The sequence below is a fragment of the Pinus tabuliformis genome, chromosome X, assembly GCF_031772625.1.
Source record: "Pinus tabuliformis cultivar Carrire ecotype Pingquan chromosome X, CPIR1, whole genome shotgun sequence".
Lineage (NCBI taxonomy): Eukaryota > Viridiplantae > Streptophyta > Pinopsida > Pinales > Pinaceae > Pinus > Pinus tabuliformis.
Window position 1 is genome coordinate 64,157,003 of NC_142308.1, and position 72,089 is coordinate 64,229,091.

Here is a 72,089-nt window from a genome sequence, read left to right on the forward strand (position 1 = left end):
CCCCCTTTTCACAAAAATAAGAGCTCCAAACAATTCAAGAATCCATTCAAAGGAGATAAACAACCCCTAACCACTAAGCCACCTATAATGACTCCTCATTTAAAGTCTTAGCAAGGCACAAGGTCAAAGGAGAAGAAGCCACTTAGATCTTGTTCATTTCGTGGCAAAGTTAGACATCTTGCACACATCACTTGAAGAAAATGGAAGTGTTGGAAGCATCCATGAAGAAGCATAATATTCGGTCTGATATTTCCTCTTCTATTTTTCCAAGCCTCGTGTTTTTTTGTAGTGGAATGCTAACCAAATAAGTGGATTTTAGACTTAGGGGCCTCCCATCATATCACCAATCATAGGGATTTTTTTCTCTAGTCTTGATGATTATACATCTGAATAGATTAATATTATTTTTGTCGTGATAATTTTCCTTCAACCCCATGCAAATTTTGAGTATCTTGGCATATTTGCCTTCATTACAAAAAAATTGCATCATCATCGCCCGTATCAATAGATAAAAACTGTATACAACCAATAATATATGTCTATAAATGAAACTATTCCAGCTTGAACATTGTTTTGTAGCATGTATTGACCAGAGGGTCTGCCATCAAAAAACATACAAGAACATTATCAACATAAAAGAGATCATAAACTGATTAAAGGCGCTGTAGGGTGCATTCATTATAGGGCTTGTGAAAATATATATGGGTGTTGTCCTCTATCTGTTCAGAAATCCTCCAAGATCCCATATCCTGAAGAGTGCCTTCTTTAGAAATGAATGTGCTTTGCTTCGTATAAATATGATAGACAAAAATTTGATCAAAAGCATGCTTGATACGAAGGATCTCCTCAGCTATTGGAAGAAGAGTGTGGTTGTGACATCTTTGCACCCCATTGAAAATATTGACCACCAACATAGAATCTCCAAAGATCTGTATGGAATTTACACCTTTTTCATAGGTGAAAAGGAGAAGATACTTCAATGCCATGAATTCAACATAATTGTTTGTCCCACAACCTAGATCAATCTGATTTATAAAATAATGATTGGCATTCGTGAAAAGAACAAAACCAGACCCACAAGAGCCAATCTCAAGGGCTACACCATCAAAGAAATCACATGGAAAGGTTTGATCTATTCCTTTAGCCACAATGGTCCTTGAGGAGGAAAAAGAAACCATTGAAGAAGGGAGTAAATGGCCAAAACTTAAGCATCAACCTATTTGGGGGCTGATACCTTCTCATTGGAAATGGCCTTATTTCTCGCTAGCCACACCCCCAAAATAATGAGTGGAGGAATGTTTTGTAACTGCTTTGCGCTTGCCTATTCCCACCAAGTACACCAGGCTGCTGTAAAAGACTCTCTACAACTATAATCCAAAAGAAAGATAATTTTTCAAATTGCCCATATCCTTTGAGAAAAAGGGCATTAAATGAACATATGATCCACTGATTCTTCATTATTTTTGCATAAATACCACCACATAGGCCCAACCTTCCTCTGCTTCTATAAATTATCCCATGTAGGTACTTTATTTTCCAGAAGACACCATAGGAACAATCTAGTCTCTGCTAGACAAAACAATCTCCATATCTTTTTCCACCACCATTCCCAAGCTTTACGCAGACTAACAATTATTAGGTGAAAATAACTAGACTTGGGAGTATATTCCCCAAAAGAACAATGAATCCAACAAAGGGCATCCTCATGGCCCTGTAACCAGACATGTGAAACATTTAAAGTTGAGGTGAGATTTTTCCATTGCTCCACAAAACCAACCAATAGATCCAACTGAGCAACATCAACACATCCTTGGGCCCAGATGGAAGATCTTAAATTGTATGCAACATGATTGAGCATATACCACTCCTGATTTTTTAAAAGCGTAATTAGATCCCGTGGGAGACGATAATTTATCCCACAACCAACCTAAGGGTCCATTCCAATCTTTAAATTTTCTCCATTGCCCACTTTCCAGGCAAGACCCTCTTCAATCACAGGGAAAGAGGATAATATCACTTTCCAAATGACCGAAACATTGAGATTTTTTAATTAGATAGCCTAATCCATTATTCCATTAACAGAGGAACAATGTATTTATTGTGCACCACTGAGCTCCATAATTTGTTTGTTGACAAGAGGCTCCATCTCACCTTGGCAACTAAATATCCCACAAAAAGAGGAATGTTCTTTATACCCCAACCTACCCAAGCTTTTGGAACAAATATTTTTTCCCATCTCACACATGGGAGAACAAAGTTCTATTTAAAACCAACCCATAAAAAATGAGAGAGGACCTTCCTAATATAATTTAGGAGCCCCTTCGAGGTCCACGGTAACAACATCCTATACAATGGAATAGATTATAGAACAAACTTAATGAGGATTGATCTTCCAACTCTAGACAACCATCTCAAGCTACAAATCTTAAGCCTCTTTTCCATCTTAGTAAGGAGCCACTACTAGTGAGCCTTCCCGTAATCATTTGACTTTAGAAAAAACCCTAGGTACTTTAGGCCCTCTACAAGATTACTTGAGAAAAATGGGAAAACTTCTTGCATATACTTGGATTCATCAATGGAAAGACTAGAGGTCAGAAGAGCATATTTTGATATATTAACAAGCATCCCAGTGGATTTTTGGAAACTATTAAGGGTAGATTTTAATGTTGCTATATCACTCTTGATCCATTATTGAAAAGAAAAATGTCATCAACGAACAAGAGATGGGAAATTTCCAGGTCTTCCATCACTGTGACATCCCACATATCCCACCTCTTTCTTGCCTCCAACAAAAGTCTGTTGAGGCCCTCTTCCACCAGCAGGAATAATAGTAAGGAAAAATGGTAGAACTATCACAACCCCCATTCAACATGGAAGAAATATAATGCTAAACCATTAATAAGAACATAAAAGGTGACATAGGTTATACAACTCATGACCCAATTAATAAAGGACATCTCAAACCCCAGGTGAGTTAGAATCGAGGTTAAAAATAACCAACTGACCTTGTCATAAGATTTTGTGTTAGGCCCCTATAATACTAGTGATCCCCCATTACTATTGTCATTGTAGCCCTTATTGTTATTATTGTGCCCATATTGTTATTAGTGTGCCCCATAGAAGCCCACTATTTTTATTGTTGTGCCCTTATAGTATTATTGTTACGTCGGCTTTGATTATATTGTGACCCCTTAGACTCCTATATATAGAAAGGAGGTTTAGTCATTTGTATCATCCAAGAATTGTTCATTTGTTTAATGTAAAGAAGGTTTCCCCCTCGAAGAGGCTAATTTTGAAGGCGTTGATCTATCTTTTCTTCTATTTTGTGAGGTAGTTGCATAACATTTGGTATGAGAGCTTTGGATTCTAGGGTTTCACTGCTCCAAACAGGTCATCGTGGCATTTTATCTATAACTTTTTTTCTGCGACGTTTCAGAAGCTAAAAAAAACCATTTGAGCCAAAATCTCTCTGAACCTCGAGTCCAAATTTCAGATCTTTTCTCGCTATATTTTCGGAGATATGATCCAAGGAAGTTAGGGTTTTTGTAGGATCCCGAATTATATCTAAAACATGCGACCTTAGGAAAATCATTATAACTTTCTCTCTGAGTATTAGATTGAAATTTCATAAGAAGTTACAAAAACAGAACAGACTACAGTTTTATGTGCACCATTTTCAGGTTCGAAGGTTGAAACAGTGACACGTGGCACTTTGTACAAGTTCGCTATACTGAAAAAGTGTATATTCAGGTCATCTTGGGAGATTGGGCATAACTCTTCCTTGGAGAATCCAATTTCGATCAGACTGGTGGCATTGGAAAGAGGTCTCAGAGGGCTACCACATTTCACAATTTTAGAGATACATTAGCTTCAATATCAAGCTCCTACAAAGTGAAAAAAGGTGTGTAGTTTTTTTTTTGTATAAATTATGCATAAGTTTGGTTTGAAAAATTAGTTTGAAGGAATTCAAAGGGCATAGTGAAGCATAATTATCATTAATTGATGCCCCGAAGAAAGAAAATGGAAACACCTAGTAAGCAACCTGAAAGCTCTACCATGACTCATGAAGAAGAGGAAGAAATGCAACATGATATATCAAAATTATGAGACCAAGTGCAACAAAATTCACTCTCACAAAAAGTAACAGAACCTAAGATGGATGGTTTAAAGAAAGGCAAAGAAGTTAATATGGATGGTGTGGAAGAAAAGATGGATGTTTTAAAGAAAGGCATGGAAGCTAAGATGGATGGCATGGAAGCTAAGATGCATGACGTGGAAGCTAAGATGGAAGGAAAAATGGAAGAATTGAAGACAGATTTGACAATATTGCTACAAGAAATGTTTACTAATGGTCAAAGGGTAGTAAAGGAAACTCATGATGAGAACAAAAGAAATGTTAATCATGATTTCATAGACTCTAACATTGGATTGAAGACCCACCATGTTCCAAAGATTCATATGAAGAAGTTTGATGGAAAGGATCCCGTAACATGGATATTACAGATGGAACAATATTTCAATCTCCATAATGTTCAAAACACACAAAAGGTACGCTTTGCAACTTTATATTGTTGGAAATACTGAGAGGGGGGGGGGGGTGAATCATTATTTCTTACAATTTTTTTTTTTAATTGTTCTAGTGATTGCCAACAACCTATATAGATATGTATATGTATACACAGAACACATAAATCAACAGCTAAATTTAATGCTTTTAATAAAACTCAAGACAGTGCAAAGAAATAAATACAATATAAGTATAAATCTGATTGTGAATAGTTGCCAAGCTCCAACTTGAACTTCAGTGAGGCTCCAAGCTCCAGAGCACCAACTCTGTTTTGCAGTGGTTCTGCACTTAGGAGCACCTACCCCAATGACTTCAGTCTTGTTCAGTTTTGAGGCTCCAACCTCTTGGGCTCCAACCCAACCTTGGTATAAACAGGTATGCTGTTGCACTCTATTCAGCTGAGGTTGTCTCACTCCTGCTCTCCTGCCTCTGCTGCCTCTACATCCTTCGCTGATTTTTCTGCCTCTTTTGCCTCTGCTGCTTCTACTATCTCACCCTCGGGTTCTTCACCACCATTACCGTACCAACAGTTCTCTGTTTCTATTGTTTTGTACATTCCCATGCCTTTGTCCATTCATTTCCGCTTACACCGACTCTTAGGCTTCCTCCTCAGTCGCTGTCGTTTCCTTTGACTTGCTTGATCTTTCAGCTTCCCAATACGACCAAATCCATTTATTCCTATCTTGGTCCTCTCCTTTCCCGAAGATCTTTGAACTCTAGGAGGGGCCTCTGTTGCAGTAGCTCTAACTGGTTGCAAAGTCCTAGCACTCTGACATTGTAAGGTTGAACCCTGGCCAAACTCTGTAGTGGATCCGAAGAAATTGCTTCCAAAGCTTCCGAAAGGCAATCTGACTGTGCCATCGGTGCTGGTTATCTTCGATCGGATCTGTGTATCAACTGCCACAAAAGGACGATTATTTTCACGAAACAATCCCACCATAATAGACGATCTCATCATGGTGGAAGCCTCCATTTCCATTGCGATCCGAAAACCAAAGGAACGAAATCTAAGAACACTGATATAAAAGTCTAGAAACACCCTTTTGCCCCGCCGTTTCTCTTTTATTCCAAAAACCCACGTAAATCCTTTTTCGTTTAGCCCTAGGCGCTAAGGTGTTAACACATATAACCATGTGCTTTTTCCAAATCATATTACTTGCCGGGGTCCTCACTTGTCACGTCAGTCGATAAACGTGCATGATTAGATCCCGCCATCCGATCGTGTCCACCATATCATCCGATGGTGTTCGCTAGCCCTCATCCCTCAAGCCGCGCTCGCGATAACCCGTGGGGAAAGCGGTTTCGCGCCTATCACACTGGCCATGTGTCGCCCTTTCACTGGATCACGCGGCCATATACGGATACCGCCGTTGCTCCGTAGGCGCTACGGGGAATACTGCCCGCCCGCGAAACCGCCTGTCCCCCGGCCGTTAACCTCCGCGCAACTTTCGCTCCCGATCACCGTTGGATCCACCACGCCCTGATCCGATGGCCCACATCGATTCAGTTGTTTCTCCCAACTTAGCCTTGGTTCCCTCTGAAGTCTCTTGGGCCTTCTGACCGGTGCGGTCCTTAGTCTCCTCGGCTTTCTCAATTGAAGAATCCTTGGCTTCCTGCGTTTTTCCTGCAACACTATCCTTAGCTGCCCGTGCTTTCTCCATAGCTGCATCTTTGGTTTCCTCATCTTTCTGCGCAACAGAATCCTTATACTCGCGTGCTTTATTCACAGCCATATCTGTAGTTTCTCTCGTCTTGTCTGCTACAAAATATTTAGTCTCTCGTGTTTTGTCCACAGAGGTGTCCTTGACTTCCTATGTCTTGTCCATGACAGAATCCTTGGCATTCTTGATTTTTTCTTGGAGGCCCTTGAAGGCCGACATGGTGCCCTCCTAGATACTACCCAGTGCAGAAGAGGCAGACTCGGTGCTGGAATATTTGACAACATGTGCCATACATTTTGCAGATTCCAAGTTATCAAAGGCATTTTCCCGTCTCTCTTCTGCCTCCTGGCCAGAAGGTCTTCTTGCGTTTTCCTGTTTTGAAGCCATTGATATGTACCTTGAAAATCAAAATTATCAGTTCAACTATTTCACAGCTCTAGAATCAAAATCATTTCACTACATGTGTAAAACAAATCTCTCATGAATTTCCTATGCTCTGTGTGCTCCTCTTCTTCGGCTCTGTCTGCTTCTCTCGTCTCTATCTGCTCCTCGAATATTGCCATATTGGCATCAATGACAATCTATCTCCAACAATCTCCTCTTTGTTATTGATGGAAATATTCTTCTGCTTTCTCCCCCTTTGACATCGATGGCAAAGGGATGCATATGGACTCCCCCTGTCAAACTGCTCCCCCTGTCCTGCTACATCTTTATGAATGAACTTGAGTGATGATAAAGAAATAACCCCCATCTTTTGACGCAGATGTTCGAATGCTTCTCGAGGAAGAGGTTTTGTGAAAATATCAACTATCTGCTCCTTAGTATTGATATATTCCAGGACGATGTTTTGTTCAGCTACTTGTTCACGGAGGAAATGATACTTGATTGGTATGTGTTTGGTTCTTGAGTGCATCACAGGATTTTTGCTGAGACTGATAGCACTTGTGTTGTCACAATAGACGTAAATTGGTTGATCTGTACATATGTCGAGATATTTTAGAGCTTCCTTCTGTTAACACCCAGGTTGTTCCCTATGACTCCCAAGGGAATACGGCCGGGGTAACCACTAACCAATCTTTGGATTACAGTTTCTAGCCAAACTGTAATCAGAGAGGGCTCTCTCTTTATGATTTGTCTCTGTTTTGATACTGTTTCAGGCTAGCTATTATGCTCAGGTTTTTGGTTTAGGTCTTGGTTGAAGGACTTCTTTCAGTGCTTAAGATGTAGTGTTCAGATAGTAGTATATCATTGGGCAATGGAGTCTAGAGCTGTGAAATGTTTTGAAATGCTGGAGTGATGATGTTCAGACTGCAGGGCCTATTGGGTATCTTAAACAAACAAAATTTGAACTTAAGTGGTGATGTATGGTCAGCTAACAGAAAGCAATTAAGAATTCTCCATTAAGCTGGTGATGTGAAAGTGAAACATGTTGCTCGGGAGCAAACTTGAATTCCTGAAACAAAGGTCACTGTGAAAGATATATTCTGAAAGCGCAGCAATTAAGAATTGCACTTATCAAGATTATAGCTGAAGAAGACATTCATTAACAACATAGATTGAACTCAGGGTATTGCATGAATAAATCCTGAAGGTTATTCTTTTTCTTTGTTGCTAAATACTTAGAAATTAGAAACATATATGGATTGTAACAGATTGAAACACATAACAAAGAGAGTTACAGAAAAACTTATTGTATTGTGAGGTACACAGGAATCCTGCAGTTTTTAAACAGACACCAGAACGCATTCAACACTTCAGAACTCCGAGAAATTCCATCACTTTATTTATTAAACTCTGAAAGGGTTACAGCATAAGAACTTTTTCAAGAGAAATCAACAACAACCCCTGCAAGCTTGTGCGAGGGGCAAATATATACCATCGGTTTGTACAAAATATCTGAGTGCTAAGTTATCTCAGAAATGAATATGTTCACCAACTTTTCAAGATATTTAGATAAGAAAGTTATTACATCATTGAATACAAAGTAAATGCATCTTTATGCCTGTCAGAAGATATTTTGGCCTTTGGAGGCCACTGAGTCGGTTGGAGTGATCTGCATTAATGCTGAAAAATGCGCTTTTGGAGCTGCTCTGCTGTAGCTTCTCGGCCTGGACACCTGTAGCTTCTCACCTTGCTTTGTTGGCCGTAAATTCTGCTGAGTTGGCTCAGCTTTAATCTTTAATGCATGCTGATTCTTTTAAACTGTCCTGTGTATGACAATTTGCATTTTCCATGAACAAAATTTATTGAACGGCTTCCTGTTTATAAAATCATCTGTATTGCCTTAGTCCACCATTCTAGTGTAGGTAGCTGATGCCTGAGAATTGCATCCATAGTCTCCTCTGCCTCTGTATATTTGTAAAAATTGGGAGGCACCTCAAACAGGTGTTTAATTTCATTCATTATAAAAAATAAACTTTCTACTCTGTTGTAGAGAGTCTGTCCTGTGGCTGGCCCTGTTTCCTCTGAGGTGCTGGGCTTCTCATTGATCTGACTTGTGGCAAATGCATTAACCCTTTTGGCATACTGCTCATGTGTGAACAGTCTCCCTGCGCTGTTCAGTAAGCTAGGGAGCCCTCTGTTTTCTAATACTTGAAATTTCTCCATAAACCTGTTTACCTCAGTCTGCATGTCCTGGGTTCTTCTCTCTAATGTCTGCACCAAGTTTCTCAGTGTAAGAACCCTCTTGATTAACTAAATGTGCTCAGCTCTGTTTGAAATTCCCATGGTAGCCAACTGAGTACTTGTTCTATTGTTAAGCACATTAATCATCCTGGTGGCAATTTCAGGCATATTGCTTAGAGCAACTCTTGATCTCTGAATTTCAGTCTGTGCTTTTGGAATGAGTTCTAACTGCTCATGGATTGTTTCAATATACTGCCATTGGTCATTAATAGATTGGCCAATGTTAGCCCACAGCACTATTTTAAGCTCAGCCACAACCTTATCTAATTTGAGCTCATTCTCTAGCTCTTTGATCCTGTCTTTGAGGGCTTTTATCTCCCTACCCTTTTCTGCCACAGACTGCTTGGATTTGTCATATATATCATTTACTTTGGCCAATTTCTCCCTGGTCTCATTCAGCTCTGTCATTTGAGCTTCCAGGGCCTGAATCTCATTTCTTAGCTTTTGCATATCCAAGCTAGGGGCCTGCTCTGTTGTTGGTGGTGCTGAAGTAGATGGTGCTGCTTGTTCAGTCTGTTGAGGAGGAGGAATAGTAGTTGGAGCAGCTTCCTCAAGGTTAATGATTTGAGGAGGAGGCTGGGAGGTCTGATCTTCTTCTCTTTGTTTCAGGGTTGCTTGTAATGCTGCCTGTGCAGCCTCTGATTCTCCCAGCTTTTCTTGTGTTTGGATAAGCTGCTTGTAGAGAGACACTAGCAAAGTTGTGGCATCTTGATCATGCCTTTGTTGAGCTACTTCATCTGTTTGAGGGTGAATTGTGGCTGGGAGTTTGATTTTTCTCCTTAAAGCTACCATATCTGCATCCCTCAATTTTAATATCTCTTGTATGCCCTTGATATCTTTGGGATCATGCCCAATCTCAATAATTATATCTTCTAAGGACCTTATTCTGTTGTCCTTTGCTTGTGAGGATGCCCTTTCCAACTCAATTTGGGCAGCTGTATTATTAAGGCTATTTTCTAGCTTGTAGTTATCCAATGTCTTGTCTGCCAAGGAAGCATAGACCATCTCACCTGTTTGTTTGTGCAATTCAATTTTATCCATTGGGTGGATGTCCTTGGCCAGGACCTCAAGATTGGTCCTTAAGTAATCTGAAGGGGACTGTGGCTGCAAATTAGTTGGTATGAGGTGACTCATGATCATCTTGCCCTCCTGTACATCATATGCAGACATTAGTCTCTGCTGGTTGGTGGGAGCCATTTTCAGCAAATGGTTATACAGCTGTATTTTTATGGGTTCATTCCTTTTCTTTATTTCAATGAACTGCTGTTTAATGCTCAGTTCACCCTCTCTCTACTGGCTAGAGGAGCTGACTTCTCCTCCCACAGTCCTCTCTTGTTCCTGTTGGAAGGAACTTGCAGATGCCTCCAAACTGGGCGGGTCCATACCCAAAGATTTCCCTATAGGCATCTCTTCCTCTGAAAGGGGATTCATCCTGTGCCTCTTCTCACCATGACTTGTTGATGTAGTCAAGGGAGTCTCTCTATCCCTTTTCCTGCTTACATCCTCATTTTGTGGAGTTTGGAGGACTGAGGTTTCATTAACAGCTTCTTGCCTAGGAGGTACTATGTTTTGAGCCTGCTGCTCAGTGAGAATTGGGGCCTCAACTGCCCCTTCTTGCTGTGTAGGCTGCTCTCTGTCATGCTGCCCTACTCTTTGCTGTGATTCCTGTTGTTGCTGTTGCTCTACCTGCTGCTGCACTTCTTCTTGCTGTTCCATCTCTTTATCTGTTTGGTTTTCAGTCATGGGAGGTGGTTGCTCTTGTTCCACCTGCTTTCCTTTGCCTTTGCTGCCTGTCTGTTGAGTGTCCATGGCAGCTTGCTGATGTGTTGTTGAAGAAGAGGCAGCTGCTCCAAGTTGCCTTTGATATGATAAGGAAACCTGTCCACAAGTTTCCAAGTCAGCCTCTTTTTGCATATTCCTAGCCTCTCTCTCTAGTATCTGCTCTCTAGAGATTGGCTCTTCTAGAGTGCCCTCTTTCCAGCTTAAAGAATTTGCATACTTTTCAATATGAGGCAGCCTAACATGTGAATAGTTACCCAATTTGTGTTTTATCCTCCTGAGGGAAATAAAATGATTACGGTCATAAGGTGACCATTTGAAACTGGTTTGCAATTTAAGGCCTGCTAGGATCATATCTGCCTCCTTCCATCCCTCCTCTCTTTTGTTGTACAAAAAAGGGCCTAGCTGGCTCCTTACCTTCAGTTGTACCTTCTTGTTTTTGCTTTGGAAATGGATGTAGTCAGCATATCCAAACTGCCTGAAGTATTCTAGGGCAAACAGTCTCATAGGGACATATCTTGGCAACCTGTAAGGGTCCAATTCACAACCATATACTCTGATCACTGTGTGGTGTTGGTAAAAATACCAATCACCAATGCTGTAGGATTTGGAGAGATGGAGAATTCTCTGCATGTCATCGGTTAACCTTGGAGGAGGGACACCATACAACAATGTCATAGCTGGGTGAATGAACAGGTCTATAAATTCACAGTTTGTGTATGGCGATTGAGAAACATGATGGAAAACTGGAGTCCAAAACACAACTGACCTTGGATTCCCCTGGGCATTAAGTTTCTTGAGGGGAATGGAGAAACTGTCTGGTTGATAAAACAAGAACAGGTGGTAGATGTATGAGGTGTATCTGAACACCCTTTCCCTTGGTAGATTCATTAGCTGTTCATGGATCTTCTCTGCAATATAAGTGGCATAGTCATAGTGTACAACTGGAGGCTTTCCAGGAGAAAACATGGACATCATTGCCATTATAGTGTGATCAACATCCTCAATTCCCTTGTATCCCAGGACATAGCTGATCAAATCCACTAGCATTCTGCCCAGGTCATTCAGGTAGTGAAAATATAAGGAGGAGTCCTTATAGTTTCAGAGCTTGGCTGTACAAATAACTGGTTAATTTTGGTAATCTGGGCACTTGACAGATTACTCCCCTTCTTTATTAAATCCAACATGGAGAGAGGGGTTAATGGCCTTGCAGTATGGAAATGCAACATCTCATTTATGGTTTCTGGGGTGATAAAGAACAAAACTGAGCCTGTAGAACTGAGAACAGCTCTCTGGAAAGGATCATAGCATTCCTGGCATTTATGGATCAAGTCTGGAAGGGCATTGACTTGAGGGAGGTTGTAGATGGGCAAATTTGAGTCCCAAATCCCTAAAATATCAACTCCATTTAGGTGTTGGTCTTTCAATTCATTTAGCATGGAATATTGAACTTGGAACCCATTGGAAACCAATCTAACATCTGATAATCTACATCTCCCAGGGCTTTCCATGCTATCTCCCTGTGAGGGGCATTCAGAGGCTGAAAATTCAGGGCTATTGGTGTCTCCATAGCTAATAAGGCTTCAGATTTGTATGTAAACTGGTTCTGAATGATCAGAGCAACCCGGAGGAGTTTCTTTACAATGGAAGTGTGAATTTCAAGGAATAGAGGGCAAATGAACAGCTGCAGCAATTTGAATTATTGCTTTGAAGTGTAAATAAGACCAATGTCTGGTATCAATCTGTCTCTTTTAGCAGGTATGTACAGTTTGAGTGACTGGTTCGCGATTGCGCGAACAGAGTACAGTTTCTTATGAAAATGTGGGCAAACAAGGCTCAACTGGTGCTTTTCGACCTCTCAGTTGTAAATGGGGGCTAGGCACAAGGATTTCGCCGGTGAATTATAAGTTTCGGTGTCTTTTAAGCTATTTGAGGGAATTCACAGACAAACTAGGCGTATGAAGGATTTACAAAGGTAAATACCTGGTAAACAGCGAGCAACGGTCACGAATCTATGTAGAAATGGCACGCCAGAGGTCTCCAAATCGATTTCAGCAAGGTGGTGCAAGTTTGGACGTGAAGAAACCATGCAGAGAAAGCAACAACGAATTTGCAAAAAGTATGAAAAAACGCAAAAATTGGCCTAAATATGGATTTTTGGCATATTGGCCCGTTTTTGGATGACGTCAGCATGACGTCATCGGGTGGGGTCAAGGTCGGATGATGTCAGCATGACGTCATCGGGTGATGTGGCGAGCTATGATTGGTCCACGGGGATAGTGAGGTGGCGGACATATCAACGCGGGGGCGGACGAAGGAGCTGATGCGGCGGCGGGGTGGCAGTGACGTGGTGATGACGAGGGCCTGGCAAAACTAGTGGTAAACGAAAAAGCGGTAATGGTTTTCTCGGACCGCCTACCATACGGCGATGGTTTTGTCAGAGGGAAACCCGAGAAACTGTGAGGGCGACGCGTGGCAGAGGCCTGACGTCACCCTCTGACAGTTTCTCGGGTGCTAACTGTCGGACGTCGGGCCCAACCCGATATGTATAATGGCCGTCCGATCAAAAGCGCTCGATCGGACGGTTGACGGGTTGATGAGGTGATCGGTCAATACGGAAGGGGGGCGGGATTAAAATAATACTTTTTTCGGGATTAATGCTCGGCGGAAAATCTTTTGGGATATGGTATTTTGTAATGTTTTCCAATGCAAAAATAATGCGGCCCCGACACTTTGGATAAGCGAACAAAAGTGGGTTTTGATATTATTTTGCAATTTAAAGCGGGTATGGGTAAAAATGGGTCTTTTATAAGGTTCTCTCAGCAAAGGAAGGTTTTAATGGGCCAAATGGATTCAGAAGGGGGGAGGGGGGTAAGACTTAGGTTTATCAAAGTGACCAAATGTCATTTTGATCCCTGACAGAGAAAATATGGCTATAATGCCAAGGGGAGGGATATTTATACAATGTTTGGGGTTTATACACCATGGTGTTATAATACTAGGGGAAAGGGTAACATAGGGGAATTATATAATAGAGTTAGGGTTAATATGGATGAAAAAGGGGATGAGGGGTAATATTACTAAGTTTATTTGAAAATAACTTAGCTTAGGGAGTAGATCAAAATGAAAAGAGATTTAGACAAGAAATGTGGCTTCTAATAGGACTAAGAACCACCATAAAACCACCAATTCTTCCATGAATCTCAGCTGATGAGGGGATGTTAGTAATGAATGGGAAAGGGGATAAGTGGGAAGTTAGACATGCTTCTTTGCTTTGCTGCAACCTGATGGAGAAGAACACCTTCTCACTTCATTGATTTTTCTTTGTGAACAAGGCTAACACACCTCCAATTGTAAGGAATGACACTTCTGCAACCCCATCTGCCTACCCATCTACCTGCCTAGCATTTTTTATTTCTTCTTGGAGGGTGCACTTAGGCTTGCAGACCCTTATTTGCCTTTTCTTTTCTTTGGCTTTTTCCTTTTGATTCTCTATCTACTGCTACCCTTATTTCTTCCAAGGTCCCAGATTAAGCAGTTGGGAGCCTTTCTTCTCTACCTAAACTACTTGTCTGCCAAGATTAAACAGTTTGGACATACTTCTTTCTCTATTCTACAACTGAAAATTTAAAACATGGCATGATCCAGATTAGGCTGTTGGACCATCCATCAAAATTGAGTCCACATCAAGCTATAAGCACAGATTGTATTCTCTTGGAAATATGTGATCTTTGCCTCATCAAAGCAGAGCATATTTGGACCTCTTCATTGCCAATCATGAAATATGAAACCTATTGATATAGGTAGCTAACAGTGGCTCCACATGGGGATGGTTTTTCTTTAGAAAGACTAAGAACAACAGGTCAGATTGCCTTGCCCCTTGACTGCTTGTATCAAAATTTTGAAGTTTGCTGCTTTGATATGCCAAAATTGTGTGCTTCTCTTCTTGGTAGACCTCTGATCCTATTTACCTTTTGCTGGTACTTGAGAAATTGCATTTTTACATCTTAACAGAAAATAATATATACATCTGGATATGTACAAGGGAAAACTCGGGCTGCACTTATGGGTGATATTCAAAATAGTGCTTCAGCATCCTACCATTCACAGGACCTTCATCCAAGTCAGTTTCATTAAGACTTTTAAGGAAATAAGTGTTGTTTCCTTGTACTGCTTGGACAGCAAATGGTCCTCTCCAAAGGGAATCAAATTTTCCATGTTTTCCTTTATCTTCCCTTCTTGAATCCCACTTGAGGACTTTGTCACCAATGTTGAAATCTTCTGCTTTAGTTCTTCTGTCAAAGGCCTTCTTTAATTTTTCTTGTAGAACTTGAACTCTGCTGAAAACTTGGTCTCTAGTTTGCTGTAAACATATGATTTGATTGATCCTTCTTTGCATATCATTTGGTTCAGCTTGGCTTTCTTGAAGAAGTTTCATGACAGGCACTCCTAGTGATGAAGGAAATTTGGCTTCTAATCCATAAACCAACTCATATGGGCTGGTCCCAATTGATCTCTTGGTTGTTAGTCTATCTGCCCATAGAGCATTCACAAGCTTCTTATGCCAATTCTTTTTGTTCTCTTCTAGCACTTTCTTTATAATGTTTATCAGGCTTTTATTTGATGACTCAGCAAGGCCATTTCCTTGGGGATAGTATGCAGTAGAATGGCCTAAGGTAATGTGAAATTTATGGCAAAAATTCACCATTTTCTTGGATCTGAAAGCAGCAGCATTGTCTGTTATTATTTTGTCCGGACAACCAAATCTAGCCAGTATGTTATTCTCCAAAAACTGAATGATTGTTGAATCATTTGCTTGTCTGCATGGAGCAGCTTCAATCCACTTAGTGAAGTAGTCTGTGGCTGTTAAGATCCATCTATGTTGGCCTGAAGATGAGGGATGAATTTCCCCAATGAAATCCAAGCCCCATTGTTGGAAAGGTCTCTCTGTTGCAATAGGCCTTAAGGGAAGTGGCAGCAACTGTCTCTTTCCCTCAAACATTTGACATTTGTGACATGAGGTTGTGAATTTCTTGACATCAGAGAACATGGTGGGCCAGTAGTAACCAGCCCTTAGTATTTTATCCACAGTGGACTTCCAGTACAAGTGTCCACCACAGTCACCTGCATGAAATTCTTTTATGATATTGTCAGTTTCATTCTCAATTAGGCAGTTTAGCAATATCCCTTCATGGTTTTTCCAAAATAGATTTCCATCCATAACACAGAATTTAGAGGCTTTCATTTTTAAGAACCTACATTTAGTTCTGGACAATCCTGGGGGAGCACACAGGTTTTGCAATACATAACATATATCAGAGTACCAAGGGGATTGTTCAAAGGCTACATTGATCTTTGGAGTCACCAGCTCCGGTTCACTGTCCAGATGATTGATGTCTAAGGCTTGGAAATTTGCTTCTGTCATTAGTTTGGCCAAACCTTGCCCTTTTATTAGTTTTGTAGGTTTTATCTCAATATCAAATTCCAAAATGTTGGCAATCCACTTTCCTCTTCTGCCCTCTAAATTTTCTTGGGTGAGAATGTCTTTGACAATAGGACTTGGTACATAAGCTATAACACGTGAATAAAGGATGTAAATCCTAAAGTCCTTAATGGCTTTAACCAAAGCATAAGCTTGTTTCTCCATGATTTGGTATTTTAGGGGAGCATCTCTAAGAGCTCTGCTAAAGAAAGAAATTGGCTTCTCATTTCCTTGGTCATCTTTCTGTAACAAAACAACAACAATAGTATGCTGGGAGGCAAAAGAGAAAATGATAAATTCTCTGTCAAATTGAGGATTGTTCAACACTGGAGTTTGAGTAAGGGCCAATTTTATACCTTCAAAGGCTTGATTGGCTTCAACAGTCCATTTTACTTTTGAATCCTTCTTTAGCATGTTATTTAGCAATCTGATCAATTCTGCTAAGTTGGGGATAAACCTTCTCAAGAAATTGATTTTTCCCAAGAATCCTTGCAACTCTTTGATATTTCTTGGGTGGGGCATTTGTAAGATAGCCTGTATCCTATCTGGGTCAATTCTAATGCCATCTTTTGAAATGATATGCCCTAGTAGCTTACCTTCCTCCAAACCAAATAAGGATTTCTTGGGGTTCAAGGAGATTCCATATTTCCTACATGTTAGGAAAATCTGTCTTAAATGTTTCAAATGTTCTTGATCTGATTTTGAGAAAGGTGTAAGGTCATCTAAGTAAATGACAAGGAAGTCATGAATCTCTTTGGAAAAAGCAATATCCATTGCTCTTTGAAAAGTTGCCCCTGCATTTTTCAATCCAAAAGGCATTTTTACATATTTGAAAGTTCCCCATGGGGTTGTGAATGCAGTTTTGTCTTGATCATCAGGGTGTACTAAGATTTGATTAAATCCTGAGAATCCATCAAGTAATGAGATCCTTGAGGCCCCTACCACTCTTTGGAGAATGTGATCCATCTTGGGTAAATGATAGTTGTCTTTGAGGGATACTTGGTTCAGATTTCTTAGATCCACACACAACCTTATTTCACCAGTTTTCTTTCTTGTAGGGACTAAGTTTGAAATCCACTCAGAGAATCTGATTGGTGCTATGATGCCTGCCTTGAACATTTTCTGTACCTCTTGTTCCATTGCTGGGAGAAGCATATGATTGATTCTACTCAATTTTTGTTTAAAGGGTTTTTGATCAGGCTTGAGAGGGATAGTATGCTGGATAACAGAAGTATCATAGGACTTTAGATCCTCATAACTCCATGCAAAGACATCCTGGAACTCTTTAAAGAGGTCAATGTATTTAGGCTTTTGATCAGGAGGTAAAAATGCAGACAATTTTATTATTTTGGGTTGTGCAGCAGTCCCAATGTTGCATTCTTCAATGGCAGAGTTAAGGGGCTGCATTTTTGGTTTTCTAGGGATGTCATTTGAGTCAAAGATATCCTCTAATGGAGTTAGGCCTGTTGGAAGAAAATTGTCCTTCAGTTCTATGATTTCAGCTTCAGCATTGGCCACTTCTTCACAATTGATTTGGTGAATTTGCTGAATGTTTTCCTTGTTGAAGATAGTTGGATTCATCATTTGTTTTGCTGTTCTAGGTGATATTGTGTGGTTAATTTGTTCAAACTGTATTTGTGATTGACTTGCTCTATCAAGTATTTGTGATTGACTTGCTCTGTCAAGTATTTGTGATTGACTTGCTCTATCAAGTATTTGTGATTGACTTGCTCTATCAGTGTCAATATTTAATCCTGCAAATTCTTGTTGCAGCGTTAAAAAATTGTTTATTTGCATATCATCCTCAAATACTTGCCAATCTTTAACATTGTTTGGAATGGAGGGTCTGTGTTTAATCTCAGCTGTGAAACAATTGTTAGGTTCCACTGGTAATTTGCAAGTACTAGCAAATGTGGCCAAAATATGAGCATGCAGATTGTGGGTTCTAGGAATTTTAGTGATTTGGTATTCAGAGAAAAAGTTTAGTACTTCAGCAACAGCAGACCTATAAGACCTTAGTCTTTTGTCATTTGTGACAAAATTTCCCTTCACTTGTTGGATAACTAAATCTGAATCTCCCATGATTGAAACCCTGGCAGCTTGCAAGAACTTTACTAACTTGAGGCCTAGTAGAAGAGCTTCATATTCTGCCATGTTATTTGTACATCTGAAGTTTAATCTATAGGCTCTGCCTTCTGCATGACTGTTTTCTTTATTGTGTACCCAAACTCCAGCTCCTGCCCCTAATTTGTTGACTGAGCCATCAAATTCAAGGAACCATAGAATATCTTGTTGTAAAGGAGATTTAATGATCTGTTCATGTGCTGGCAATGTAAGTTGGAGTTCTGGTTTTTGATCTGGCTTGTCTTCTAGGACAGTCTCATCATTTGATTGAATATGCTTGACAACTAGAGCAGCAGCAGTGTCTAGTGATTGATTGACTGTTGTTTCATGGGTGGTAATTCTTTCATTAGAGTCTTCCTCTTGTATGAGTATTTTGGTTTCAACATCATTTTTTGAGAGAGTTGTGCTGTCATTGAAGAGAATGTATGAGTCTATGTCTGAATGGACAGCATATATGGGAAAGTTTTGAGGCTTTTCTTCACTGCTGACCATGTATTTCATGAGTGTTTCTCTGTATAGTCTTTTTGGTTGCCCAAAAACAGAGATGGTGGCATATGACATGTCTAATTGTAGGGAACCTTGGAGTTTAGCTCCCCATGATCTTGATAACAGCATCCCATACTTAGGTGGGATATCAGCAACTACAACATCCATTAGAATTGTTTTGTTTGGGTATTGAACCAAAGACACACATAAATCTTTTATGAGACCTAAACACTTGACTTGGCTGGAGTCAAAGGAAAACAGGTCCTTGTATGGTCTTGTTATATCCAGATTCAATCTCTCCATGACTGCTTTTGGCATGAGATTGTGAGAGGCACCTGAGTCAAACATTGCATTATGTAATATTTTATCATGAATATGTAAGCTGACATAAAAATGTAGTACCCCTGTGACTACTATTTTTCCATCCACTTCTGGGCCAAACAGTAATTCTGGGGTGTCATCCAACACATTGACATCATCTTTAATGCTGGTGAGTTGAAGGGACTTCTTGATCTGTTGTTTATAAATGTCATGATTGGCCAGTTCTGAGAGAGGGATTGCTATCTTTAGTTTGCCAATTTCAGTTGCTAGGTCAAAGGGTTTTTCAGATTGGGTCTTAGGGTTATGGATAACAGTCCTTTCCTTGTTCACTAAATCTTCTTGTTGATTCTTATCTTGATTTTGGGACTTGTCTTTTTTACTCATCTCTTGAGGAGTAACATTTAAATTAGGGTGAGAGGATGAAGTAGCCAAAGGCTGCTGTTTTAAGGACAATGGTTCAGTGATCTCTTCAATAATTACTTCTTCTGTAGGTGAATTTGTTTTGTCATTAGGCTCTGTGACTATGACTCTTTTAGGCTGCTGATTATCCTTTGTCTTTTCAGGCTGGTTTACATTCACGGTTCTGCTCCTTAGCTTGTATTGTTTATGGACCTCATAAACAGCAGTGTCATAGCCTTGTTTAAAGTCAAAGGATTCACCTGATTTAGTTTGGAACAGTTTGATTTCATCATCCTCATGATCTTCTTGTGTTAAGAAAACTTGACTTTCACCATCTAGACCCATTAAATTAATCTGAGGATCTTCATTGGGTTCAGTTGATGTGGAAGTTTCAGCATAGTTTTCCTGGAAAGGGGGTCTTATGTCTTGGTCAGCACTGGCCTTGCCAATGCCTGGGTTTTGAGTTCTCCTAAAATTTGGATTCCTAGGAGGGTTGTTTTGTGGTGCTTCCCATGATGATTTTCTCTCAACCGATTCCACTCTATCACCCAATATTTTCATTCCATTGAGTATTGCATCCAGCTTTTGATCAAAAGCAGAGGGTTCCTCTTTGAAAACAGTCCTCTTTTCCAACCTTGCTCTGTTTCTTTTGGCAATCAGGTTAGCTTCCACTGTGACAGCAACCCTTTGGGCCTCTGCAAGGGTTTGAGGGTCTCTTTCCTTTAACTGATAGGCCATGTCAGGGTCAAAACCATCAGGGAATTTGTACAAAGCTAAATCAGGAGGGGGTCTTAAATTTTGTGGGATTGCGTTATATACATTGTTAAATCTTGCACAATACTCCAAAACAGTCTCTTGGGGACCTCTTTTGATAGTGTCATATTCCCCAAGTATGTGCAGAGGATCCTTCTTCTTCTCCCATCTGCTAGTAAAGGCTTGATAAAACTCATCAGGAGTTGTGATGGAATTTGCATTAAGGGATCTAAACCAAGTTCTTACATCCCCAGTCAGACTTTGAACAAACATCCTCATTCTCACACTGTCATCATCTATTTCATAGGTCTCAAAATGGTCTTGCATCCTTTTGGCATGCTGAGTAGTTGTGAGATGACCAGTGGAGTCAAAATATGAGATTTTGGTTTGGTAGTCTTGGGGTAGAGCTGCAACATTAGCTGGTATTTGCAAGGGTGCATACCTGTTAGCCATATTCACAGGGTTTAAGGGGTTGACAGGGATGAATGGGACCGGGGTGACTGGTATAACATGGTTAATGGGAGGGGTAGAAACTAGGATGTTGGTTAAAGGAGTATGTGCAGTGGATGAAAGTGTGAAAGGAGGGCTCTGAGATGTAGAAGGGGAACTGGGGGAATCAAGGGTAGATCGAAACAAAACCTTGATTGGAGTTGGAACAAGGTTTGGATAACCTGTTTCAGGAGTTGAGTCAGCAAGAGTTTGCTGTCCCTACTGCTTCCTAATGATCCTAGGGATTATATTAGGATTTTCAAAAACAGCTGGTGGTTCTGGGTCAGGATTTGACCTAGTATGTCTGGTTTTCTTTTTAGGAGCCAGTTTCTAAACTTATTTTTGGTATTTTGTAGGATATTTTTGTGTCTACAGAGGCCAGACAAGATTTTGAACTTACTGTATATTTTCCAAAGCTAGCAGCAAAGGGAATGAGCAGCTTACAAGAGATAAACAGAAATTAGAAAATCTTGAGGAAGTTCCCCAGTGGAGTCGCCAATTATGTTAACACCCAGGTTGTTCCCTATGACTCCCAAGGGAATACGGCCGGGGTAACCACTAACCAATCTTTGGATTACAGTTTCTAGCCAAACTGTAATCAGAGAGGGCTCTCTCTTTATGATTTGTCTCTGTTTTGATACTGTTTTAGGCTGGCTATCATGCTCAGGTTTTTGGTTTAGGTCTTGGTTGAAGGACTTCTTTCAGTGCTTAAGATGTAGTGTTCAGATAGTAGTATATCATTGGGCAATGGAGTCTAGAGCTGTGAAATGCTTTGAAATGCTGGAGTGATGATGTTCAGACTGCAGGGCCTATTGGGTATCTTAAACAAACAAAATTTGAACTTAAGTGGTGATGTATGGTCAGCTAACAGAAAGAAATTAAGAATTCTCCATTAAGCTGGTGATGTGAAAGTGAAACATGTTGCTCGGGAGCAAACTTGAATTCCTGAAACAAAGGTCACTGTGAAAGATATATTCTGAAAGCGCAACAATTAAGAATTGCACTTATCAAGATTATAGCTGAAGAAGACATTCATTAACAACATAGATTGAACTCAGGGTATTGCATGAATAAATCCTGAAGGTTATTCTTTTTCTTTGTTGCTAAATACTTAGAAATTAGAAACATATATGGATTGTAACAGATTGAAACACATAACAAAGAGAGTTACAAAAAAACTTATTGTATTGTGAGGTACACAGGAATCCTGCAGTTTTTAAACAGACACCAGAACGCATTCAACACTTCAGAACTCCGAGAAATTCCATCACTTTCTTTATTAAACTCTGAAAGGGTTACCACATAAGAACTTCTTCAAGAGAAATCAACAACAACCCCTGCAAGCTTGTGCGAGGGGCAAATATATACCATCAGTTTGTACAAAATATCTGAGTGCTAAGTTATCTCAGAAATGAATATGTTCACCAACTTTTCAAGATATTTAGATAAGAAAGTTATTACATCATTGAATACAAAGTAAATGCATCTTTATGCCTGTCAGAAGATATTTTGGCCTTTGGAGGCCACTGAGTCGGTTGGAGTGATCTGCATTAATGCTGAAAAATGCGCTTTTGGAGCTGCTCTGCTGTAGCTTCTCGGCCTGGACACCTGTAGCTTCTCACCTTGCTTTGTTGGCCGTAAATTCTGCTGAGTTGTCTCAGCTTTAATCTTTAATGCATGCTGATTCTTTTAAACTGTCTTGTGTATGACAATTTGCATTTTCCATGAACAAAATTTATTGAACGACTTCCTGTTTATAAAATCATCTGTATTGCCTTAGTCCACCATTCTAGTGTAGGTAGCTGATGCCTGAGAATTGCATCCATAGTCTCCTCTGCCTCTGTATATTTGTAAAAATTGGGAGGCACCTCAAACAAGTGTTTAATTTCATTCATTATAAAAAATAAACTTTCTACTCTGTTGTAGAGAGTCTGTCCTGTGGCTGGCCCTGTTTCCTCTGAGGTGTTGGGCTTCTCATTGATCTGACTTGTGGCAAATGCATTAACCCTTTTGGCATACTGCTCATGTGTGAACAGTCTCCCTACGCTGTTCAGTAAGCTAGGGAGCCCTCTGTTTTCTAATACTTGAAATTTCTCCATAAACCTGTTTACCTCAGTCTGCATGTCCTGGGTTCTTCTCTCTAATGTCTGCACCAAGTTTCTCAGTGTAAGAACCCTCTTGATTAACTGAATGTGCTCAGTTCTGTTTGAAATTCCCATGGTAGCCAACTGAGTACTTGTTCTATTCTTAAGCACATTAATCATCCTGGTGGCAATTTCAGGCATATTGCTTAGAGCAGCTCTTGATCTCTGAATTTCAGTCTGTGCTTTTGGAATGAGCTCTAACTGCTCATGGATTGTTTCAATATACTGCCATTGGTCATTAATAGATTGGCCAATGTTAGCCCACAACACTATTTTAAGCTCAACCATAACCTTATCTAATTTGAGCTCATTCTCTAGCTCTTTGATCCTGTCTTTGAGGGCTTTTATCTCCCTGCCCTTTTCTGCCACAGACTGCTTGGATTTGTCATATCTATCATTTAATTTGGCCAATTTCTCCCTGGTCTCATTCAGCTCTGTCATTTGAGCTTCCAGGGCCTGAATCTCATTTCTTAGCTTTTGCATATCCAATCTAGGGGCCTGCTCTGTTGTTGGTAGTGCTGAAGTAGATGGTGCTACTTGTTTAGTCTGTTGAGGAGGAGGAATAGTAGTTGGAGCAGCTTCCTCAAGGTTAATGATTTGAGGAGGAGGCTGGGAGGTCTGACCTTCTTCTCTTTGTTTCAGGGTTGCTTGTAATGTTGCCTGTGCAGCCTCTGATTCTCCCAGCTTTTCTTGTGTCTGGATAAGCTGCTTGTAGAGAGACACCAGCAAAGCTGTGGCATCTTGATCATGCCTTTGTTGAGCTACTTCATTTGTTTGAGGGTGAATTGTGGCTGGGAGTTTGATCTTTCTCCTTAAAGCTGCCATATCTGCATCCCTCAATTTTAATATTTCTTGTATGCCCTTGATATCTTTGGGATCATGCCCAATCTCAATAATTATATCTTCTAAGGACCTTATTCTGTTGTCCTTTGCTTGTGAGGATGCCCTTTCCAACTCAAGTTGGGCAGCTGTATTATTAAGGCTATTTTCTAGCCTGTAGTTATCTAATGTCTTGTATGCCAAGGAAGCATAGACCATCTCACCTGTTTGTTTGTGCAATTCAATTTTATCCATTGGGTGGATGTCCTTGGCCAGGACCTCAAGATTGGTCCTTAAGTAATCTGAAGGGGACTGTGGCTGCAAAGTAGTTGGTATGAGGTGACTCATGATCATCTTGCCCTCCTGGACATCATATGCAGACATTAGTCTCTGCTGGTTGGTGGGAGCCATTTTCAGCAAATGGTTATACAGCTGTATTTTTATGGGTTCATTCCTTTTCTTTATTTCAATGAACTGCTGTTTAATGCTCAGTTCACCCTCTCTCTGCTGGCTAGAGGAGCTGACTTCTCCTCCCACTGTCCTCTCTTGTTCCTGTTGGAAGGAACTTGCAGATGCCTCCAAACTGGGCGGGCCCATACCCAAAGATTGCCCTATAGGCATCTCTTCCTCTGAAAGGGGATTCATCCTGTGCCTCTTCTCACCATGACTTGTTGATGTAGTCAAGGGAGTCTCTCTATCCCTTTTCCTGCTTACATCCTCCTTTTGTGGAGTTTGGAGGACTGAGGTTTCATTAACAGCTTCTTGCCTAGGAGGTACTATGTTTTGAGCCTGCTGCTCAGTGAGAATTGGGGCCTCAACTGCCCCTTCTTGCTGTGTAGGCTGCTCTCTGTCATGCTGCCCTACTCTTTGCTGTGATTCCTGTTGTTGCTGTTGCTCTACCTGCTGCTGCACTTCTTCTTGCTGTTCCATCTCTTTATCTGTTTGGTTTTCAGTCATGGGAGGTGGTTGCTCTTGTTCCACCTGCTTTCCTTTGCCTTTGCTGCCTGTCTGTTGAGTGTCCATGGCAGCTTGCTAATGTGTTGTTGAAGAAGAGGCAGCTGCTCCAAGTTGCCTTTGATATGATAAGGAAACCTGTCCACAAGTTTCCAAGTCAGCCTCTTTTTGCATATTCCTAGCCTCTCTCTCTAGTATCTGCTCTCTAGAGATTGGCTCTTCTAGAGTGCCCTCTTTCCAGCTTAAAGAATTTGCATACTTTTCAATATGAGGTAGCCTAACATGTGAATAGTTACCCAATTTGTGTTTTATCCTCCTGAGGGAAATAAAATGATTACGGTCATAAGGTGACCATTTGAAACTGGTTTGCAATTTAAGGCTTGCTAGGATCATATCTGCCTCCTTCCATCCCTCCTCTCTTTTGTTGTACAAAAAAGGGCCTAGCTGGCTCCTTACCTTCAGTTGTACCTTCTTGTTTTTGCTTTGGAAATGGATGTAGTCAGCATATCCAAACTGCCTGAAGTATTCTAGGGCAAACAGTCTCATAGGGACATATCTTGGCAGCCTGTAAGGGTCCAATTCACAGCCATATACTCTGATCACTGTGTGGTGTTGGTAAAAATACCAATCACCAATGCTGTAGGATTTGGAGAGATGGAGAATTCTCTGCATGTCATCGGTTAACCTTGGAGGAGGGACACCATACAGCAATTTCATAGCTGGGTGAATGAACAGGTCTATAAATTCACAGTATGTGTATGGCGATTGAGAAACATGATGGAAAACTGGAGTCCAAAACACAACTGACCTTGGATTCCCCTGGGCATTAAGTTTCTTGAGGGGAATGGAGAAACTGTCTGGCTGATAAAACAAGAACAGGTGGTAGATGTATGAGGTGTATCTGAACACCCTTTCCCTTGGTAGATTCATTAGCTGTTCATGGATCTTCTCTGCAATATAAGTGGCATGGTCATAGTGTACAGCTGGAGGTTTTCCAGGAGAAAACATGGACATCATTGCCATTATAGTGTCATCAACATCCTCAATTCCCTTGTATCCCAGGACATAGCTGATCAAATCCACTAGCATTCTGCCCAGGTCTTTCAGGTAGTGAAAATATAAGGAGGAGTCCTTATAGTTTCAGAGCTTGGCTGTACAAATAACTGGTTAATTTTGGTAATCTGGGCACTTGACAGATTACTCCCCTTCTTTATTAAATCCAACATGGAGAGAGTGGTTAATGGCCTTGCAGTATGGAAATGCAACATCTCATTTATGGTTTCTGGGGTGATAAAGAACAAAACTGAGCCTGTAGGACTGAGAACAACTCTCTGGCAAGGATCATAGCATTCCTGGCATTTATGGATCAAGTCTGGAAGGGCATTGACTTGAGGGAGGTTGTAGATGGGCAAATTTGAGTCCCAAATCCCTAAAATATCAGCTCCATTTAGGTGTTGGTCTTTCAATTCATTTAGCATGTGAATATTGAACTTGGAACCCATTGGAAACCAATCTAACATCTGATAATCTACATCTCCCAGGGCTTTCCATGCTATCTCCCTGTGAGGGGCATTCAGAGGCTGAACATTCAGGGCTATTGGTGTCTCCATAGCTAATAAGGCTTCAGATTTGTATGTAAACTGGTTCTGAATGATCAGAGCAACCCGGAGGAGTTTCTTTACAATGGAAGTGTGAATTTCAAGGAATAGAGGGCAAATGAACAGCTGCAGCAATTTGAAATATTGCTTTGAAGTGTAAATAAGACCAATGTCTGGTATCAATCTGTCTCTTTTAGCAGGTATGTACAGTTTGAGTGACTGGTTCGCGATTGCGCGAACAGAGTACAGTTTCTTATGAAAATGTGGGCAAACAAGGCTCAGCTGGTGCTTTTCGACCTCACAGTTGTAAATGGGGGCTAGGCACAAGGATTTCGCCGGTGAATTATAAGTTTCGGTGTCTTTTAAGCTATTTGAGGGAATTCACAGACAAACTAGGCGTATGAAGGATTTACAAAGGTAAATACCTGGTAAACAGCGAGCAACGGTCACGAATCTATGTAGAAATGGCGCGCCGGAGGTCTCCAAATCGATTTCAGCAAGGTGGTGCAAGTTTGGACGTGAAGAAACCATGCAGAGAAAGCAACAGCGAATTTGCAAAAAGTATGAAAAAACGCGAAAATTGGCCTAAATATGGATTTTTGGCATATTGGCGCGTTTTTGGATGACGTCAGCATGACGTCATCAGGTGGGGTCAAGGTCGGATGACGTCAGCATGACGTCATCGGGTGATGTGGCGAGCTATGATTGGTCCACGGGGATAGTGAGGTGGCGGACATATCAGCGCGGGGGCGGACGAAGGAGCTGATGCGGCGGCGGGGTGGCAGTGACGTGGTGATGACGCGGTGATGACGAGGGCCTGGAAAAACTAGTGGTAAACGAAAAAGCGATAATGGTTTTCTCGGACCGCCTACCATACGGCGATGGTTTTGTCAGAGGGCAACCCGAGAAACTGTGAGGGCGACGCGTGGCAGAGGCCTGACGTCACCCTCTGACAGTTTCTCGGGTGCTAACTGTCGGACGTCGGGCCCAACCCGATATGTATAATGGCCGTCCGATCAAAAGCGCTCGATCGGACGGTTGACGGGTTGATGAGGTGATCGGTCAATACGGAAGGGGGGCAGGATTAAAATAATACTTCTTTCGGGATTAGTGCTCGGCGGAAAATCTTTTGGGATATGGTATTTTGTAATGTTTTCCAATGCAAAAATAATGCGGTCCCGACACTTTGGATAAGCGAACAAAAGTGGGTTTTGATATTATTTTGCAATTTAAAGCGGGTATGGGTAAAAATGGGTCTTTTATAAGGTTCTCTCAGCAAAGGAAGGTTTTAATGGGCCAAATGGATTCAGAAGGGGGGAGGGGGGTAAGACTTAGGTTTATCAAAGTGACCAGATGTCATTTTGATCCCTGATAGAGAAAATATGGCTATAATGCCAAGGGGAGGGATATTTATACAATGTTTGGGGTTTATACACCATGGTGTTATAATACTTGGGGAAAGGGTAACATAGGGGAATTATATAATAGAGTTAGGGTTAATATGGATGAAAAAGGGGATGAGGGGTAATATTACTAAGTTTATTTGAAAATAACTTAGCTTAGGGAGTAGATCAAAATGAAAAGAGATTTAGACAAGAAATGTGGCTTCTAATAGGACTAAGAACCACCATAAAACCACCAATTCTTCCATGAATCTCAGCTGATGAGGGGATATTAGTAATGAATGGGAAAGGGGATAAGTGGGAAGTTAGACATGCTTCTTTGCTTTGCTGCAACCTGATGGAGAAGAACACCTTCTCACTTCATTGATTTTGCTTTGTGAACAAGGCTAACACACCTTCAATTGTAAGGAATGACACTTCTGCAACCCCATCTGCCTACCCATCTACCTGCCTAGCATTTTTTATTTCTTCTTGGAGGGTGCACTTAGGCTTGCAGACCCTTATTTGCCTTTTCTTTTCTTTGGCTTTTTCCTTTTGATTCTCTATCTACTGCTACCCTTATTTCTTCCAAGGTCCCAGATTAAGCAGTTGGGAGCCTTTCTTCTCTACCTAAACTACTTGTCTGCCAAGATTAAACAATTTGGACAGACTTCTTTCTCTATTCTACAACTGAAAATTTAAAACATGGCATGATCCAGATTAGGCTGTTGGACCATCCATCAAAATTGAGTCGACATCAAGCTATAAGCACAGATTGTATTCTCTTGGAAATATGTGATCTTTGACTCATCAAAGCAGAGCATATTTGGACCTCTTCATTGCCAATCATGAAATATGAAACCTATTGATATAGTTAGCTAACACCTTCATCCATAGTATCTGAGAACAACAGTCTGCTGTAGTAATATACTCAGCTTCGACTGTGGATTTTGATATGGATGACTGTTTTTTGCTGAGCCAGGATACCAAACAGTCTCCTAGGAAGAATGTATTTCCACTAGTGCTTTTCCGATCATCTATACTTCCAGCCCAATCAGCTTCGATGTATGCAGTTACAGTCAGTGTTGAGTCCTTTGGGTACCAAAGACCGAAATTAGAAGTTCCCTTAAGATATCTGAGAATTCTTTTTACAGCTAATAAATGGGATTGTTTGGGAGTAGATTGAAATCTTCCCACCATTCCTACTACTTGCATTATGTCTGGTCGTGTAGCTGTTAAGTATAGAAGGGCTCCAATCATTGACCTGTAATGAGTTGTATCTACTAGAGGGGAGTCATCATCTTTGCTTAGTTTGCAGTTTGTGGTCATAGGTCTGCTCATGGGTGCACAATTCTCCATTCCATATTTTTTGAGCATGTCTTTTAGATATTTGGTTTGAGATATACAAAATCCTGCTCTATTTTGAGATATTTGAAGTCCAAGGAAGTGGGACAACTCTCCTATCATTGACATCTCAAACTCTTTTGACATGTTTTGAGAAAATTCATGGCTCATTTCATCATTATTACTAGCAAAAATCAGATCATCGACATAAACAAGAGCAACTAGTAACTTACCTTGATCTGTCTTTATGTATAGATTGCTTCTAGCCACTCCCTTTTTGAAGCCTTGTTGTTGTAGATAGTGATCCATTCTTGCGTATCAAGCTCTAGGAGCTTGTTTCAACCCATATAAAGCCTTTTTCAACTTACAAACTAAGTCCTTTCCTACTGTTAGATCAAAACCTTATGGCTGCTCCATGTAGACTTCCTCCTTGAGTTCCCCATTTAGAAATGCCGATTTCTCGTCCATTTGATAGATTTTGAATCCTTTTGAGCAAGCAAATGCCAAGAACATCTTGATAGCTTCCATACGGGCCATTGGTGCAAATGTCTCTTCAAAGTCAATTCCTTCAATTTGTGAATAGCCTTTGTAGACAAGTCTTGCCTTGTTTCTGATAACCTGTCCTGTTGAAAAGTGTGCAACAAGAAATTCTTGTTGAGAATGCAACAATATGATGGAGCTTAGTGAAAAGAGTCACCTTCACTAAGTGGGCCCGCAGGAAAATTATGGTGCAAGTTCTATTTTTTGATCCCAGCAGGGATGATCACAGTATGGGTGATCACAGTATGAGTGATCACAGTATGGGTGATCATAGTATGAGTGATCAAAGTCTATTTTTAGACTGACTATCAAAAATAGAAAAGTCAAATATTATTGTTTCATAATAATATTTGGACTATAAACTTGATCTTATTCTCTTGGAGCACTTCAGGATGAGCTACGGATGTGGTACATGCAGATCCCAGAGGGAAATATGTGGTTACCTATGGGATGACTAATATTTGCATGCAAGACTTCAGTTAGAACTCAAGTGAGTTGAGTTTAGTGGACTGGAGGTGCAGTTGATGGAGTTGTGTTCAATTTAACTTTGTTAAACTAGTTGTATTTAGTCTAACTGATCAATAGACTAGAGATGAGTTGTGTGAATTAGTTATTAATTAATTCACAATTTATTAACTCATAATGCAACTATAGAATACATCAGTTAACTTAGTTGCATGTCAGTGCATGTTCAGTTCAGCAGGGACAGGTGTTAGAGGATCAGATTGCTATCAGTTGTGACTATAGCTGTGCATGATGATTTGCACAATCAGAGGGATTGAGTATGCCAATGAATTGGCCAATACCAAGAATTGTAGCCTGTTCTCACATCCAACACAGTGTGAGTGATTATTTGTAGGTCAAATATGAGTTTGGTAAACCATTCTCATCAGTTCTTGAGCAGGGATTGTGCAGTGGAGGCAGGCAAGCAGCGGGGGAGATTTGGAGATCAAATCTGAGCTGTATTGTGTGTAGCATGAGGAGATAGTACTGAGTACTTGGGATGAGTATTGTACTATGTATTGTTACATGATTCAATCACTATAATATACAGATAGTTGGGGTTTTTAGCGAGATGCTTTCCCCGGGAAAATACTGTCTTGATATGTGCGATTGATGCTTCTATGTACGCCTGTGAATGTTTCTGCTTCTGTAAATTGATGATCAACGTAGAGGAGGTTATGTATTATGCATGTTCCTCTTATAAGTGTATAATCAGGATAATCTCTGTGATATGTGTCATATTATTCAAAATTTCTACATGGTATTAGAGCTGCTTGATTTGTAGAAGAGATTTTTACAGGATATCAAGCGAGGATTGATCATCGGATCTATTATTCAGAAAGTGTTTACATTTTATTTCTTTAGGCAGAGTCTGTAATCTGGCCAGGTAGCCTCTGGATTCATCTTTCTTTTGGAAGGTGAGATATCCGATGAATTCCCAGACAGTCAATCTCTGTAGAAGAAATACTTTTTCTCACGAATTCTAGATCGGAAGTGGTTGAGTTTTTGAGCTGGTGGAATTCGAATTTAATTCCAAAGCAAGAGATAAAACTCAGAAACATTAAGTCTGAGAATGGAGACAATATGCCCCAGTATCTCACGAAGTTCACCCAATGCCAGGATGAGCTGGGAAGTGTGGGGGTGACTGTCAGATGAGGATGGTGAGTCTAGCACTCCTTGACCTTCCTAAGAGTTGGCATAGCTACCATGATTCGGTGAATGGAAGGGAGAAACTGCCAGGATGGGAGAGACTTTGGTCGGATCTTGTGTAGGAGGAGATTAGACGGAGCACTAGAGACGGTTCTTCATCCATGCATGATGAGGAGAACTGTGCCTTAGCGAGTAAGGTGAAGAAGGGGAAGTAGACGGTTTCTCTTTCTGTATCTTGTTCTTCCAATGATGGGAAGAAGGTTGACAAATCGAAAGTGCGATGCTTTCGTTGTCATGATGGAGACTTGGTGGTTGAGAGGGAGCATACATTACCTCTCAACATGCAGAGCCAGAAGAGGTCTCAGACGATTGTGGAGGAGCCACGATTGGTGCAGCAACTTCAGGAGGTTGTGGAGGAGCCACAACAGGGGAAGCTGAGAGGAGATCGAGTAGAGCCATCTACTCATCCAGAGACCTCCAGTAGGGGGAAACTTCGAGCCAGGCGGGCTGAGGGATCACATGCAGCCATACCTCCAGGTAGGAGGTGGGGCGATATAGAGTGATCGTCCCAAGGAGGAGGGGCAGGATCCTTGAGGTACCCAACCTCTTGGATGAGACCTTGCTACGGGAGCCCCAGATGTGTAGTAGCAGGAACTGACTGATTGGGTAGAGACAGATGCGGATGGAGCGGCAGAGAGAGTGACAGTGCAGGGAATCCCAGGACAACGCATAGCTAGCAAGCTGCAGCGATGCGAGAGGCACAAGTGTTTTGCACAGTGCTAGGTGGCACGGAGAGGTGTGCAATGGTGCGAGATGCATGGAGATGTTGCAGTAGCGCAGATGTCAGAGAGGGAGAACTTGTTAGCAGCAGGTAGAGCTTCAACATCAGAGGATGTTTCTAGCCTAATAGGGAGGTCTGTTGGGAGGTGCAGTGCGGATGCAATGTTGGGAGATAGAACCAGCAGCAACACAGATGCAGTCAGAGATCAAAGTGACAGAGGCTAGAGCAGTCAGATACTGAAGAGCACAGAGATGCAGAGTCTTCAGTCGACATAGGCAATAGCAGTCAGAGACTTTGATGACAGAGCAAGTGGACCGACCAGATGTGTTGCATGGAGAACATTCCAGAGTTACAAGATTGGGTTTGAGAGGAAGCCTTTCTTATTGAGAGGGAGTGTTGAAAAGTGTGCAACAAGAAATTCTTGTTGAGAATGCAACAAGATGATGGAGCTTAGTGAAAAGAGTCGCCTTCACTAAGTGGGCCTGCAGGCAAATTATGGCGCAAGTTCTATTTTTTGATCCCAGCAGGGATGATCACAATATGGGTGATCACAGTATGGGTGATCACAGTATGAGTGATCAAAGTCTATTTTTAAACTGACTGTCAAAAATAGAAAAGTCAAATATTATTGTCTCATAATAATATTTGGACTATAAACTTGATCTTATTCTCTTGGAGCACTTCAGGATGAGCTACGGATGTGGTACATGCAGATCCCAGAGGGAAATACGTGGTTACCTATGGGATGACTAATATTTGCATGTAAGACTTCAGTTAGAACTCAAGTGAGTTGAGTTTAGTGGACTGGAGGTGCAGTTGATGGAGTTGTGTTCAGTTTAACTTTGTTAAACTAGTTGTATTTAGTGTAACTGATCAATAGACTAGAGATGAGTTGGGTGAATTAGTTATTAATTAATTCACAAGTTATTAACTCATAATGCAACTATAGAATACATCAGTTAACTCAATTGCATGTCAGTGCATGTTCAGTTCAGCAGGGACAGGTGTTAGAGGATCAGATTGCTATCAGTTGTGACTGTTAGTGTCAGTATTTCCAACCTTCCTACAGTGATCAAATACGCTCTTACAAAGTGGTCTCAGAGTCTCAAGGTCAAATTTTGTCATTTCAGTGAGTCTTCAAGCAAAATTTGGTCACTAGGCATTAGGCCTAGGGTTTGCCCAAATGTCAGTCCATGTCATCATTCAGCTGAGCCTATCATCATTCAGAGGGTTGTCATTATCATGTCAGTGTCTAATGAGTCTTTTTACAATTTATTCATGCTTCAGTTGTGCCTAGGCAAGGTCATTCCCCTCTCCTAGGGTTTTGAAGGCAATTTCTCTTGGGCGGCTAAATAATCAGCAAAACTCATATCCTGATGTTCATACACCTTCCCCTATCCTTAAAGTACCTTATAAAACACTTCCCATCCCTTAGATCCGCCAAATTCCTCATTTTTCCACAAACCCTAGTTTCTAGCTACAACTTGGCAATTTTCTAGGTTGGGCCTGTGTTTTGCCCTTTTGGACCCCTTCCCCTCACTCAATCACTGAGATTCCACTTTCCCCTACTTCCTAAAATCCCTCCCCACTCCCACAAATTTCCCCAAGAATTTAGAAGCCCCTATCCCCTTCATCTCACTCCATTTCGACAAAATTCCTTGCTTCACACATCGGGACAAGTTGCACTCAAATGATGTTCGAGAGCAATCAAAGATGAATTTTGGAAAAATGAGAGAGGTTTTTGCTCATGACATGCCAAAGAAGAAAAACCTCCTTCACTTTTTGCACAGGTGTCATTGTTTGAGAGAAATGTCAAGAATACCGTTGCCTCAGGAGAATCAAAGACACCTCTGAAGTGACCTTGGGAAAATCAAGTTTTCTCCTAGGTGGGTTGGCCAAATGATTTTCATGATGGGTAAAATGATAACTATGCACAAATATCTTTCCAATGAGCTATCATGAGCTCAATTTGGGGTTGAGGAAGGCATTCAAAAGTTGACTGCAACAGTACTCTTCTTTTAGGCAGCCTCATTTGGCACTTTTTGACCAGTCTTGGGAGATTTAATTTTTGACAAGTCAAATCAACTCCAAATTGAAAAATTCCACTTGATTTGGAAAGTAGACTCAAAGACCTTTCCAACGAGCCATCCTTCACCCGATTCCGACACCAGGAAGGCCTCCAAACGCCTCCTGAAAAAGCGCGACCCGTTGAGAGGTGCGCGAACCGTTGAGAACCCTTCTGCAGTTCAAATTTTGAACTGGCGCGACCCGTTGGGAGGGGCGCGACCCGTTGAGCTGTAAGCTACAAATTCACTTCAAAATCACTCAAATCTTCTTCAAATTTGCAAATTGGGTTGAGGTAGGCTCTCTACAAATTGTTTTGTTGGTTGATGATGAATGATTGACCTCCATACTTGTTTTAAAGCCTCCAAAGATGCAAGTGAAAAAATCATTCAGTGGCTGCTTGTTGATGTTTGAAATTTGCTAGGGTTTTATGTGGTTTCAAGAGATTTCCCTTTGCACATTGTTTTTCCCTTCCCTTATCACTCACATGTTCATTTGCCCCTATTTTCCCATGCCATGTTGAAAATAAAAGTGCAGGCCATCCCTTGTCCCTAGTCGCCAAAAAATCAAAAACCCTACCCCCTCCTAAAACAACAAAACTGTAAACCCTAGCTGGCCTCACTATAAGCATATTGTAAAAAAGAAAAGTTGATGAAATTGCAAAGGACATTGTGGACAAACTTCCCAAAACAATCCCCATGATTTTCCCTTTGTCCACACATGTATTTCCCTTATTTCCCTTATTTCCCATATCCCTGCATATATACATTCAGATCTTCATGAGATTATCAGACAGAGAGAGGCGGAGAACTGCTTGTTACAACAGAAGCTTGACATGGCTCAATGGACTATCAACTATCTTGAGCAGCGCAACAAGCAATTAGAGGAGGAAAAGGAACTTGATGAGCTATGGAGGATACACAGCGACCGAGTCATAAACCGTAGGAGGCCCGGTGACCTATTGCCTAAGGAGAGAGAGTCAATGTTCATCCGGGTGAATGCACACTTGGAGAAGCTATTGGTGAAGGCAAACCAAGACAAGAGGCTGTTGAGGAATATGAAAAACCACTATTGGGCTAGGATGCATGTTTGTAAAGCAAAGCTGAAAATGTTCCAAAGAAGGTTGACCGAGGCTCTTAAGAGGAAGAAGAAGACCAACCCCCTCCGCATCTTGGCCGAGGCTTCTCTCACTCATCATGACACTCATTAGCCTCTTCACAGCACCAAGCACAAAATTTTTTGGGATTTTTGGCTCATTTTTGGCATTTTTGGGCAATTTACAGGTTTTGGCTTCTCAACGGGTCTCACCCCCGGTGAGACCCTTTGTCACAGTAGCTCCGTTTTGCAAAAAATCAGCATTTTTGGATTTTTCCATGTAAAGTTACATATTCCCATGCATTACCTTGAGTTTTCATGGAGTTTTGGGCCTCCAAAAGGTCAAAATACAACCAAATTTTGACTTTCTGCCCCTTTTTTGAGCTGCAGAAGTAGTCTTGGGAGAATTGAATTTTGACTGGGAAAATGACCTCCAAATCCAAAAATTCTAGTTGGTTTGGAAATTAGACTCAGAGACCTTTCCAAAAAGCTATCCTGCACCTGATTCTGACACCGGGAAGGCCTCCAAACAGGGCTCCAAAGTGCGCGACCCGTTGAGGAATTTGTGCCAGATTTGACCAGTTCAGCCCAGAATTTGCAGTTTAGCTCCAGTTTGACTTGCTGAGGTCGATGGTGGTCCTTTTGACTGTACTTGTGGCACTTTTTGGATACTTTTACACTTGTTTTACTCTTCTAGAATTTTCTCTCATGTAAAATGGTAAATTTGACTGTATGAACTGGTTTCCAAGTTTTTAGAGGCAAGTTGTTTTGACTGCCTATTTTGTAGTGCTTAGTATAGGAGTTGTTCAAACAGCTCCTAGGATAGTGAGCTCGACCCCTAGAGGTGGGGAAGAGGTTAGATCATCTATATTATGTACTTTCATGCTCATTTTCATGGTTGGACTCTTGAGGGAGGAGCTATCATTGTATATTTCACTTGTATCTCTGCAATTTTTGGCTAAGGAAGACCAGGGTTTTGCAGACATCTTTGGGATTCTTGTGGACTCATTGTGTTGATGGTGTGTCTCTTCATGTTATTGTAAGCTTTGTTATGTGATTCATTTCCTTTCTATACTGCTGCATATTAAACAAATGAAGTGATAAAGTTAGAATTCATGCTTGCCATGCTCTGCTTTCAAATTTGTTTAATTTTTATGTTTTCTGCTGTCTAAAGAGAATTCAAATCCATTGTTTGCTCTCTTTAGCCTTCTTACCTTTCCTCTTAATCATCCACTTCAGCTAAAGACATCAATACATACTCCTACCTTGCCCCAAAGACCCCCCTGCAGAAACTGTGTCAAATCCCCGCACCCAAAATTGCCATTCCCTCAATTTGCCACCAAAAACCCCAAATCAACCTTCAAATCAGTTTACTAGCCTAATATCAGTGTTACCTTGATTGATCATCTCTTCCTATTGAAAATTTACCCAGATTGACCGGAGAGAGCCTTCTCCTGCCCCGTAGGGCTAGCTACGAGGCTGAATGGTTTGATGTAGCTTTGAGATTTGCCTTTTCAGCCTGAGGTGAAATTTCAAGTGCTAACATACTGGCGACCATACTGGGGAGAACAAACCGATCTTTTGTTCATTGACGTGTTATTTCATAGGTCTTAGACGGAGCCTGAAGTTACGCCAAGTAGCCTTCGAAAACGCTCTTGTTTTACATCAGCGTTAGTAGATAAACACTGCTTCAGTCAATCTCCGTGAGCTTGTGAACGTAGCGCTTCATTGACACTTTACCCCAGTACATGTATCAAGTTCAGATCTGATTGTTGATGGTGAACAACGATCAGACACTTGAAAGGCTGAAATCATTCACTTGGCGACTCTAAATCAGTTTCAAGATCAAATCCAAAGACTCCACTGGAGGATGATCCCGACCAACAAAAACATGAAAGGACAACATGGCAAGATCAGGTACTCAAGTTGGAATTTCATCCAAGACATTTTGTTCTTTGTCATAAATTATTTCTTCTCTTTTCCCAAGAATGTCAAGAAGGCTTTGCAAAGTATATTGTATTTGAGAAGAGATCCCAGGCCTGCAGTTGATTCTTTCCCTTTGAAAAGTGTGAATGCCAAAGATTTGCATGCCTTTGAGCTTGATCAAGATCCTTTTTCTGAATTTTGTGATGAACCTATACCTGCTGTACATACCCCTACACCTTGTAAAATTCCAGATCGGTATAAACCTCTTGTTTTACCTTCTGTTCTTCATGCTTTCCCCAAAAACTATGATCTATACTTGCCGATGTTTGATGGTGAATGTAAGAATGTCAACGCTGAGCAACATGTGCAGAATTTTGAGAATTTTCTAGATCTTTTTGAAGTTGATGAAGAAGATGTTAGTATAAGGCTTTTTGCTCTTTCTTTGCAAGCCAAAGTGAAGAGTTGGTTCAAAACCCTGCCTGATGCAAGCATCTCAGATTTCCAGCAGTTCGTCAAAGTTTTTCTCGATAGGTGGATGATTGGACAAAACCTTTTCTTGATTATAGAAGAGTATAACCAGTTGAAAAGATTGCCAGGGGAGACGGTACAACAATTTTCTGCCAGATTTAACCAAGTTTATTATTCGATGCCAGTTGATATAAGACCTTCTCCTAGATCTGCTCTCTTGCACTATCCGGGTGCCTTTGATCCGGAGATGGAGTTTCAGCTGAGAGAAAAGAATATTGCAACACTTCACGAGATGCAGAACAATGCAGTGAATGTAGAGGCACATCTGCTGATCCGAAGGGCAAGGATGAAGGAAGAAGAAATGAAAAACATAGATCTGGCTGAATCAACATCTCTAGAGGTAAAGCTTGACATTTTGGTAAGTGCAGTAGAAAAGATGATGGACAAGATCAATGCAAGAAATGCTTATGATGTTCAAGCCCATGGCTCGCTGATTGAAGAAGAACAAGTTGCTGATTCAAAATATTTTGTTTCTGATCCCAGTTGTCATAGTGATTGTTTTATAGATCATTGTGAAGAAGAAAGAACTGTTTATATGACCTGCATGCTTGATGATATGTTTTATACCGATGATTTGCCTCAGTATGATCAGTATGATGATGATTATGTTCTCCAAACAAAAGCTAATCTTACAGACAAATCATCAGCTAGTTTGTGGGAGGAAGAAGTTCATTTTCAGCAGCTCAAATATAATGATTACCCATCACATATCAGCTATGACAGTGACGAGGAAAGTGCATCAAATTTTGAAGTAAGTGAAGGATCTTTAACTTTTTGTTTTGATTCATGTCAGTTCATTAAAGACAACTTCCATGAAATTAGAAATCAGCTGTCAACAAGTCTTGATCTAGACCATCTTGGAGGCAATAAAAACCTTGTTCCAGACTTCTCATATTCAGATTTGCAGCCCCCAAATGCCATTGGTTTTCAAGTTGCAGATGAAAGCATGGAAGCTGACATATTTGATCAAATGATACAAGAAGGTGACTCCGTACCATTCTGTTTCGAATCATTTCAGTTTTTGAAGGGTAGGTTGTATAGTAAATCTTTAAATGGACAGCCTATAACAAATCAGCAATCTCTCAGTGTTAATGTTGAGGATGAGGCAGATGACAACTTTCTTGAGCAGCCTGTAGCATCAGATTTGCAGCTACCAAATGAAATTGAAAGGCAGATTACAGATGAAGCTGTGGCAGCCGAAATACATGATTTGATGATACAGGAAGATTCTATACCCTTTTGTTTTGAAGCATTTCAGTTTATAAGGCAGAATTCTCATAAAATCTCTCAAGAACAAGATGAACAGCTAGAAGGATGTCATACATTTTCAATGGATACATTGCAACAGTCTTTTCAAGTTTTTCATGATCCAATAGCTGATGTTTTGGATGAGGTTTGCGGTCAATGTCTTTCTCCATTGACCACATGTGAGCTTGAAACATGTGCTGATATGAATTTGATCCGACAGTCAGTTTCTTTGTCATTTTCAACAGAGGTCTCGTCACAAGGCTCATATCACAATTTGCATTCATATGAGGAAACAAGAAGTAATCCATTGGATGAGCTAAGTTCCAGTGTGTTTGAATTTCAAGATCCTTATGCAGTGTTTTTGGAGGTGGATAGAGAATTCATATCTTTCAACGGATCTGTTTCTAAGTTGTCATGGGAGTTGCCTTTCAGTAGTTCTCTCTTGTTGTTCATAAGCAAGCACTTGTGGAGAATTCGAACAGCAGATGGGACACTTACTTGGTTACATTGGTTGTTTCATTTCACTTGACCAGGTGATGAATGAAACTGTTAGAGTAGGTTGTGATGAATAAGCTCCACTTTGAGCATCATTTTCAGTTTGTCGGTTGTGTTTAAGTATTGAGTCAGTTTTTAGTTGAGTGAGAGTCAATTTGTGTTGTCAAGTCATTAGTTTTCAGTCATGCATTTCAGCTTGAGTTTTTGACTCCATTGCCCAATGGTTGAAAACACTGGTCTGCTCTCCCAGAGGTCTACGGTTCTTGGCACCTCCAAGGAGCTACCATCCCCATTGGAGCCAATGTTAGTGTCAGTCTTTCCAGCCTTCCTACAGTGATCAAATACGCTCTTACAAAGTGGCCTCAGAGTGTCAAGGTCAAATTTGTAAGAGCGTATTTGATCACTGTAGGAAGGCTGGAAAGACTGAAACTGTGTCAAATCCCCGCACCCAAAATTTCCATTCCCTCAATTTGCCACCAAAAACCCCAAATCAACCTTCAAATCAGTTTACTAGCCTAATATCAGTGTTACCTTGATTGATCATCTCTTCCTATTGAAAATTTACCGAGATTGACTGGAGAGAGCCTTCTCCTGCCCCGTAGGGCTAGCTACGAGGCTGAATGGTTTGATGTAGCTTTGAGATTTGCCTTTTCAGCCTGAGGTGAAATTTCAAGTGCTAACAGTGACTATAGTTGTGCATGATGATTTGCACAATCAAAGGGATTGAGTATGCCAATGAATTGGCCAATACCAAGAATTGTAGCCTGTGCTCACGTTCAACACAGTGTGAGTGATTATTTGCAGGTCAAATACGAGTTTGGTAAACCATTCTCATCAGTTCTTGAGCAGGTATTGTGCAGTGGAGGCAGGAAAGCAGCGGGGGAGATTTGGAGATCAAATCTGAGCTGTATTGTGTGTAGCATGAGGAGATAGTACTGAGTACTTGGAATGAGTATTGTACTATGTATTGTTACATGATTCAATCACTATAATATACAGATAGTTGGGGTTTTTAGCGAGATGCTTTCCCCGGGAAAATACTGTCTTGATATGTGCGATTGATGCTTCTATGTACGCCTGTGAATGTTTCTGCTTCTGTAAATTGATGATCAACGTAGAGGAGGTTATGTATTATGCATGTTCCGCTTATAAGTGTATAATCAGGATAATCTCTGTGAATATGTGTCATATTATTCAAAATTTCTACATGTCCTTCCTCATTCATTTTATTTTTGAACACCCATTTGGTTCCTATTATGTTTTTGTCCTTTGGACGAGGTACCGGCTCCCATGTCTTGTTCTTCTCAATTTGGGTCATTTCTTCTTCCATGGCTTTTACCCAATGAGGATCCTTACTTGCTTCTGCAAATGTTTCTGGTTCTATCATAGATAGGAGGGCAATGAATTTTCTCTTGGGTGTAATTGTTATCCTTCTTCGGGTCTGCACACCTTCATCTTTATCGCCAATGATCTGCTCTTCTGGATGTTGTCTTTGGACATACTTCGTCTTAGAAGGGGTATTAGGTGGTTCTCTTTCCTCTTCTTCTTCTTCTTCTTCCTCATCTATTTCTTCTTCTTTAGGTTCTTCTTCTTCAATGAGAGAGTCATCTTCATGTTCTTCAATTTCCTTTACTGGAAGATCTTCATCAACCTTTACATCAATGCTTTCCACTATTTTCTTCAGTTAATAATTGTAGCACTTGAAAGCCTTGCTCAGTGTAGAGTATCCAAGAAATATCCCTTCATCAACCCGAGAATCAAAATTTCCTGGTGAACTGTCATTTATTTTTATGAAGCACTTGCTTCCAAAGATCTTGAAGTACTTCACCGAAGTAGGTCTTCCTTTCCATGGCTCATAAGGAGTTTTATCACAATTTGGTCTTAATTGAGTTCGATTCAGTGTGTAGACAGCTGTCCCTACTGCTTCTCTCCAGAATCTAGTGTAGAAATTTTGAATAATAAACACATATTTAATGGAGATTATCCTGATCATGTACTATTGCGGAATACATACATAATACATAAGCTCCTCTACGTTGATCATCAATATAGCAGCATCAATAAAAATAAAACTTCAAGAGCATGCACACATTAACATAGTATGTAACCCGGGGAAAGCTTGCAGCTGAAAACCCCACACTATCTGTATATTAATGATTGAGAACTTGTAATATTACAATAGTCAATACTCCTCACAAGTATCCAGCACTATCTCCACCTGTTACACACAATACAGCTCAGATCTGATCTCCAAATCTACTCCACTGCTTGCCTGCCTTTACTGCACAATACCTGCTCAAGAATGAACGAGAATGACTTAACCAAACTCGTATTTACCTGCTGAGAATCACTCACACTGGAAATCACGTGAGCACAAGCTATATTACTAGGCAAATACTGGGCAATACTCATTGGCATACTCAATCCTTTGATTGTGCAAATCCTCATGCACAACTATAGTCACCATTGATAGAAATCTGATCCTCTAACACCTGTCCCTGTTGAACTGTACATGCACTGACATGCAACTGAGTTAACTGATGTATTCTTTAGTTGCATTATAAGTTAATAATTAGTTTAACAACTCATCATTAGTCTATTTGCAGTTAGACTAATTACAACTAGTTTAACCAAGTCAAACTGAACACAACTCCATCAAATCCACAATCAACTCCACCAAACTCAACTGATTGAGTTCTAATTGAAGTCATGCATGCAACAACTCAACTGACCCACAAGGAAAGCGTATTTCCTTCTGACAGCTGCATGTGCCACATATGTAGCTCAAACTGAACTGCTCCAAGAGAATAAGATAAAGTTTATAGTCTAAATATTATTATGAGACAATAATATTTGACTTTTCTATTTTTGATAGCCAATCTAAAAATAGACTTTGATCACTCCTGCTGTGATCATCCCTGTTGTGGTCACTCCTGCTGTGATCATCCCTGCTGTGATCCAAAAATAGAACTTGCGCCATAATTTGCCTGCGGGCCCACTTAGTGAAGGCGACTCTTTTCACTAAGCTCCATCATCTTGTTGCAATCTCAACATCTAGGCTGTAAGTCTGCTGCTAATAGCATAGTTCTTTCCATTTCTTGGACTGTTCGGTTTCTTCTTTCAACTACCCCATTTTGCTGAGGTGTTCTGGCAGCTGAGAATTCCCTTTTAATTCCATGAATATTACAGAACTCACTAAACTCGATTGATGTGAATTCTCTTCCTTTGTCTGTTCTGAGGCACTTAATTTTTGAATCTTTTTCATTTTCTACAAGGGCTTTTAGATTCTTGAAACACTCAAAAGTTTCAGATTTATACTTTATGAAATATATCCACATCATTCTAGTATAATCATCAACAAATAACACAAAGTACTTTTCTCCTTGGAGTGCTTGATTTCTAGTTGGCCCACATACATTAGCATGGATGATCTCTAAGGGCTTCGACGTAGAGTGTTCCTTTATCTTGTGGCTGATTCTGGTCTGCTTTCCATGTTGACATGGACCACATACTGCTTGATTTGGTTTGAACAACCTTGGGATGTCTCGTACAACTTTGATTTTACTGATATTGATCAGATTTTCGAAGCTTATATGTCCAAGTCGCTTGTGCCATAGCCAACTCTCATATGTCTGACTCAGGTAGCATTTATTTTCTTGAATCTTGTTCAGAATGTAAATGTTGTCTGGTGTTCTCACCCCTTTTGCCAAAAGTTTCCCTGAGGCAAAGTTCCTTATTTCACAGTCTTTGGTGATGAAAACAAACTTATGTCCTTGATCACAGATTTGGCTGACACTCGAGGTTGTGTTTGAGTCCATCAACCAGCAAAGCATCTTGAGCTTTTCCTTTTCCATTGATCAGAGTAACTGTTCCTTTTCCTGCAATTCTACCAGGTACGCTTCCAAAGGACACATTCCCTTCCTTTTTTCTCAGTGAGACAAACTTCCTTCTATCTCCTGTCATGTGTCTCGAGCACCCACTATCTATAAACCACTGGTTTCCATTATTTTGAGCATATAGAGCCAGGTTTCCCATGCTGGAGTTCTTGCTACTCGTCTTTCTTCCTTTGAGTGGGTAGTCTTGTTCATAGTGTCCATTATTATAGTATAAAGATCAAATCAGATCAAATTTGGTCAAGGGATCAAATGAATTAAAGGTTTTGATTTTTCCCTGCCTTTTTGGGGCATATGAGTTGATTATTCTATCCTTTAGCTTTGTCTTTTCAATTCTGCGAGCCTTACAATGTCTGGCTTGATGACCGAAGTTTTTACAGTGAAAGCAGTGTCCAATAAAGATGGTTTTGTACTTGTTGAAGCAACTACCGTTTGAGATGATTTCCTTGGGAATTACTCCTCCCTCGTTCTTTGGATTTGCAATGGGCCCTTGGTGGAGTACAGGTTTGTATTTGCTGTAGTGTCCATGATTTGACTTCACATTCTTTTTTGGAGTAATTCTCTCTTCATTCTTGGGATCTGGGGTGCACTTTTCATCTTTTGGATTGCAGGAAAGTGCATCGGCATAGCTTTTCACATTATTCTTAGTGCTTGAGGATTCTCCTTTGAAACCTATTCCAGACTTGTCATGTTGAGGTTTTTGATTTTTCAGAATAGTCTCAAGTATTTGAGAGCTTTTACAGCCCTTTTTAATTTGCTCCAACTCCTTTCTCAGAGACACTATTTCGGTCTCGCGTTCTTCACAAGTCTCTTCCTTTTCTTTAAGCTTTGCTTCCAAGAGATATTCTCTCCTTATTTCCTCGTTTTCCACTTTGAGAGAAATGATTTTGTTCCATAGTTTCTCATTTTCTTCATTGGCACTTATTAACAATTCATCTACATTTCCTTCCAGCCTTGAGTCATCATCATCTACGAGTGCCATGAATAATGCTTCTTGGCTTTCATCATGATCGCTTTCCTCATCTGATTTCCTTTTGAGGACCATAAACTCATCCTCATCAGACTCATCTTGCTTGGAGAAGAAGTTTTTCTTATTGAACCCTTTCCTTTTATGTGCCATTCTTTTAGAATTTCCTTCGTCATCACTGTCATGTTTATGAGGACATTTTGCTGCATAATGACCTATTTTACCACATTTAAAACAGATAAGAGGATACTTGCCTTTAATCTTAGATCCTTTCTTCAGCTTTCGTACACATTGAGCCAATTCTGATTCAACATCTGACTCATCACTACAGTCATTCCTTTCTTTCCCCTTCTTTGACCTTGAGGCCTTGAATGCTGCATCTTTGGAGCTTGGGCCACCTTTCCTCATTTCATAGGCAGTGAGAATTCCATGGAGTTCATCCATTTTGAGGGTATCTAGATCCTTTGCTTCTTCTATAGCGCTTATTTTGGAGTCAAACCTGTCTGGAAGAGACCTTAATACCTTTTGAACAATGGTACTTTCTTCAACTTTTTCGTCCAATCCTTTCAGGGAATTTACCACTTCAGCTACTCGGAGGAGGTATGCTGCAATATCTTCTTCATCTTCCATCCTCAAACTTTCAAATTGTCTTCTGTGAGTTTGAAGCATTTCCTTTTTGAATTTTGAGTCTCCATCGTACAAGCCAACTAGCTTCTCCCACATTTCTTTGGCTGAGGTACAGTGCATGATTTTTGTAAACTCGGAATCAGCGATTCCACTAGTGATGGAGTTCATGGCCTTTGCATTTGTGATGTAGGCTTTCCTCTCGTCTTGGTTTTTTGGAAGAGTGGAAATAGTTTTGTATTAATTTTGAACAAAATTCCAGACTTCAGGTCCAAGGGACATTAAGTAGTAAGTCATTCTTTTCTTCCAGAAACCAAAGTTAGTGCCATAGAACAAAGGAGGTCTTCCTAATGCTTCGTGGTTTCTCATCATGGCTGCAGATCCTTCTTCAAGCTGTTAGGCTAGTATGAAGAAACTTGGCTCTGATACCAATTGTTGGAAATACTTGGGGGGGGGGTGAATCAATATTTCTTACAATTTTTTTTTTAATTGTTCTAGTGATTGCCAACAACCTATATTAGATATGTATATGTGTACACAGAACACAGAAATCAACAACTAAATTTAATGCTTTTATTAAAACTCAAGACAGTGCAAAGAAATAAATACAATATAAGTATAAATTTGATTGTGAATAGTTGCCAAGCTCCAACTTGGACTTCAGTGAGGCTCCGACCTCCAGAGCACCAACTCTATTTTGCAGTGGTTCTGCACTTAGGAGCACCTACCCCAATGACTTCAGTCCTGTTCAGTTCTGAGGCTCCAACTTCTTGGGCTCCAACCCAACTTTGGTATAAACAGGTATGTTGTTGCACTCTATTCAGCTGAGGTTGTCTCACTCCTGCTCTCCTGCCTCTGCTGCTTTTGCTGCCTTTACATCCTCCGTTGCTTTTTCTGCCTCTTTTGCCTCTGCTGCTTCTACTATCTCACCCTCGGGTTCTTCACCACCATTACCATACCAATAGTTCTATGTTTCTACTGTTTTATACATTCCCATGCCTTTGTCCATTCATTTCCGCTTACACCGACTCTTAGGATTCCTCCTCAGTCGTTGTCGCTTCCTCTGACTCGCTTGATCTTTCAGCTTCCCAATACGACCAAATCCATTTATTCCTATCTTGTTCCTCTCCTTTCCCGAAGATCTTTGAACTCTAGGAGGGGCCTTTGTTGCAGTAGCTCTAACTGGTTGCAAAGTCCTAGCATTCTGACATTGTAAGGCTGAACCCTGGCCAAACTCTGTAGTGGATCCGAGGAAATTTCTTCCAAAGCTTCCGAAAGGCAATCTGACTGTGCCATCGGTGCTGGTTATCTTCGATCAGATCTGTGCATCAACTGCCACAGAAGGACGATGATTTTCATGAAACGATCCCAACGTAATAGACGATCTCATCATGGTGGAAGCCACCATTGCCATTGCAATCTGAAAACCAGAGGAACGAAATCTACGAAATCTAAGAAAACTGATATAAAAGTCTAGAAACACCCTTTTTCCCTGCCGTTTCTCTTTTATTCCAAAAACCCACGTAAATCCTTTTTCGTTTAGCCCTAGGTGCTAAGGTGTTAACACATATAACCATGCGCTTTTTCCAAATCATATTACCCGTCGGGGCCCTCACCTATCACATCACTCGATAAACATGCATGATTAGATCCCGCCGTCCGATTGCGTCCACCATATCATCTGACGGCATTCGCTAGCCCTCATCCCTCAAGCCGCGCCCGCGATAACCCGCGGGGAAAGCGGTTTCTCGCCCATCGCACCGGCCATGTGTCGCCGTTTCACTGGATCGCGTGGCCATATACAGATACCACCGTTGCTCCGTAGGCGGTGCGGGGAATACCGGCCGCATGCGAAACTACCTGTCCCTCAGCCATTAACCTCCGCGCGACTTTCGCTCCCGATCACTGTTGGATCCACCGCGCCCTGATCTGACGACTCGCATCGATTCAGTTGTTTCTCCCAGCTTACCCTTGGTTCCCTTTGAAGTCTCCTGGGCCTTCTGACCGGTGTGGTCCTTAGTCTCCTCGGCTTTCTCAATTGAAGAATCCTTGGCTTCCTGCGTTTTTCCTGCGATGCTTTCTCTGTTGGAGTATCCTTCGCTGCCCGTGCTTTTTCCATAGCTGCATCTTTGGTTTCCTCAGCTTTTTGCGCAGCAGAATCCTTATACTCACGCGCTTTATTCACATCTGTATCTGTAGTTTATCTCGTCTTGTCTGCGACAGAATCTTTAGTCTCTCATGTTTTGTCCACAGTGGTGTCCTTGACTTCCTGTGTCTTGTCCGTGACAGAATCCTTGGCATTCTTGATTTTTTCTTGGAGGCCCTTGAAGGCTGACATGGTGCCCTCCTTGATACTACCCAGTGCAGAAGAGGCAGACTCGGTGCTGGCATATTTGGCAACATGTGCCATCCATTTTGCAGATTCCAAGTTATCAGAGGCATTTTCCCATCTCTCTTCTGCCTCCTGGCTAGAAGGTCTTCTCGTGTTTTCCTGTTCTGAAGCCATTGATATGTACCTTGAAAATCAAAATTATCAGTTCAACTATTTCATAGCTCTAGAATCAAAATAATTTCACTGCATGTGTAAAACAAATCTCTCATGAATTTCCTATGCTCTGTGTTCTCCTCTTCTTCAGCTCTGTCTGCTTCTCTCGTCTCTATCTGCGCCTCGAATATTCCCATATTGACATCAATGACAATCTGTGTCCAACATATATTTGGAACCAAATCAATTTGTATGGTTTCGATGGCTTTGCTCTCGTAAAAAAATTGTCACTTGGGCAATTTTTACAGAATAAATGATAGCACATTATGAGGATACAAAAAGCAACACCTTTTTTAGCCAATTGATAAATCTCAAACAAAAGGGTTCAATGATGGAGCACATTGAGGACTTCCAAAAATTGAATATAAGGGTAAAAGATATTCCAGAGGAGCATATGATTGATGTGTTCATAAGGAATTTAAAGGATAACATCCAACATGAGGTTTGCCTTTGGGAACCAAATTCATTGGAGAAGGCATTCAGGTTGGCAAGAAAAATGGAAAGAAAAATTATGGCAACCAGGAAGTCTACCACTCACAACTATAAAGATGGAAATGTTGTTTCCCCTAGCCTTCCACAACCTATAAGGTTGACACCACAACAATTGGAAGAAAAAAGAGCAAAATGGCTTTGTTACAATTGTGATAACAAATACACTAAAGGTCATAAGTGTGCTGAGAAGAAATTATTTTACATAGATTGTGAAGAGGAGGAAGAAAAAGAACAAGAAATGTCAAAAGAAGAGGATATACACTAGGAACAAACCCTAGAGAAAGAAGAAATGAATTTGACCATATCTTGTAATTCATTGGCCGGAATTACCACTCCTCAAACTATCAAGATAAAAGGACATATCAAGAATAAAAAGGTAATAGTGTTGATTGATTCGGGAAGTACCCATAATTTTATTCATTGTAAGATAGCCAAGGATTTGAATTGTTTCTTATATCCAGCACCAGAGTGTCAAATGATGGTTGCAAGTGGAGGAACCATAAATTGCTATCGAAAGTGCCATAATATCAAGCTATCCATGGGAGAATATGTATTGAATAGCCCAATGCTTTCCATTCCAATGGGTGGTGTTGATATTGTACTGGGAGTCCAATGGCTACAATAGCTTTTAATTTTCAAGAACTTTTCATGAAATTTTGTTCATAAGGAAAGGAAGTTGAATTAAGGGGTATCACAGGGAAGCTGGGAAAGATAATCAGCTCTAACGGAATGACAAAGCTTCTAAAGAAATAACAATGAGGTGTAATTGGACAATTATGTTCGCTAGTGGTTCCCACGTCAAAATCATCTATTTCTCTAGATCTCCAAAAAGTCTTGGAAAATCATTCTAAGGTATTTGAGACTCCCAAAGGCATCCCACCTTTTCATGATCATGATCATGCTATTCATTTGATTCTATGAAGTGTTCCTCCAAACATAAGGCCTTACAAATATCCTTATGCCAAAAAGAGTGAAATTGAACGTATGGCTGCAGAAATGCCAGAGGCTGGTATAATTCAACCTAGTCAAAGTTCTTTCTCTGCTCCAGTGGTATTGGTGCACAAGAAGGATGGATCATGGCTCATGTGTCTAGATTATAGGGAGATCAACAAGCTCACTATTAAAGATTAATTTCCCATTCATGTCATTGATGAATTATTGGATGAATTGCATGGATCAATTTACTTCACCAAGTTGGATCTTCATTCAGGATATCATCAAATCAGAATGAAGACTGAAGACATTCCAAAAACAACATTTATAACTCATGAGGGTCATTATGAATTTTTGGTCATGCCTTTTGGACTTACCAATGCACCTTCTACATTTCAAGGTTTGATGAATTCCATTTTCGAACCCTTAGAAAATTTGTGATAGTATTTTTTGATGATATACTAATCTAAACCAAGTCTTGGAAGGATCATGTTCAACATGTCGACATGGTGCTCAAACTATTGGAGGAGAACAAATTATATTGCAAAAAGCTCAAAATGTTTCTTTGGAGTACAAGAGGTGGAATATCTGGGTCATATTGTATCTCATGAAGGTGTTAAGGTAGACCCTAGCAAAATTAAAGCCATTAAGGAATGGAAAATTTCCATATCCATAAAGCATCTGTGAGGATTTCTCGCGTTGACAGGGTATTATTGCAAGTTTGTTAAGAATTATGGGCGAATAATAACACCTCTATCAACATTATTGAAGAAAGATGCATTTTCATGGACTATAGAAGCAATGAAGGCCTTTGAACATCTTAAAGAGGCAATGTGCCAAGCACCGGTCTTAGCTACGCCTGACTTCACAAAAACCTTTATTGTGGAATGTGATGCTTCAGGAAATGGAATTGGTGTTGTTTTAATGCAAGAAGAAAGACCGATTTCTTTCGAAAGTCGTCCAATCAAAGGAAAGTATTTACACAATGCTATTTATGAGAAGGAAATGTTGGCAATACTACATGCACTTAAGAAATGACGACCCTACCTAATGTGAAGACACTTCAAGGTAAAAGCAGATCATGATAGCCTTAAATACTTTTTAGAAAAAAGATTATCTTCAAAAGAGCAGCAAAAATGGGTCACAAAGATGTTGGGTTATGACTTTGAAATCATCTATAAAAAAGGGAAGCAAAATGTTGTGGCATATGCACTCAAGAAAGGACGAGGATGTGGAAGCATTGCTTTGCACCATTTCTATTATCCAACCAGATTGGATAAACGAAGCAAGGGATGAATGGAAGAATAACGAAAAAGTGTGGGCACTCATTCAAAAGTTACAACAAGATCCCAGTACATTTGATACAATTAGGTGGAAAATTGATTTGTTATGGTACAAAGATCGCTTGTACCTATGTAAGAATTCCCAACTCAAACAAAAGATTCTTATGGAATTTCACACTTCTCCCTCAGGATTTTTAAAAACTTACCACAGGGTTAAGAAGGAATTTTTTGGGATGGCCTTAAATTATATATTCAAAAGTTTGTGGCAGATGTTTGGTTTGCAAACAAAATAAAGTTGAAACAATTAAGACCCCAGGTCTATTACAACCTTTATCCATTCCAAGCCAACTTTGGGAGGAGGTTTCAATGGATTTTATCATAGGTTTACCTATGTCTGAAGGAAAGAGTGTCATCATGGTGGTAGTTGATAGAATTACCAAGTATGCACACTTTTGTGCATTATCTCATTCATTTAAAGCCAATATAATTTCTACTGCATTTATGGAAACAATTCAAAAGCTACATGGAAACCCAAAGATTATTGTAAGCGACAGAGATCCCATTTTCATTGGAAATTTTTGGGCATAATTATTTTCTTGTCTCGGTACTCAATTAGCTCATAGTTCATCTTATCATCCTCAATCTGATGGGAAAACTGAGATAGTAAACAAATGTTTGGAAGGATATCTTCGTTGCTTTGTCTTTGATAAACATACACAATGGGTCAAATGGTTGCCTCTGGCTGAATGGTGGTATAACACTTCCTTCCATATTGCAGCAAAAATGACCCCATTTATGGCACTTTATGGATATCATCCACCATCCATCATATCATATTTAAGAGAAAATTCTAAGGTTCAAGTAGTGGAAGATCACATCGAGCATCAACGACAAGTTATCCAACTCTTAAAGGATAACCCCACTTTGGCGCAGAATAGAATGAAACAACAAGCATATCAACATCGTAATGAAAGAAGTTTTGATGTAGGTGACTCGGTATTCCTACGACTACTGCCATATAAACAAATTTCCCTCAAGAAATCTAAGAAGGATAATGAATTATCACCAAAGTATTACTGTCCATACAAGGTGTTGCAAAATATTGGTACTATGGCATACAAATTGGAGCTTCCTGTAGCGTCCCGAGTGCACCCAGTTTTCCATGTTTCATGTTTAAAGAAGGTTATATGTGACAAGCTCCCAGTTCAAACAATATTGCCAGAACTTGATGAGGAAGGAAAAATCATATTGGAACCTAAAGCAGTCACATAAACAAGAACTCGACAACTATGAAATCGATCAATTTTAGAGTATCTCATCAAGTGTAAGAACTTACCTGCTGAAGATTCCACATGGGAGGATGAGAATTTTATACAGAAGCATCCAAAACTACTCAAGAGTTGAGGAAAACATCTTTTTGAAGGAGAAGGGCATGTTAGGCCCCTATAATACTAGTGATTCCCCCATTACTATTGTCATTGTAGCCCTTATTGTTATGGTCCCCATATTGTTATTAGTGTGCCCCATAGAAGCCCAATATTGTTATTGTTGTGCCATTATATTATTATTGTTATGTCGGCGTTGATTATATTGTGGCCCCTTAGACTCCTATATATATAAAGGAGGTTTAGTCATTTGTATCATCCAATAATTGTTCATTTGTGTAATGTAAAGGAGGTTGCCTCCTCGAAGAGGCTAATTTTGAAGGCATTGATCTATCTTTTCTTCTATTTTGTGAGATAGGTGCATAACATTTTGTGAGGTCGATTTTTATCACCAAACCTTTAATCCTTTTTGTTTTTAAGCTATGTAGACCCTCCTGGGTTTCCCAATTGCCTCTTGAATTTGGCGACCCTAAAGGAAGGGAAATTGTTCTTTTGATACATTCTTGGACAAAATGGATTTGATTCTATTGACAATAATTTTTGCAATCACCTCGTAAATCCAATTACACATGAAGATATGCCTTAAATCATCAAAATAGGGGATAATTAGATTTGGGGATAAGGGTTAGAAAGGTTGAATTGAATGAGGCCCGGATCGACCCATTTTTTCAAGAATCCTCCAACACCCTAAGCAAGTCACCTCCAATCGTTTCATAGAAAACCATCATAAATTCGTATCTCTAACCATCCAGGCCCATCATTTTATCTTTTTGCATACTGTGGAGGACTTTATGAAGCTCCTCTTCTGTAACAAACTCCATTAGGCTTTGATTATCATCATCATATGAAAAACATGGAAAATCCCAAGCCATCGACAACATCTCTGTTATAGAAGCTTCTTGAGGGGTTCTGTATAATTCCCTAAAATGTCTCTTTCCCAAATTTGCAAGAGCCTCGAAAGAGTCAGAACGACCTACTTTCAGATTGTTCAAAACCCAGATGGTGTTGTAGACTTTTTGACCCTTTGCATAGTTTTGGAAAAAAATCACATTTTCATCTCCACTTTTAAACCAAATAGATTTTCTTTTGAGTCTCCAAGACTCCCCTGTTTCTAACAGGATCCTTCCTTTTGATGCCTCTAACTCCAAAATAATTTTATTTGACTCCTCATAATCATAACCGCCCCCTTCAACATCCTCCATCCTACACAATTCTTCCTCCACTTAAACCAAAATTTCCACATCATGTAGTTTCTTTTGAATAGACCATTGGATGGATGCCTCTTTTACCCTCTTAAGATTTTCAGCGAATTAGGTTGCTACATTAACCCCAAAATCAAGATTGAAAGGAATCTATGAATTCCTCACTAGGGAAAGGTACTGTTCATCTTTAAGTCAAGTTAAATTGAACTTGAATGGTCTCACTAGTTTATGAATACCTTGTTTTAGTTCTAGAAGAATAGGAAGGTAGTCAAATTCCCTTCTTGACCCAATCCATTACCTAAATAAGGGAATTTTAAATTTCAATGATTTAATCATCAAAAAATATCAATGCATTTGGATATCATGGTATATCCAAACCTCCTATTATGCCATGCGAGTTTGCATTTGATCATATCAACATCTAATAGATTACGAGCTGCTGGAATGTGAGTAAAGTAATACAAGAGAGCATCAGGACTTTCATGCATCCCCACACATTTGATGCATTGATCGAAAAATTTATATCTCCACTAATCACCAGATTGTCCATATTCATAAAGGATTTCTTCATCAGGTCATCCTAGAAAGGTAAAAGGATCGACCCCATTGGGGCCATGGGGGCTTTAGCTATACCAGGGCACATGGAAAGTGAAGGAGGAGAAAAAACCATAACCAAACTGTCAAAGGAATAAATTAAAATAGAAACAAAGGGAGAAGAAAGAGGATTACCAGGAAAGGACAAAATCTTAGAAGAAAATGTGACACCAACTTGTAAACCCTCCTTCGGTGCCACAACTTCAGTTTTGTTCACCGCACCTTGACTCATGACAAGCCCATCACCATCATGAACATTGCCAACCATTTGTGCACTTGCAGGCTGAGCAAGATCCATACCTTCTTGTTCTAAGAATCAATTATGACCCGATCTAAAGTCCTTAGCCGACTTCTTTCCTTTAAGGCATAGTAAGCAATCCTTTATTAGATGCCCATATTTGTGACAATGATGGCATCGAAATGAGATACCCTCATAGTCTAGTAACTGGTGATGAGTAAATCCACTATAACAAAGATCCATTTCCTCGTCCAAACCATCCCTAGGGTCCAGAAGCACCATAATCTTTTCCATCAATAGGATTCTAGTGGAGGAAAATTCATATCGGCCTCTAAGAATTTTCCTAAATGGTTCTTGATCACCTTGAAAATGTCCATCAACCAAAACTAGGGTGGCAGCCCCAGGAGCCGAACCCAAATTGGAGCCCCTAACAAAGGGCTTCATATTTTCATCAATATTGGGGAGGAATCAACACACCAAATATTCCCTAGGGCCTAAGAAGCATTGTCCGACTTTGAAAAACTAAACATAAACCAATATTTCACCATAAGGCTTACCAAGGGAATTTCTCAAGTTTGCTTCCCTATTCCTTTGAGGCCTAGTCACACAAAATGTCCAAGGAGAATTGAAGGCCCATAACTCAGCAAAACAACACATGTTCAACCATTTCCTTCAAATATTCCATTTGAATATCTTCACCCAAGGCAAGCTTTTGAACCCCCACCCTCCTTTTAACACATTTTCCATTTTTTCCATTTCTACCCTAAAAGACTTTAACCCTCCGTGTTTTCAGAAACCCCAAGGGATTTTGACTGCTGAGCCTAGTCTCCTTCAACTATTAAATTACCACCTTCTACATTATTTACGACTGACTTTGGATGGTTTTATGTAGCCCCATTTCCACCCAAAAACCCCAAAGAAAAATTATCAAGCATACCAGCGTCCAACAAAGGACCAACCCCGAAAGAACCCTCATGGGCCAAAACCCCCCTCAAATACCACCACGTTGAGATGCAGCCAAAACAAGGGAAGAAATAGGTACTAGAATAACAAGCTCCTCCACCAAATTGACCGAACCCATTGCCTCTAGTATTCCACCATCTATAACTGGGAGACACATCAATGGAACATGTGACCTGTCAAATACACCAACCTGAGGCAGAACTGTAAACCCTTTCGAGAGGATGCCATTTAGTCCCCAAACCTCTATAGAAATATATTGAGCTAGAGCCTCAAACCAAATATGATCAAATTCACTGAAGTCATGCATATAATCGACCACATCCTCCATTTTCGGGAAAAATTGGGATAGAGAGAGACCGTAACTGGCAGAAAAACCACTGCACCACCTTTTGACATAGGAAAGTTACCAAGACCCTATAACCCACCGTCTTCAATCAAGAAAACAATAACCTTCACAGACTGACGAGAAATGGTTGCAATAGGAGAGGCGCATCACAAATGGATCCAAGATGATTTGATACATGCTTGAATCCATTCAATAAATTCACCATGAATTCTCCTTTAGATGTTTGAAGAGAAGAAACTGTAGATCTTCTCGATGGGTAATCTAACAATATGTTCTATGTTTTTGATCTTGATGGGACTTTTCCTTCAATTTTTCAAATCACCCATTCTAGTGATGACAAAACTGTTGGGTTTTCATCCCATGATATTGTAATAAAAGATTGAATCAATCCATCTTTTGTAACAGATTTAGAACATGATGAATCGTCAAGGCTATATAAATTTGACAAATTTGAACCTTCATCACGTACAACTGTCCTTCTTTCTCATGCTGATCACTTGAGTAGACATTAGCATGAACTGTTTGGTCATTTGGATTACTGCTACCTATAACAACTCTTGAAGCATGCAATGGTGCAAACCTTTCTCTTTGTCTTATGCAATGATGGTGTTTCTGATGGTTGTGTTTTGGGGTAAGCATCACATAGATCCTTCTACATTTGGTATTTCATGTTGAGCACTAGCACAACTTAATTGGTTCATAGTGACATAAGTGGGACATTCCCTAGTCCATTTTCAAGAGTAAAATATGTTCTCACTTTAATTGATGATCACACTCAACATTCTTGGATTTAATTCTTAAAAAGAAATAGTGAAGTTTTCAATCTCTTTTTTTTTTGTCAAATCATTAGTTGAAAAGAAATTTGGTAATCTAATCAAGATAATATGCACTAATAACATTGGAGAATATTTTAATGTTGAAATTGTAGCGAGAAAACACTTCATTTGACTTGTGCCTTAGCCAAATGGAGAAATTCGATTTTCCACATCAACAATATGACTTGGATTGCAGTTAGCTGGAGTGACATGGCCTCGTCTCCTAGTTAAATTAATAAATTCGAGTTTGTAGTCTAGAAGTAGATTTGTGCATGCATTGATTGCTAAAATCTAGCAGTCTAGTGGATTTATTGTCTGTTAAACTTAGTTATTTGAGCTCCAGTCGAGAATGGAATTAGTAGGAGTTCAATTGAGTATTTATAAAAAATGTTAACTTACTGATCTCTCAGTTAACTAAACAATTTACTAAAAATAGTCCCAGTCATGCATGGAAAAAGAATTTCCTAGTTGAGTGGAGGGAAAATGCATGATTTTATTTATTGTTGTATACTAGTTGAGTGTATAGGTCTTGCATTGGTGCAGGTGATCAATTCCTTCAATATTTGTGCAAGGAAATAGGGAATTATCCTATTTTTTAGGGGCTAATTTCCTCAAGGATTGTGTAAGGAAATAGGAGGATAGTAGAGGCATATGTTTTCTAAGTGTTGGTCAGAGTAGGTCAGTGAGTAAGAGATCATAATTGCAGTGGAGGATGTGTTTCAAGATTGACGCAAGACATTGTAATTGTCCATGTTCTCATCTGAATTAATGCAAAGCAACGAAGGGGTTTTTTCCTAGTTGGTTCCACTGTAAAATCATTATGTTCCTTGTGTTTTAATGGTTGCATGTTATTTCATGTGTTTCTATCATGTGTTTTCCTTTTCATAGAATAGTAGAAGAAATTTATGTCTCTTGATTTCAGTTCGATTTCATTAGCAGTAGATTTTTTTTGTTGCAAATTCTACATGGTATTAGAGCTACAAACGACTACATGGAAATCTTGTTCCAAATATTCTTTGAGAAAAATTTTGATTTGCAAAGTTTTTGGTGCAGATTCTCCTCAGTGTAGGAAAAATGTCTTTCAATGGATTGAGACTTGAGTATGCATTGGAGGGAACCTCAAATTTTTGTGCTTGGAAAGACAACATGGAAGCTATCCAGGATGATAATGGAGTATGGGAATATACACAAACTGATATTCCAAAATCAAAAGCATCAAATGCACAAGCACTTGCTTAGTGGAAGAAAGACACAACACGAGCAAGGAGGATTATTCTAGAGGGTGTTAGAGTTCACATAGTTTCAAACTTGCATGGAAAGGAGACTCCTTTTTAATTGTGGAAGAATTTTATAGATCTCTTCCACAACAAAAATGATGCCATGAAATTGGCATTGAGAGACAAGCTCAAGAACATTCACATGTAGAAAAGTGCAACCATTGCCCAATACCTATACAAATTCACTCAGGTTCAAGATGAAATTGGAGGAGTAGGAGAAAATGTGGCCTCATATGAACTTATGAGCTTAACACTACTTGGCCTTCCTAAGTCCTGCCACAATTATCAAGATTCAGTTAATGTAAGAGACACACTACCAAATTGGGAGAGACTTTGGTTTGATTTGGTGCAGGAGGAGATTAGAAGAAACGCTAGAGATGGTGTCACATCCAAATCTGATGAGGAGGAATTTTGTGCTCTAGTTGGCAAAGGAAAGAATGCCAAAGGCAATAAGGCCCAAGGCGAGGCATAATCGATCTAGAACCATGGCAAGAAGAAAGGCCTCAGTAAAATTAAATTCTTTCACTACCATGAGTATGGACACTATGAAACCAAGTGTCCACACAAGAAATCCAGTAAGGAGCTTGCAGTAGGAGGAGGAGGATATGCTCTTGCACCACAATTCAAGTTGGATTTCACCCTTATTTCTTGCATGGAAACCACAGTAAGAGGGAGTGAGTGGTACCTAAACTCTGGTGCCTCACATCATATCATAGGAAGTAAGGAGTTCTTTAGTAGCCTAGAGGAGAGGGACCTACAATTCACATAGAACTTATAAACAATGGAAGGTATGGTACCAAAGGGATTGACACTATCACCTTTAAGAGGGAGTTGGACTCCCATCTTCACCTAAAGGATGTAGTTTATGTGCCTTGTTTGAAGAAAAATATAGTTTCTGTAGTTGTACTTGAAGACCGTGGATATGATGTGATGTTCAGTAAATGGAAATCTTATTTAAAGCATGTTGCTATTGGACAAATAAAACAAATTGGTGTTCGAGTTAAAAATCTCTACAAGCTAGAGGTAGATTTCACCATGCATGAAAATATTTGGGAAAGGTCCATAGGCGAGTAGTAGAAGTTGCAATATAATATTCTCATGTATCATTACCCTTGCTACAAGGGCCCACAATATTCAGTAGCAAAAGGATCAGTGTCAACTGATGTAGTCAAATATTTAGTGACAATAGCAGTCAAAGACTGAGGATATAGTTGCAGCACAAAGACACAATTGATTCAATATTTTGGATGCTTCTCAGTTGTAGTTGTTGCAGTAACAACAACAACAATGAGAGGGAGTATTAATTGTGTTACAATACATTACACTAGAGAAACATTGGGGTTGTGCATAACCCTTTTCTTGCTAAGAGGGAGTGTTGAAATTGTAGCAATAAAATACTTCATTTGACTTGTGCCTTAGTCAAATGGAGAAATTCGATTTACACATTCGCAGTATGATTTGGATTGCAGTTAGTTGGAGTGACATGGCCTTGTCTCCTAGTTAAATCAGTAAATTCGAGTTTGTAGGTTAGAAGTAGAGTTGTGCAGGGTTGATTTATAAAATATAGAAATCTAGTGGACTTATTGTTAGTTAAACTGAGTTATCCGAGATCTAGTCTATAATGGAGTCAGTGCGAGTTCGGTTGAGTAGTTATAACAGTTGTTAACTCACCGATCTCTCAGTTAACTAATCAATTTACTAAAAATAGTCCCAGTCATGCATGAAATTTGAATTGCCTAGTTGAGTGGAGGGAAAAGGCATAATTTTATTTATTGTTGTATACTAGCTAAGTGTACAAGTCTTGCAATGGTGCAGGTGATCAATTTCTTCAGGGTTTGTGCAAGGAATTATGGATTTATCCTATTTTTTAGGGGCTAATTTACCCAAGGATTGTGCAAGTAAATAGGAGGATAACAAAGGCATATTTTGGCTAAGTGTTGGTTAGAGTAGGTGAGTGAGCTAGAGATTAGAATTGTAGTGCAGGATGTGCTTAAGGATTGAAACACAAGATTGTAATTGATCCATGTTCTCATATGAATTAATGCAAAGTAGTGGATGAGTTTTTCCCGAATTGGGTTCCCGTGTAAAATCATTGGGTTCCTTGTGTTTTTATGGTTGTATGTTATTGCATGTGTTTTTATTGTGTGTTTTCCTTTCCACAAAATATTAGAAGAAATTTATGTCTCTTGATTTTGTTTCGATTTCATTAACAATATAAAATTTATTGCAATTTCTACATTTAAAAAAATATTCATCGATTTTTTCTTTGAAAGTGGCATTCAAATGCAACAAACAATGGCTTACAATCCACATCACAGAGTAGTCTCTAAAATTAAGAATCAAATAATTAAAGAAATTGCAAATTGTATGGTTCAATCAAAGAAATTAACACCACAATTTTAGCCAAAAGAAATACATTTTGCTAAATGCAACTTGAAATGTGCTTTTACAAAATTTTTAATGAATGTAACACCAGAAGAAGGTAGGTATAATATCAATCTTTATGCCAATCACTTTAAAAGTGTTTGATTGTGAAGCACGGGTTCATATATTTGATGAAAATCATATGGAAATGCTACCAAAAAGTGCACAATGCATTTTTGTGGTTATGCTAAAGATGTAAAAGACTATAAACTATTTGTATCTCACTCTTCCGAGAAGTTATCTTTTGAATAGATGTGCGATTTAATGAACTCCCCTGGGCCTACATGGCTACATTTTCTTTACGACTTTATTCTTTTTCTAATTTCTCTAGGACTTGAATCTTTTTTGAAAGATGTTTTTTCTTCCTCAAATGATGAGATTGGACCGATGCCTTTGGTTTCTTCTCCTATTGTAACTTTAATATATATATTTTCCACCTTCAATTGATTCTTCCAAAGTTTAATCTTTTTATCCTCCACCTTTAGCTACTCCACTTCCGAAATGGGTCCAAAAAAAAAGGGAGGTTGCTAATAATTTAGATCATTAGATCCTTGCAAGACACGATCTTAGTTTAATATAGGTGGTTCAACACTTATGGTGTAACAAATTGGAACAAAATTTATTCAAATTTAGTGTTGAAAAAATCAACATCGACAAAAAATCGGTGATGGTCATAAAAAATCTCCTTGGGAACATTGGTGAAAAAATCAGAAAAAACCAACAAACCATGGAAAACATTTAAAAATACAAAATATATTCAAAAATTGCAAAAGGAAAAAATCGTGATCTTTTCAGGTTGAATAAATATTAATTTTTTGATACATCATTGAAAAATCAATGATTTTATCAACACTACTCAAACTTATAAAGAAGAAAGTCGTCAACCTAAATGGGAAGAAATATGCAAGAAGACATAATCACCTTAATGAAAAATGACACTTGGGACCCTATTGCTCTTCCTAAAGGTCACACATTTGTTGTTGCAAGTGGATCTACAGAAGCAAGGTTTAAGTAGATATAAGTATGTATAAGTTCAAAGGCTTCCTTGTTTCCAAAGGTTTCTCATAAGTTGAAGGTATTGATTACTAAAAAACTTTTGCCACTATTGCAAAGATGGATTTAGTCTATCTTATCCTTTTGTTGCTTCTCAAGGTTGGGAAGTACATCAAATGGAACACAAGTTCCTTTCTTCATGGGGAGTTGATGAATAAATCTACATGGAACAACCCCTAGGTTTTTCTTCATGATGAATCCTCCCTTGTTTGCTGCTTCAAGAAGTAATTTATGGTGTAAAGTAGGCTCCTCAATATTGATGTGAAAATATGAACAATGTCCTTCTTGTCAGCAATTTTTCTAGATGTGAATCTAAACACAATGTATACATTTTACATGTAAATAGTGAACTCCTCATTCCTCTTCTTTATGTTGATAACCTACATATCACAAAGAGTAATCAACATTATTTCAACCATGTGAATTCTAGTTTTTTGAGCTAGTTTGAGATGTCTAACTAGGTCTCTTTTATTATTTCCTTGGTATTCAAATCCAAGAATCAAATAAATAAATATTGGTCTCACAAAATAAGTATGAATTCATTCTTCATTCTTTCTTCATTATATTTATTTATTTTTAATGATTCCAAGTGTGCCATGTTTGGTCGTGCCCTTCAAGAACGTCCCTTGAAGTTCCAAGGGTGCCACACCTAACAGTTTATTTGTGATGCCAAGGGTGCCAAGTTGGTCATGCCCCTCAAGAAATTCCCTTGAAGTTCCAAGGGTGTCATGCCACTTGCCCTTCAAGCATTCAGTGGCTACGAGGGGAAAGTATAGGTGCAACGACAGAGACCCTATCATCTCTTATGTTTCCTGCTATAGTGAGACTAATGATGTCGGGGATCAAGGAATGTGCCTTGATGCACGCCCCCCGATAAAATCGTAATGAGCGACCCAACTTTGGGACCTGCCCTCATGACATCGTGATCTTCAAGGCGAAGGTGGTTCAACCTTTCCAGCCCAAGTCATGGTGGGAGTGCTAATGGGTGAGATCAGGGACACTGTCCCACCCCTCCCATGTAGTTCCATCCAATTGTACAACCCCATCACCCATATGTGAGTCATTCGGCCAAGCAACTAATATGTGCCTGCAACCACTAACATATCATGAGAAAATGTATATAGCAGGTTTCAAAATTGACTTAGAATTTCAAAGATAAAATAATATAAATTTTCAAAAAACCAGGTGTCGTCAACTCATCATATGCGAGTGCCTCTGGTGGTTTCATGCCATACTCAATAATCATCAGTAACAAGGTTTCTCAGTGTTGGTCATTGTCATAATAACATCATTAACATCACCTAGTCATTCGCATCATAGTTCATTGTGAACCACAACTAATGCAAGTAGGTAACATAGGGGACACATCCATCATGGCTATCATCATCATAACATCAATGGAAACATACATATTCATCAAAGCTATCAACATCGTAACATCAATAGAAAACAAACCTATTCATCAAAGCTATCATTATCATGATATAGTAGAGAACATGCATAACCATTAATTATACAATCATCATAATACCAATCGAGAACATACATAACCATTAATGTTATCTTCATCATAATGTCAATGGAGAACATACATAAACATCACAACCACTAATAATAGAGTCATGTGCCCGGATCCTCAACCTGAGGTCCTCAAAGAATAATGTGTGTGCCCTAGGACTAAATAAATGTTAATGCCATATCACTATTCGTCAACTAGAGTGGGGCACTACATTATTTCTTAAACACTATTGTAAATGCGTTTGTCCCTACTGTAAATGGCCAATTTGTTAAACACTACCTTACCTATTAAGTATTTCCAATATTTAAAAAAATAAAAATAAATTACATGTATATATGTATATATACTTGGAACTAACAAATAAATAAATAAATAAATAAGGAACAAAAAATAAAAGTAAAAATAAAAATGAAAATAAATTATAAATGTACATATAACGTGTCAGATAAATTAAATTTGTAAGTGATATCTATGTAGCTACTTTTCAACTTTTATGATTTTATTTGGTTAACAGAGATTGGGCCTACTGGTTTTTTAATTTGACAACTGAGGCTTATTCCTGAAGCCATACTAACACCATTATCCAGTCTTTGAATGTCCCTAATATGACCACGCACTTTTAAATCCTTATCAAATCCTTCATATTGTTGTGATTCTTAATTTTGGGTTGTTAATGAATTTATTCTCCTCCTTCATGGATATTTCCACCACTATATTGTTCTTCACATTTATAAATAATCCTTCTTGGAGTGGGGTATGTTGATGTCTTCATCAAGGCTATGGACGCTCGCTAAAAACCGAGCAAGGTTAGTGGTGTCGGTTTCCTAGTACGTCACCTACCCACTTCCTTGTATAGTGACTTTCACGGGGTATGCTACCGACTCTGTCGGGACTATGGATGTTCGCTAGCAACGGAGCAACGGTAGTGGCATTGGGTTATCCCAGTGTGAAATCTTTTCACTGTTCTTGGAAAGAAAGATAAATCTAAATCACTAAGAAAGCATATGTTTCAATTTTATATAATGAGGCACATATGAAGGCACGACTACAAGGTCAAACGAGTCGAGTAGAAAATATCTATGGTAAGGTAGTGAATGACTCCATCGGGACTATGGATGTTCGTTAGTAGTGGAGTGACATTTGGTGTCAATTACCATGAAGGGGTGTTCTTAAAAAATCTTATTTTTCATCTATTTTCAGCCTAAAAAAATCTCTACCACAAAGCATGGTGTTTTTCCTAGAATTCTTAAATAACGTGAATCATATTATACCTTCAGTTGACACTAATTCCATTTACCCTAGCTAACATAACTAACATTGTCTCAGTTTTCTTATTACTTGACTTATATAGACTTTCTTGTGGACTATCATGCAACCATACATTGCATAGTTTTTATTTTTTATTTTTGTACATATAAAGGAGAGTAAAAAAATGAAGAAAAAAATGTAAGAAAATACCATGTCCATTATACAAAGAGAAGAAGGAAAGTAATAAACATCTTGCTTAACAAAATTATACTCTCCAACTCCACTATTAACTCAAAATCATTAATCATTAAAACGAAACACACATGCTGTAAACAAGTAATACTTTTTCTATATTTCAAATTCTCAATGGACAGTATGCTTATAGTGTATTTTAAGTCCAAAACACATAATCCACTAAGGTATTTAAAAAATAAGCTTATAAAGGTCTATAATATTCATAAATTTTATAAAATAAATATTGCAAACATGGTCCCTTTTTTGCAGAGCGACTCAGTTACTAAGAACTTGTCAATCTAACAACTCAATTACTCCCCAACTCAAATTATCAGATTATGTAGAAGGCATGCTCCCCACAGACTCTCCTATGCACACTTCCTGAACCGTGTTGGAAATATCTGGAAATAGAGCTAGCTTGTGTTTGATCCTCATCATGCATACCTCCATCGCCTCCATCAAATGAAATATATCCAATTTTCCATGGAGGGTTTCACGCCTAATGTCACGCCCGCCTGGAGCATCTACCATTCTCTTAGCTCATAACAAATTCACCCTGAAACAGTTGCAGATAATAACTCCAACTTGAAAGGTGAAGGTCCTGTTTATTACAGGACGTAATCATTTTGGGTCTTGTTGTAATTGATTTCTAATTTTTTCATATCACATCTCCATTGTCTCATTTGTGCTTTAGCTCACACGAAATATTTTCCTATACAAAGCTTTTCAATCTAACATCCTGACGTTGTTGTTTCTAATGCAACTCCACAACCCAACGAAAGGGACTTCAGTCTACATTCTTGATCCTCCACGAGGCAGTATCATCCCTAGATGAAGCCCATTGATATCGACTAAACTTACCTTCCTACCTCCCTAAATAATAACTCTAAGTCATATGAATGTGTTATTTAATGTTTTAACATAAAAGGAGGGTATAATATTGAATGAGAAGATCTCATATCTGATCACGCGTTTTCAAAAATATTAATGGCTCATAGAATCCCATCGGGACATAACCTACGTAAATTTTAACCACCCTATCATCCCCGATGATCATAAGTCTCTATTATTTTTTCCGTGATCAGATTTTATGGCACTTAATCAATGTACCAAAACACTCCATCGCATGCGAATATGCGTAGGAGATAAAATCTTAGTTCTTTCCTGATATATCATGGTCGTTCATTTAAAAATAATCTGACGGTTTGTGCATTACATCGGGTCTGAAAATGCAAGAACAATAACTTCTTTCTTCGACCTGATGTAATCTCGACCACTCAGCCCATAGGAATCAACGACCATCGGGCCACAACTTGCATGATAATTAATCCATCTGCTCTGCTTGATGGATGGGACCCTTACTCAATCCTTGAACCTATCAATTGTGATGTGACAATTGTCCTACTCCCTTTATTAGCGTCCTAACCTAATTAAGTCTTATTTCCATCAACTTTCATTATTTTGCTTGCCCTTCCTTCGTTTTCCTTGGATGTTGCTCGAAAACTTGAGAGTGGTGAAAATTTCCCTCTGCATGTAGGCCTGAAATTCAAATGTTGCATTCAACGACCATGTATGCTTCCCTCCTCTGCTCTTTCAATTTTCACTATTTGTTGATACAGTCTCCAAGGAGTGGAAAAATGTCTTAAGGATCATCCATGTAAGCTCTAGTAAATGATTTTTCCAGTATTAGGGATACTCAGGCGCATCTAACAATCATCCCTACTCTAAAAAGAACCCTGAATTCCTCATCGAGAACCTTCAATGAAGACTAGTGTCTCTTGAAATTCAGGGTTTTAACTGCTATGCTTCCCCTGATCAATTTGACCCGGATTATATTATCATTCTCACTACAAACTTTAATCCCACACCTCAAGGTATTTATTGAGGTTAGCGAGGACGTTATCTCCATAATGCTCAACAATCCAACTTCAGGAATTGATATAACTGATAAAGGATTAGACTAGTAATTCATCACTTGGGCAAAAGATGATAAGATTGAATTTCTCAAGAGTTCGCTCTAAGAACTTGATCCAAATTTAAAATTACAATTCCCTATTCCTACCAATTGGTTAAAACCCCTTTACCAGACCTTGACGTCCCTTTTCTCTATCATTTTTGGGCTAGCTGATGACTTGAATATAGATGAGTCTATCTTCCTGGCCATTCGTCTTATCACCATGAACCTTGACCAACAAATAATCAATTTTACAAAATACCTAGTCAGAGTTATTACAATCGACCTTTCCACTGCTATTCCATTCAGCTCATGTCACCACTGCACATACTTAGTCCATTTGGTCTTGTTTAATTACCCTATTTACTTCATGTCTACCAAACTCCTCATAGATGTTAAATATGAAAATGATAAAGAAAAATAAGTCTACCAATGGACCGATGTAATTTATCTAGGACACCTTCCTAATTCTTACACTCAGTATATAGATTGTTTTTCTTTCTACTTGAAAGTTAAATTCACTGGAGAAGCCTTAAACAAGATTTTTGAGGAACAAAAAAGAATCCTCAGACTTACTGAGGAGGAAAGTATAGGAAGTTGGTTCCTTTATCAAGATTTCTCTTTAATTCATCTATATGGTTTCGAAAGAGAACCTTTCAAATTGCCCAAATATATTTCACCATTACTTTTTTCTTACGAAGTGCTTAGACAAAAAATCACTGTAAATGAATTTCATTTTGTATCAAAGAAAAAAGGAGCACTCTTCAGTTATCCATACTCAATCCCACATTTAATTGCTAAAAACAAAAAAAATCTATAAATGCAATAAAAAAGGAAATTCTACCATTTGGTTTGGTGCAGGATGAACGTTGGCACTATGACCCAATGGAGATTGTTTCCTGACTAAGGAAACAAGTAGGGTTATCAACATACACACATGAAAGAAAGCCAAAAATAGAAAAGTTGTTGAATATTCTTTCGCCATCGTGTGGTCATATTCTAGTGGTTACGAAGATACCAAATAGAAATGAAGGAATAGATGATGAGGAACTGGTGTTGACTGAAATGAAGGTTCTTGAAATAGAGACTGAAAATTTATCACCAGTTCTATTTATTTTAGTGACAAAGAGAATTCTGAGGTTAAAACTCCAGATGAGTCCATGCGTCATGTGAAATCAAAAGAAGGCAATGTAGACACAGAAGTGTGGGAACAATAGGTGAAAAAATTAAATAAATAAATGCAACAGGGAAATAAGGATACTAGGACTAAGGACTCTAGGATGCAAGCCTTGGATATCAAACACAATTTTATAGAAGGGAAGTAAATTCAAAAAGTGGGCATAGAATTAAAATTGTTGCCAGAACAAGCTCAATTAGTAGAAGAAACAATGCTCAAAGATGTGTTCCCCATAGATGGGCCAAGGTTTATCTCCTTTATTTATTTTGAGATGAATATTTTTAACCTCACGGTAATCCAACTAGAACTGGGTGAGAATCAACAATTAGTGGGTTCCTGTACATCCTCTACTATAACAACCCTGGTTAAAAACTCATGTAAAAATATATAAGACCACGGTTGATGGGACATGTATTCCAAGATGAATGGGGGCAAAGACATCCTAGTGGGTGTTCATTTAAGTTATTATGGCTAAAGGAAATTGGCAAAGACAATGGCTATCTTTGGAAAGGCAAAGTGGCATTACTTGGCATTTATTTATGAAAATAATGGAAATTAGGAGAAAAGGAAGGTGAAATGTCACAGGTTGCATGTGAGGAGAAAATTGAAGGAAAATAATGGAAAATGAAGAACATAGAGGCCTCATTGATAAAAAGGCTTCTGAGGATCAGTTAGAAAGATTGGTTAGTTAAGTTTTGGAGTTCTCTCGTTATTCTCTCTCTCTCTCTCACTCTTGGAAACTTAGAGTTTTCTAGGAGCACTTGGCATTAGAGCAAGAAAGGAAAAAGAAGGAAAGAAGAAGGAAGGAGCACGCACGGAAGAGCAGGATCAAGCAACTACAACAAGATTCTTTGCAGGTATTGATTTGCATGTGTGATTTCCTTGCTAGATTTGGCATGCATGGAATTGCATGTCGTTATTTTATGTCATAGCATGGATTTTTCTAGGTGTGACAATGTTTTCAGCCTAGCCTTGCCATTTCCGGATAACCTTGATGAGATGGGTTCTCATACTTCGGTTGAGTTGGATTACCAGATGGATTCAAAGCTGAGTGAGGTAGATCTCGTAAATGAAAAACACATGGCCTAGTGGTCCTTGAACCAGACTATGGATCACGGTAAAGACACTGTCCTAGTAACCCATGAGCCAGACTGTGAGTTGCGTTAAAGCTAGGATTGTGTGCCTTAGTGGGCCTAGGAATCCTTTCCAATAAATGGAGGGATATACGGTAAATCCAGGAGGTAGATTTCTCTCTATTGGGACTAGCAGTCCTAGGATGGGATGTACGGTAAATTTCTCATGGTGTAGGTGGAGAACTCTGGTAGCATCCATGCTTGTTTGGTTCTTTTTGGTTGGTTATGAGTCCCACATTCCTGCTTGGAATATGGAACAAGGTTTATTGACTGAATAAATATTTGGCTCAGCCAATCTATGGTCACGTGGAATGTGGTAGTCCTATCCCCAGTTGGTTTCTACATTCATTAATGGGAAATTCATTCCCTTGATATCTTATGTGTAAATGTACTGGTTTATATGTGGATTTGATGGCAAATGTATTCTTGATATTTCTACTACTATCATACTGGTTATAAGCATGTATTATGACAATGATGATGTATGGATTTCCTCATGTTTTGATTGGTAAATGAATGAACTATGTATCTATGAACTAATAGATGAATAATGTAGCTAATGATATAAAGGTATCAATGCTTCATAGTGGTTCTCAGGTAAGTATGAGACCCCTATGCTTAAATTTGTTGTTTAATCCTATAGATTGCATTGATGCAAGGTGTTTGACAAAATGCCAGTCTCGGTTGGGGATGGTTAGGCCTAGTATTGGATTTTGTTTTTGGTTTATTAGTCTTGTAATCATGTGTTTAATGGATTCCGAAAGTTACAATAAGTTCTAGGAAGTAGCCAAAATTATGGGCTTGGAAACTGCCTTAAATTTCACAGACTTTGGCACAGGTCTACTGGAAATAGTCCCTGGACGCAAACATTCAGGCTCTTGGGAGTGTTGTTTCTAATGTGGAAGGTATGTTGGATTTCTTTCCGTTGATTCCACTTCCTTAAGGTCACCTAGGAGGTTGAATCATATCATAGTGGCCTCTCGTTAGATATTTACCCCAGTTGGTTGGTTACTTGGGTAGATGTGGGAGGAGGGCGTTATAGAGTGGTATCAGATCATGGTTCACCCCTAAGACTGGATGGGCAGTGTGTTGGTCATGCATTCATCTCGGTTTCATATGTGTTCCTTATGCTTGTACTCCGTGTGCTTGTTTCATTTGCATGGTGTTGATCATGGTTGTTGTGATGTCTTCATGTGAAGGTTGATGGTGTTGTTGTGGGATGTGTCGTCATGAGTGTATGGTTGTATATACATGCCAATGTTTATATGTTGTTATGCATGCATTGTCATGGTGAAGGTTGTTTTTCATGAGTTCATTGTATGCAATTAGGTCATCATGATGATATTGGTACATTATGATGCTAATGTGCTGGTTGAGATAGAGAAGGAGATGCAAATCATTAGAATGAGGCTGTGGCATTAGACTTTGGGGTAAGAGAAGATCATCATACATATATTGTATGTTTGGCATGTAGGTATGTTAGTTAATGGATTTTTATACGCATTAGGTTTATATACATCAAGTTTATGTATATTTCTATTGATGTTATGGTTACATACATGATAGATGCTAGTTGATTAGTATAATCATATGCACACATGTCTGATAGTCATGAATGATAGTAACCTGTGGTTATCTTCATTGCTATTATTGTTTTATGTTATATAACTTGATGATTATGTTATATGTTGATGAGTATGGCATAGTTTAACTTGTTATGATTATGTTATATGTTATATATTGTTGTTGAGTATGTTATACGTTAACTTGTTGTTTTTTTATGATAGTTAGCTTGATGATTAGGTTATATGTCGTTGATGAGAATGATATATAACTTGTTGTTGTTATATGCTAATAACTTGATGATTAGGGTTTGTTGGGTCTAAAATGCGGATGCAAATTAGAGTTTCATTTACTATCAATCTGGGTAAGTAAACTTCGAGGATCATCCAATATATATGGACTTAGAGACAAACTAAACTAAGCTAGGTGAAGAAATGGCAAAGCTCCCTTACAGGGGGTATTTCATTGGGATCTCCAACACTTATTTAGTCATTTAACAAAATGAAATATAAAGACATTGTGACAAGTGTAAGAAATATTAAAGCTCCCTTACAGGAGACTGTTCATTAATATTTCTAATCATCTTAATCAACAAACTATTTAAACTAATGAAATCAAACAAATCAGATTCATTGAAAGAAACATTAATACTTTTTTACGAAAGGTCATTCGTTAATATTTCAAACATATGAACCTAATGAAATTTACAAGCAAACATAAAATGAAAGCTTACCAAAGCAAAAGTGTACTTGCTAAACAATGGGGCCCCTTCCAAGGATTCACAAGCACATCAAAAGAGAAGTCAAATGTAGAAGATCAAAGAGGCTCCATTTTATTTATCTTCAATTGCCAATTAAAATTACAAGTTCTACATTCCAAGAGGTTCTAAAATATCCATTACAATGATTCTAGATTCTAAATTCTCATTACAAACTTTAAGATCCTAAGGTTCTAAATTCTAACTTCTCAATTCTAAATTCTAAATTCCAAATTACAAATGAAGGAAATAACACTCCTATTTATACAAAAGTTATGATAACAAACTCATAAATGTGGATCCACTATTCCCTCTTCAAATCCACATCTCTCAACCAAAGGTGACACATAACCCTATCCTCCATGATCTTCTCCATGAGGCCCATGATCTTATTCATGAGGTCCATGATCTCCTAAAATTCGAATTTGAACATAGAGTGCCACATAAGGGTGCCTTAGAAGCTTCCTTTGTACCTACACATGTCAACAAACTCATTCTAGTTGTTAGGTATAAGTATATGGATATTATTTTCTAAAATTTAACCACAAATTCTCTTAAAAATACTAAGAATTAGTAATATTTCGGAAAACACAATGGTAACCCATTTAATGATGAAAGTGAAGCTGACGTGGTGACATGGTGGTGGAATAGAGGTGAGGAAATGTGTGAAAGTGGATGTATTTTAAGGATAATTCTTAGGCCCAACAGGGTTATTACATTAAGGTCTTGATGTTATACATATCATACTAATTTGGATTGGTCTATGCAAATGGTTAGGGTTATGACATTTAGGTATGAGTTAACATGATGTGATATTATGTCGCACTAATCTAGACTGACTATGCATATGTGATTATTATGTACGAATGGTAATTGTTTATGAGTTTATGATGTGAAAATTCTAGCTACTTCCTATTATGGATATCATGACCTTATTTATTTTTGAGTTGATATGTCGTGAAGTTATATCATGCTAATCTGACTTGATTGTGCAGACAAGATAGCCTCCCTTGAGATACAAAAAGGTATGATCTTGCTTATGTCGTCTACTTTGTGCTTGAATGTTTGATTATGTCATTTATATTTTGTTGAATGTTTGATTAATCACATGATATGAGTATGTTTCTATAGGATTGCATCAGGAAATGATCTTGTTCTCACACATATGTGTTGAGATAGCTGACATGTACTTGAGTTTAGTTGGTTAAAATTGTAGCATTATGTCTGATGACTATGAGTTTGTAGAAATTCCCATTGTAGATCAATAGATTATGCAATATACTAAAGAAAAATACAAGATTTACTTCTAAAACAAACTTTGCGGAAGCTTAATCGAATATGAGCAAGATCAAATAGAACATATATATCTGAGAATGAGAAATCAATCACACATGAACACAGAAGAATAAATCAGGGAAAGCCTTAGCCTAAAACCCCAATCTCTGTATTATCATACAAGTGGAAATATGTTTAGTATTACAAAAAGAATCAGCTCTCAAGCTATCCTGCTCTCTCTGCAATCAAACAATACTGCTCATAGACAGTCAAAGGCTCTCACAACCTTCTCCTCTACCCTCCAAGCCTCCTATTTCCTTGTGCAATTTTTCCTGGGGTCCAGTGCTTCCACTTGTGTGAATTCCCACCTCACACTGCTCACTTGGCTCAGAAATAATTGCACAAACCTGAAGGAGATAATTCCTTCTGCATGGATGAGTTTCCTTTAGAGGAAAATCCTCCAACTAATAGTATACTGTCCCTTCCTTTGATCTCAACTGGGTCTCTGACTGAATTGACATGCATGAGTTATTTATGAGAGAATATTTAGTTATTTGAAGAGCAGTAGTTACATGCATGCAAGAATTAACTAACTGAACTCACAATTAATTCTACAAACTGTTAGAACTAATCTAACTGGACTTAACTCAGTTAATTGAGCTAACTAATTACAACTCATCCTTAGCTCTTTAACTAATGGATAAATTCCTCAATCAATGGAGAAACTGTTGCATGTCCCCACATAGAGTTCATGTTTGATTTTCTACAACTAATTAACTCAAGATGAATTAATTAATTATTTTACAAACCACTGCTAAGATCAAATTCGAATTTTTACTTCTCTATTTTAGTTCAGGGACTAACTAAAATATAAAGGT

The 72,089-nt window shown here is 39.1% G+C and overlaps 1 pseudogene; it reads right to left on the bottom strand.

Annotated features, from left to right (window-relative positions):
• Window positions 1-5,997: 5,997 nt before the first annotated feature.
• Window positions 5,998-47,307, bottom strand: LOC149138340 (uncharacterized; annotated as a pseudogene).
• Window positions 47,308-72,089: the final 24,782 nt, after the last annotated feature.